The 72,089-nt window shown below is 41.9% G+C and overlaps 7 protein-coding genes across 7 annotated transcripts in view; all 7 read left to right on the forward strand.

The window, feature by feature from the left end:
• Window positions 1-1,722: 1,722 nt before the first annotated feature.
• On the forward strand, window positions 1,723-4,606 carry LOC307115163 (uncharacterized protein; the record flags this gene model as incomplete). Its single annotated transcript, XM_079798220.1, has 2 exons — window positions 1,723-2,120; window positions 4,279-4,606. The coding sequence occupies 2 exons, from the start codon at window positions 1,723-1,725 to the stop codon at window positions 4,604-4,606; spliced, it is 726 nt and encodes a 241-aa protein (XP_079654346.1).
• A 9,851-nt stretch (window positions 4,607-14,457) lies between these two features.
• Window positions 14,458-14,754, forward strand: KRTAP3-1 (keratin associated protein 3-1; the record flags this gene model as incomplete). The annotated part of the gene is made up of 1 exon (XM_079798232.1): window positions 14,458-14,754. One exon carries the CDS (start codon window positions 14,458-14,460, stop codon window positions 14,752-14,754), a length of 297 nt encoding a protein of 98 aa, XP_079654358.1.
• A 7,482-nt stretch (window positions 14,755-22,236) lies between these two features.
• Window positions 22,237-22,533, forward strand: LOC307115174 (keratin-associated protein 3-3; the record flags this gene model as incomplete). Its single annotated transcript, XM_079798231.1, has 1 exon — window positions 22,237-22,533. The coding sequence occupies one exon, from the start codon at window positions 22,237-22,239 to the stop codon at window positions 22,531-22,533; it is 297 nt and encodes a 98-aa protein (XP_079654357.1).
• A 4,833-nt stretch (window positions 22,534-27,366) lies between these two features.
• LOC307115176 (keratin-associated protein 3-3) lies at window positions 27,367-27,663 on the forward strand (the record flags this gene model as incomplete). The annotated part of the gene is made up of 1 exon (XM_079798233.1): window positions 27,367-27,663. One exon carries the CDS (start codon window positions 27,367-27,369, stop codon window positions 27,661-27,663), a length of 297 nt encoding a protein of 98 aa, XP_079654359.1.
• Window positions 27,664-31,694: 4,031 nt separating this feature from the next.
• On the forward strand, window positions 31,695-36,717 carry KRT40 (keratin 40; the record flags this gene model as incomplete). The annotated part of the gene is made up of 6 exons (XM_079798645.1): window positions 31,695-32,141; window positions 32,834-32,916; window positions 33,194-33,350; window positions 34,176-34,541; window positions 35,658-35,878; window positions 36,618-36,717. The coding sequence occupies 6 exons, from the start codon at window positions 31,695-31,697 to the stop codon at window positions 36,715-36,717; spliced, it is 1,374 nt and encodes a 457-aa protein (XP_079654771.1).
• Window positions 36,718-42,124: 5,407 nt separating this feature from the next.
• KRT39 (keratin 39) lies at window positions 42,125-48,530 on the forward strand (the record flags this gene model as incomplete). Its single annotated transcript, XM_079798203.1, has 7 exons — window positions 42,125-42,562; window positions 43,401-43,483; window positions 44,143-44,299; window positions 44,944-45,105; window positions 45,218-45,343; window positions 46,724-46,944; window positions 48,284-48,530. The coding sequence occupies 7 exons, from the start codon at window positions 42,125-42,127 to the stop codon at window positions 48,528-48,530; spliced, it is 1,434 nt and encodes a 477-aa protein (XP_079654329.1).
• Window positions 48,531-67,328: 18,798 nt separating this feature from the next.
• The window catches only part of KRT23 (keratin 23), an 11,004-nt gene continuing 6,243 nt past the window's right edge, over window positions 67,329-72,089 (forward strand). The window contains exon 1 of the mRNA XM_079798234.1: window positions 67,329-67,963. Within this exon, the coding sequence (XP_079654360.1) occupies window positions 67,568-67,963 (396 nt within the window). The 5' untranslated portion in view covers window positions 67,329-67,567. The remainder of the gene's footprint in view (window positions 67,964-72,089) is intronic.

Here is a 72,089-nt window from a genome sequence, read left to right on the forward strand (position 1 = left end):
TGGATGCACCACTCTGCATGCCCACCAGCAGGGAACTAGCATTCCCTTTCCTCGACATCCTCACCAGCATTTGTTATTTGTTGCTTTTTAAATCTGCCACCTACTAATATGGAATGGTCTGCCTCTTTCTTTTGTTTCTCTTTGACCTTCGTGTATGTGGTTAGTTTGCAAACCAAAATCAGTATTAATCATATAGCCAAAGGTGGAAGCAACCCAAGTGTCCATTGATGGATGAATGGATTAAACAAACGGAGGTGTATGCATACAATGGAATATTACAGATGTCAGAGGGGTGGGGGGGAGTGGATGAAAGAAGGTGAAAAGATTAGCCAAAGAACATATAGGCATAGCCCAAGGACACAGACAACAGTGTGGTGAAGGCCAGAGGGAGGAGTGGGGCGGTGCTGGGTAGAGATGGGCAAAAAGGGGGTGAGTGAATAGGGGACATCTGTAACAGTGTCAACAATAAAATTTTAAAAAGGAAACTCTAACACATTCTACAACATGGATGACTCTTGAGAACATTATGCTAAGTGATATAAGCCAGTTCACAAAACAGACGAATATTGGATGATTCTACTTGTATGAAGTACCAAGAGTGGTCAAATTCACCAAGGCACAAAGTAGAATGGTGGTTGCCAAGGGTTTGGAGAGGAGAGGAGAAAGTTGTTTAATGGATAAAGAATTTCTGTTTTGCAAGATAAAAAGAATTCACAATGTGAATTTACTTAACACTAGTGAGCTGCACTCTTAAAAATGGTTAAAATGATAAATTGTATGCGTATTTTACAATTAAGTTGTTTAAAAATAAGTAGTATAGGAGACCCCAACTACTGAATTAGAAGATCTATGTGCATAGATGCTACTTCATGTTTACAAAAACTGGAAGAAAGGTATTGAAGAACAGGTACCAAACTTAATATTGGTTATCATCTGGAATACTACTTTTGGAAGGGATGTGTGTATTTTGGGAAAGGGAGGGAAAATATTAACTTTTGGTACTGCCTGACTTGTTAAAATGTGTGTTCATTACTGGCATATATTCTTAATTTAGTACAGTCAGAAAACAATCTACAAGCTGAAGTCATTAGGGTCTCAGTTGGGAATATGTACATTGATGATGAAGACAAATGCCGGCTAGAGCTCTGAGGATCCTGTAACTTGCACACTCTGATCACAGAAAGGCATACTTCTTTTGGATATTGATGAACCAAGTGAGTGCTCATGTCTTGATGGCACTAATGTTATTCAAGTCTAGACAACGTGTTTATGAATCATGATCCTAACTGAGTGACCACCTACAAAGAAAATGTTCAGTTTAGATAGACTCTGCTTGAAGGATATCAAAGGACAGATTGGACAAAGCAAGCCAGGGCAGTGGTTGGCTCAAGTTTGGTCCTTGAAGTGACTAACACACAGAGGAGCTGCCATGATTGCCTTCCACAATGACTCTTCACTTGCCCCACAGGGCAAAGAAGAAACGTAATGAGACGTAATTGAGCAATGACCAAAGCAGGCTATTAAAATGCTATTTATAACTTTCTAAACAACTCAGGTATTAGCCAATCAGAGACTGACTTTGCAAATAGTTTCAAGGAAAGATGCTAAATGTTAGGAAAATGGGTGTCTCTGGGGACTATATAAAAGGCCAGATGTAGAAGGTGCAGCCAAAACTCAGAAACTTCTCTAAACAATACACCTCTCAACCCAACTCCTGACACCATGGCCTGCTGTCAAACTAGCTTCTGTGGATTTCCCAGCTGCTCCTGTGAGACCTGTGGCCCCAGCTGCTGCCAGCCAACCTGCTGCCAGACCAGCTGCTGCCAGCCAACCTGCTGCCAGACCAGCTGCTGCCAGCCAACCTGCTGCCAGACCAGCTGCTGTGGCACCGGCTGTGGCACCGGCTGTGGCACTGGCTGTGGAGCTGTGAGCTGCCGCACCCGGTGGTGCCGCCCTGACTGCCGCGTGGAGGACACCTGCCTGCCCCCCTGCTGCGTGGTGAGCTGCACCCCCCCAACCTGCTGCCAGCTGCACCATGCCCAGGCCGCCTGCTGCCGCCCATCCTACTGTGGACAGTCCTGCTGCCGCCCAGCCTGCTGCTGCTACTGCTGTGAGCCCACCTGCTAAAAGGAAGGTCGCTGAGTACTTAAGAATGAAAGGAGCAACTCAGGAAAACTGCCTTGATCTCTGAAGAAGCGTTCGACTTTACTTGGATGCTATGTATCGCGATGTTTCTAAGCCGCTTAGAAATCACAAGTCTTAGGCCCCTCTTGAGTGTGAATTCGCCCACTGAAAACCTGTATTTATCAGTGTCAGATCAATGACAGCTCTGTCTTCCTCCCTATTTCGTGATCCCCACACATTTTCAGACCTGCTTTCTCCTTCAATACCCCGTTAATTTAAAATAAAATGTTTAATTGTGTAAGCAAACTGAGTCATTGTCTTCCATCATTTAGCTTGTCCACCTTCAGCTGAAATTCAAGAGAAGTGGATTTGCACTTTGATAATAATCCTAAGGTATAAACATAAAGTCTAAACCAGAAAAATACAAACTATAATATGCTTTCACCCATTAGTTAATGAGATGTCCCATGCATTAAATAATACTTGCAGTTATTCAAAAACTTACATGCTCCAAATCTATTATGATTAAATCTAAACTAATAAGGCCACTTTTAGCTAAAATGTTCAGGTTGATCAAAGCAATGGGATTTCTACCTAGATGTACTTCTATGACTTTTAATCTCCTTCCCTTTAATTTACTAGATATTCTCCTTCATGTATGCCTAATATCTAAAGAAATTGTATTACCGACTAAATAGATTTGAAAGTATCTACCAGATACTAGCAGACACTATTTTCCAAGAGCATTTAGATTTTAATTCCTATGCCTTACCCTAATATATTCTTCCCACTGACCCCCAAATTGATCTCTAAGCTTCAACTCCCAACACTGACCTCCATCTATTATAAGTATGTATAAGGTGCATCACTGGTCTAAATGAAATTAGAATAAACAGCTATGTAGATACCCATTGAGTTCCACCATCACCATTTGTCAGACACATGCATTAGAAAAATGAAACAACTATATATTTTGCACTTTGCAATCCAATTTGAAAGATGTTCTCTTAAGAAGTTAGCACAAATCTAGACCAAAAATACCTTTTACCAATTAATTTTTAAGTATTTGAGTGCAGCATACAAAATACAACATGACAAAATATCAGACACTTTAAAACGTCTTTTCCAAGTTATTGACAAGCTCCCAGCACTTACCTCTACCATTTAATTAGTAGCAGAATAAAGTAAATGGCAGTGTATTCTTCAAAATGTCATAACTCCCAGATGCTTTTCCTGAGCCTTGGTTCAACTATCAAATGCAGAAAAAAATTTTCAGCATTTGCTGGTCTCTTTTGACAATAACAAGGACTCCTTCATGAGAGGTACTAAGCTTGCAAGTTCTATTCAATCATTGTTAAGTGGTACAGGCATCCATGAATCATGCCTTTTACTCCTCCCATTCAAAATCATATTCAATAAACACTGAGGTACTACCAGTAGGTAAGCACTCTGCCGGATACTTTTATATAAACTATGTCATTTGGTTCACACGAAAAGATTTTTGGCCTGAAACACAAATAGTATTTGCACATTTCAAGTTGGTTAAAATGAAAGGAACTATAATGGGAATCTGACTTGATGTTGGAGTAAATTACTTGGAAACTAAATTATGCATGGCAGAAGGCATGCTTTCAACTCAGTGGTTGTTTTGATGTCCTAAATTCAAGAGAATTTAGTCTATACATCCAGATGGGGAAAAAATAATAGTTTTTTTTTAAAGGAGCACAATTATCCTTAGCCCTAGAGGTCTGGACAGAGTGTCATGTGGAATAAATACCTCTATAAAGCACGTGTGTTGACATGGATAAAAATAGGAGGACTCTTTGAAAACCACAAACCTATTCCAAAGAGCAAAAGACCGATCTGAGGAGTCCAAATAAACTATAAAACAAAGTAATTTCTAAACTGCTGCTCATAATGTGTCATAAGTATTTATCTGTAAGCCAATCAGAGGCCCACTGAGGAGCAAATTTAAACAAAAACAAGGAAGATATGTTAAGAACTGTCTAAATACCAGCTGGTCAGAATATATAAAAGGCCCAACACAGCAGTCACCACCAAACCTCCAAGCACCCCAACTCCTGACACCATGGCCTGCTGTCAAACTAGCTTCTGTGGATTTCCCAGCTGCTCCTGTGGGACCAGTGGCCCCAGCTGCTGCCAGCCAACCTGCTGCCAGACCAGCTGCTGCCAGCCAACCTGCTGCCAGACCAGCTGCTGCCAGCCAACCTGCTGCCAGACCAGCTGCTGTGGCACCGGCTGTGGCACTGGCTGTGGAGCTGTGAGCTGCCGCACCCGGTGGTGCCGCCCTGACTGCCGCGTGGAGGACACCTGCCTGCCCCCCTGCTGCGTGGTGAGCTGCACCCCCCCAACCTGCTGCCAGCTGCACCATGCCCAGGCCGCCTGCTGCCGCCCATCCTACTGTGGACAGTCCTGCTGCCGCCCAGCCTGCTGCTGCTACTGCTGTGAGCCCACCTGCTAAAAAGCCAACTTGCTGATTTTTAACTGCCCAGGACACAGTATCTGAATAATGTATCTCCTCAACAACCCGTGGGCCACTAACAAGTTCTTAGACTTCTACTTGGGTTTCTGTTATGGGGGGCTATCAAGTCGATGAGTTCTATCAGATTCCACTCTACAATGAATACCTTGACTCTCCACTGCGGACACAGAGGTGCTGTGAGCCCACCGGCTGATCATCAAATTGCTTTGGATCTACTATTCCCGATTTTCCCGCAGGGTTGAAAACTGCTGCCATATTGTGGATTTTATCCTTGGAGCTGTCCACAAGTCTATTTTTCCCCTGCTTTGTGATCTATTTTTAGCTTCTATTTACCTAAATTTTTTTTCAACATTAAAGGCACCAAAGTATAGCCAAGCGACGTTCCTCAGATGTCACCAGAGAGAATGGAAGCTCTTCGCCCAATATTCAGCTTCGAAGAAGTAGACTAGTCTTTCCCATATTTCAACATCTGATTCCACCCCTTTTGGGGGGATCATAATGATCTTTGCTGTTGGCTATTTTAATTATACCTGTGATGCAGTGTCTTCTGTCATTTCTTAATAAATGTTATATACTAGGCAAAGAAATCATGGTCGGTGTCTCCACTTGTACATAACTGCTTATAGTTCAAGAATGTCCACTTGTAGGAAAGACACTTGTTTCTTTTAAAAAGAGACTGAAGCCATATGCAGTGTATTCATTCAATAAAAATTTATTGACCACCACTTTCAAAGAAGTGATTATGGAAATTAGAAAGATGAAAAATTAATTCTTACCCTTAAAGACCTTACTATCCAGAAAGAAAAAGAATGTGTGAAAATAGCTACATACAGTGTGATGAGATAAACTGTATTTCCTTAGAAGTTCGTAGAAAAAAACTCCCTCTACCTTAGGGATAGATGCTTTTGTGACCAAGATGCCTCAACAGTTCAACTTAAAATAGGTTCATCCACATGGGACATGCATGTTGGCAACCCCAAAAGCTTAAGAAAAGGGCATTAAACATACACATGAGACAAAGAGAGAAATATTATTGTAACAAAGAACTACTTATTATTACTTATTGTTTGTCCTATGGAAAGAGTAGGCAAATCTTAGAGAATAACAGCATAATTATTTATTGGTATTCACAGAATACCTACAACATGAAAGCAACCCCATCGACCAAAGATGGATAAAGAAAATTTAGGTAGTGGCCCCAATTGAAGTTGATGTTCCAGATGGAGCATCTTTAATGAAACAAAGCAATGTAGCCCCTGGCACCTGGTATGCATCTTTTGACTGAACGATGCCTTTTTCTCCGTATCAGTTCACAAGGACAATCAGAAGCAATATGATATGCTTTTACCTGGTATGACTAACAGTAACCTTCCGAGTGTTGCCTTGGGGCTATGTCAGCTCTCCTCCTCTGTCATAATATACTCAGGAGATATCCTACTCATCCTGACATTCCACACATCGAATCAGTCCACTACATTGGTGACATCGTGCTAATTGTTTCTGATGAGCAGGAAGTAGCAAGCACTTTCCATGTCTTAGTAAAACATACAACCCCAGTAAAGTTTCTTGGAGTCAAATGGTCTAGAACATGTTGAGATTTCACTTCCAAGGTGAAAGCAATATTGCTGCACCTGTGAACTATCTTCAGTTAGAAAGCATGGCTTTGGGTGGGCTTTTCTTGGATTTTGAAGTCAACATATACTACTTTAACCCACTCACTGATAACCTGAAAAAGTCAGTACCACTGTGAACTCAGACCTCTCAAGAAAAGATTTAAATCACGCCCAGCAGTAAAGAACCCCATCCAGCTGAGGGTAAAGAAAACATGAAATGGTTAGTGGGAGAAGAGAGTTTAGGTATTAATTATAGCCCTGTAACCAATTAGGAAAATAAATTATAGAAACGATGTATATTTTTCTCCTGGTTATTTTCTTCTCTTTTTTCCTTCCCTTGTTTAATGTCATATGCTGTACCACAAGCTAAGTAAACTTCACATGGACCTAATTTCATTTAATACTTACATCAGTCCTGTGAAATAGATATTTTTGTCAATGAGTAAATTAAGTCTAAAGGAGGTTCAATGAATTGAAATCAGGGTCCCGTGTTCATTGCGACATTATTCACAATATCCAAGACATGAAAGCAACCTAAATATCCATCAACTTATAAAGAAAACGTAGTATTTACACACAGTACAATATTAGTCAACATTAAAAAAGAAGGAAATCATGCCACTTGTAGCAACATGGATGAACCTAGAGGACATTATGCTAAGTTAAATAAGCCAGACATGGAAGGGTAAATACTACACCATACCACTTATATAAGGAATCTGAAATAGTCAAATATAGAAGCAGAGAGTAGAATGGTGGTTACCAGGGGCTTGCCGGTGGGGAAAATGGGGAGGTGATAGTCAAAGGCTACAAAGTTTTAGTTATGCAAGGTGAGTAAGTCTTAGGGATCTACTGTACATCCTAGTGTCTAAGATTAACAATACAGTACTGTATACTTAGATATTCCCTAAAAGGGTAGGTATTAAGTGTCCTTATCACCAAAAAGAGGGCAGGAAGAAAAGTTGGAAGTAACAGGTATGTTTATGGCATTGATTGTAGAGATGGTTTCATGCATGTGTACTTATCCCCAAATTCATCAAATTATATACATTAAATATACACAACTTTTTGTATCTCAATCATATCTCAATCGGGAGTTTTTATTCAGTAAATACTAGACTGATAAGTGAAGTTAAATAGTTTGCTTATAGTCACACCGCTCATAAGTAAAAACTAACATATGACTCCAACCCTGACTCCCAAACTCATGAAGAAACAATGAAATTAAGGGACTGAAAGGAAAGAACGGTGTGGGCAGGTTCGGCTGGCTTAACGATGGCTATTTGGGAAGCTGGGGGTTTCAGAATAAGTTCCTCTTGATGCCAGGTGTTAGGTTATTATCTCACAGCTCCACACCCGCCCTCCTTACTCGGCTTTGTGATGCCTCCCTGGTGCTCTGCAAACCATATGAGAGCTTTGCCAGCTGCTCCATGTCGAGTTCTGCCACTAGAGGGTGTCAGAGGGAAACGACAAAGCTGGAGGAGGAAGGAGAAACTTGTTTCTTCCTATTTGTTTCTTTCTGTTTAATCAGGGCTTCCTGTATGCTAGGGGGTCCCAGGATGATCACCCCAGTAACACTTCTTCATACAGCAGATCCAGGTATGGGGATAAGTCCATACATTACCAAAAAACCACCTGCTGCCAGGTCTCCCTGGCTTTCTATAGCAACACCTAAGGTTAGTTTGCTGTTTTCTCAACACTCATCATTGCGCCTGCCTCAGAGTCACAGCAGCACCAACCAGCCAGTTCTCTGGAAAAATGCCTGAGTTTCAGCCCCACAGGGCAATCCCCTAGCTAAATTCCTAAATTTTAATTCCTCCCCTCCTCCCTTTAAAGAAACTCTCGCTCTTAGGGCTTTCTGCATTTCCTACATTTATATCTCAGGGTTTTCTTTTTCATCCTTTTAGTTAGTTACCTAGCGAACAACCTAGTCTAAAAGTCTTTGTGTAAAATTCACTCCATTCAAATAAGGGGTATGGCTCTTGTCTTGGGACTGGACCCTAACTATTAAACTCTTACTGCCTTTTAAAATTCAGATTATTTCATGAACCATTGTTCAGACTTTTCACTCACTCCCTTTAATCACAGCAGCTGATTACCAAGGGGGAAATTAGTCTCTGAGCTTTGGAGGTGGCAGCCAAAGCATGACAACATTTTAGGCCTGATAGAATCCTGCTGAGGAACTGGAAACACTGCTCAGCACCATTTAGCTTGGTGCTTAAGAAAGTTCCATTTCTATTAAAAACCTTCCATGTAAAATGCGTTGTGCCAGCAAAATCTGACAGCAGATGGTGTGTGTTTTTTGTTTGTTTGATTGATTTGCTTTTTTGTTAACTACTAACTTATCCCCAAAACCATAACTCTGATTTAAGAAACCTGCTTGCCATCATGATTATTCAAATTTTATTGAGCATCTACTTTCTCAACCAGGCTCATTTAAATGAACACATATATTTATACCTTATTTAACTGGGTATAAGTCTCTGCTACTACCTGCATATCCTATAGCTTACAATAAATAATACATGAGGTTTAAACTGGAAGTGTAAGATCCCCAAGAGAAAGAGGCAACACGTCCAACCAGCATGTGCCCCGGGAGTTTACATGCTGTTAGACCTGCCCTGGCATATTGGAATGGAAACATATGTGTCCAAGTGATGCAGCACCCAAGGGTCACCCCCGTTGGGTCACATACACCTACAAAACTATAGCCAATATCAGCTGTCCTCAAGGGGCAAACCAACACTACTTTTATTTGCAAGAAATCCAATTTGAGAGTAGTTGTCAGTGCTGGCTCGTGTACTATCCCCACAAACTGGAAAAAAATGTCCTGATGCAACTGTAAAAGGCCCCCAAAGTCTGCCGTTCTACCTAAACCTGGACGCTCAGCCAGGGGACTTCCTGCAATGAAAGGATTGATGTCGATGGCAGTCCTGATACCAGACTCTCTTTCTCCCCATGTGTGTACATCATAAAGGAGTTCACCAGAAATTTAAAAGATGGTGCAATTCAGGAAATAAAGACCAAGTGTGTTTACTTACAGGCATGTTTATTAGGATGACAAATTGAAAAGGTCCCTATGTCCTGCTTTTGCGAGGGGATGAAGCACTTAAGGAAACTGAGTGCCTTGACGTGTGTAACCTCCCAACACTGACATGCCTGCTGATGCGGGAGGTACCGTCATGGGAGATTGTCCTGACAGCAGCCCCGAAATCCACCGAGCTGTTGGGAGATGGATGTGGGTAAGTCACACAGAGGATCACAACACACTATGACTAACACACATAAAAGTTATCTTTGATCTCAGTCAGGAACTTAGCAGTAAGTACATTTTTATGAGTGCACTGGAGCGTCACAAATCTTCAGCCCTGCTCCCTCTCATGGGCTTCAGGCTGCTCACACTCTGCAGGCCCCACACCCAACTCATCGTCAGTCCCTTCCCTACTCCCCTAGATGGCAGCTTTGGGGCTCAGGTCCCCTCACTCATGAGTAAACCTGAGACCTAAGCATGGTCCTTGGCCACTCTCTTGATCAGCATGATATACCATCTCTACTTACAAAAACGCCTCCTAAACTCTCCCGCCTCTTACCCATTCATCAACCGCTGGCATCCCCGTTCATCCTCTCACCTGAACCACTTACTTGTTATGCCTGTTTCCACTCTGGCCCCACTGCAGTTCCTTTTCCATGGAATTAACTCACATCTTACCACTCCCTGCCATAAATCACCCAGTGGATTCTCAATGCCCGTAAAATAAAAGCTGAATTCTGCAGAACTACCTACACATCCATACCTGTCCTAGCACCTGCCCACCTCCTTGACCTCATCCTCCTATCACACTCCTTCCCTTCCACAGACTCCAGCCACCTGGCAAAGACTGTCCCTGACGACCCGAACCGAAGCAGACATGCTCCCTGAGGGGCACTACCGGTCACTTTACTCTGTATTACTTCCTTTTGGTACTTGTCACTGTCTGAAGTTCTTATTCATCCGTTTGCTTTTTTTTTTTCTGTCTCATCCACTAGAATGAGCACCTTGACAACAAGGACCTTAACTGACTTAATTATTTCTATACTAGAGGCCTGGTTCATGGAATTCATGCATGGGCTGGGGGAGGGGGTCCCCTCAGCCTGGCCTGCACCCTCTCCAATCCGGGACCCCTCAGGGGATGTCTGACTGCCTCTCACAATCCAGAACTGCTGGCTCCTAACCGCTTGCCTGCCTGATCTCCCCTAACCACCTCTGCCTGCCTGCCTGATCGTCCCTAACCTCTCCTCTACTGGCCTGATTGCCCCTAAATACTTCCCTGCTGGCCTGATCGCCCCTAACTGCCTCTGCCTTGTCCCGCACCTGGGACCCAGGATTCCCTACTCCGGCCGGTCACTGGCACCTGGGACCCGGGCTTCCCTCCCTCTGGCCAGCCACAGGCACCCAGGACCTGGGCTGGCTTCACCCGGGCCAGCCATAGCCACAGGGGACCATGGGCAGGTGGCTTCGTCTGGGCCACAGTCGCAGACACTGGTGCCCAGGACCACGGGGCGGGCGGCTTGTCCCTCTCCCGGGCCGCAGGCACAGGCGCTGGCACCTGGGACCACGGGGTGGGCAGCTTGTCCCTCTCCCAGGCTGCAGGTACAGACGCAGCCGCTGGCGCCCGGGCCCGTGTGGTGGGCAGCTTGTCCCTCTCCTGGGCCGCAGCCCCAGCCACTGGCACCCGGGACCACGGGGCATGCGGCTTGTCCCTCTCCTGGGCCACAAGTGCAGGCGCAGCTGCTGGCGCCCAGGACCATGGAGCAGGCAGCTTGTCCCTCTCCCGGGCCGCAGCCTGGCTGGTCCCCATTCCTCTCTCACAAGCTCATTTGTGCCTGGCTGGTCCCCATTCCTCTCTCACGAGCTCATTTGTACCTGGCTGGTCCCCATTCCTCTCTCCCCAGTGTTGAGTGCCTAAGCCATTACAGCGTGAGGGTGTGATGACCATTTGCATATTAGCTCTTTATTATATAGGATGCTTAGCACCCAACATGGTGCTAGGCATTTTGCTTAATGAATTAATAAATGGGGGGAGGAGGAGAATGAACACAATTTACAGTAATATAAAATTTAATTCCACAAAAAATGAGTTTTAATAGTAAGTGTGAGGTACTGTTGTTAGATGAGCCATCATTCACTAACTGTATGATTTTAAATCATTATTTAATGTCATTACTCTCAGTTTCACTATCTAGGAAGTGGGTATAAGAATATTCTTTATCTTATAAGGTTGTAAGAAATAAGAAAAAAGATGTGCATAAAGTACTTAGCACTATGCCTGGCACATGGTACACATTCAATACGTGCCAGCTATTAGTGGAGGATAAGATCAGGAGTTATCTTAAAAATAAGAATAGTAATTTTATTGTGGAAACTGATGTGCCATCCAGATAGTGGTCCCCAGAAAACTGAATGATGTGATGAGGAATTCCAGATATGCCCCTCTGCTCTCTTCCCACCCAATCATGATGCCCTCTAAGAGAGAAATCAGGCCCTCCTCATCACTCCCATGGAATACCCACACAGCTTCCCAAACACTGTCCCTGCCTTCAAATTATCTCTATTCTACAGAATAGTACTTTGGTTAAGAAAATAGGCTCTTGCCGAAACCGGTTTGGCTCAGTGGATAGAGCGTCGGCCTGCGGACTGAAGGGTCCCGGGTTCGATTCCGGTCAAGGGCATGTACCTTGGTTGCGGGCACATCCCCAGTAGGGGGCATGCAGGAAGCAGCTGATTGATGTTTCTAACTCTCTATCTCTCTCCCTTCCTCTCTGTAAAAAATCAATTAAATATATTTTTTTTTTAAAAGAAAGAAAAAAAGAAAATAGGCTCTAAAATCAACTCCTCCTATGGTCTCAAGACTTCAATAAGCCAGTCCACCCCTCTCAGCACCCTCACACCCTCACACCCTCACACAAGGTGGCCACCCCCATGTGGTCAAAGATGGCCTCCACAAGATGGCCAGCAGGGGAGGGTAGTTAGGGGCAATCGGGCCAGCAGGGGAGCAGTTAGGCGTTGATCAGGCTGGCAGGGGAGTGGTTAGGGGGTGATCAGGCTGGCAGGCAGGCGAGTGGTTGGGAGCCAGCAGTCCTAGATTGTGAAAATCTTATACACAACTAATCTTGAGGGTCATCCTCATTCTAGTCAGAACACTGCCCCCAGCATGAGAGGGAAGACACACAGGGGCTAAGAGCATGGAATCAGCTTTGCTTCAAATACCAGCTCCATCCCTTACTCACTACTTACTTAGCCTCTCTGTGCCTCAGGTTCCTCATCTGTGAAATGGCAAAGGCAGTAACACTGCGTACATCATAAGGCTGTGGTAAGAAATGTGTAATATATATAAAGCACTCAGCACAAGACCTAATACTTAGGTGGGTATATAAGTGATGATAATGATGACAATGATTATGATGGGCCTCCATTCAAAAACTACAGTCATCTTTCTAAAATACAAATCCAATCATGTCCCATACGCATTCAAAACCCTTTCAGTAATGCTCATTGCCAATAGGATGTATTTCAAAATCATGAGTGTGGAATACTACACACAGTCGAAGTTCTTTCCACCATGGCACTAACCCACCTTTCCAATGCTGTCTCTCATCATCCTCCTCCGACACCTCCCAAACGGAGACCCAGAATCTGTGCCTTCGCCAACCAACACTTCCGCCATCCCAGGAATATACCATAGCAGTTTTACTTGCTTCAGCACCCACACACATGTTTTCTTTTCATGAAGTTCTCCCCAAATCTTTCAGGCAGTGACCCCAGCTCTAAATTCCCACTTCTTACCTAGAAAACCTGAATGCACAACCCTGTGTTGTCATTGGCAGCTTACTTCTCTGTGTTTTCTTCTCTGTGACCTCTTCAAAGACAAAAACCTATTTGCTTCCTTTTTGCATGCTGTCTGACTTACAGCAGGTACCCAACCAACGAGTGTTTGGTTGAACAAAGAGATATCTATTGAAGCAACAAGCTAATTTCCAACAGAGGGATCCCAAACCGCAACATCATTCTAGTAAGAAAATGACTAAAATGAAAGCAGTTTTCATGTTAAGCATCCTTTGCATCCAGCATCTTGTTGATTTGCATGTCCTTTGATTTCTGGCTCCTCTATATTGAGCAATTTTAAATTATTTTTCAAAGCCTGGACCATTTCATCTGAAGATGGGTCAGAAAATATATACATTTTTAAGACTTTCAAATTAACATACACCTAAAATTTTACCAGTTACTATTTTTCCTACTTTAAAGTAATTCTAAAACATCATACTGTTTTATGTCTTTAAAATGAAGTAATTTATTTATTTATTTGTTTGTTAATCCTCACCTGAGAATATTTTTCCATTGATTTTTAGAGTGAGTGGAAGAGAGAGGGAAAGACCGAGAGAAGCATCGATGTGAGAGAAACACATTGATTGGTTGCCTCCTAAAGGAACCAGGACCAGGGACTGGGCAGGGGAGGAGTCTGCAATCACGGTATGTGCCCTTGACTGGAATCAAATCCGGGACCCTTTGGTCCACAAACCGCTGCTCTATCCACTGAGCCAAACAGGCTAGGGCAATCATTTTATTATTAAGCTCTTAGTGGTTTAGATGTAATTTGGGAATCTCCCAAGAGTGTTCCATTGAACACTAACTTATAAAGCTCATCTATGAAAACTAAAATACAAAAAATGAATAAATCTGCAAATAAATAAAGACTAAATCTACAAACCTTATCACTTTTAAGCCACAAAGCCAAAAGTATCACATAGTTGCTGGGAGAAAAGCAATCAAAAAGCCTACTTCTCTCTTCATGTGAAAGAAGACAAAAGACATGGGGGCGACGTGAAGAAAGCCAGCATGCCAGATGTGTAATGATTAGAAGACGGTCACTTGGTGCCTTTGAAGACTGAAAGGAAATGCTGGTGCTGTGACAAACAGCAACGTTAAGAGTCCCAATTTGACAACAAAACAAACTAACCCCCTTTTACGAGGTGAGGAGTGTGTCTTAGGTAATAAACACTTAACTAATTAGATGGTTTTTATGGAAATAGCTATAAGCTGAAACATGGGGAAGAAAACCTTGCTAATAGGGTGACGCCCAGGGAGGTGGGTATATAAGGGCCAGAGCAGAAGAGAGGAGCACTGAGCCACTAAGAGACTTCTCTCCTCAACCCAACAGAAACCCAAATCTTCACGCCATGGCTTGCTGTGTTCCCTGCTGCTGCAGCGTCCCCACCGGCCCCGCCACCACCATCTGCTCCTCTGACAAATGCTGCAGATGCGGAGTCTGCCTGCCCAGCACCTGCCCACATGACATCAGCCTCCTTCAGCCCACCTGCTGTGACACCTGCCCCCCACCCTGCTGTGAGCCTGACACCTACGTGCCAACTTGCTGGCTGCTCAACTCCTGCCACCCAACTCCCGGACTGTACGGGATCAACGTGACGACCTGCGTTCAGCCCTGCTGTGAAAGTCCCTGTGAGCCCTGCTGTTAGGCAGCCACGGCTTTGCACAGGTTCCGGGATGTGCTGCTCAACGTCCTACACATCACCCAGCCTTCAACACGCCACTACCTACAGCGGGCTAACTCCATACTATTCCCTGGGCCATGTTTTCGTGAATTAGTCCAACTTCTTGATTCTTTCCTCCTTTGGGGAGACTTGGAGACCTTTGTTCTGTCTTTTAGGCTATTTTACTGCTCTTTGAGAAATAACCATTTTGACTATTCATTAATAAACTTCATTCTGGCTTAGCAAATATGGCCTTGTGATTACTGATTCCATGTTCCCTCTCAGAGAAAGGAGAATGCCTACCTAAACCTGAACAGCAGGTCATCCTACTACCCAAGATCCGCCTCCGCTCCCCAGCAGAGTGAGAGCTTTCAGGGTGGAATCGCTGAAAATTAGATACTGGCTCTTTGTGGTAGGTTAAAAAGTAACAACTTCAGCAGGACATTTTGTAGAATCTTCTTATACAATAAATATTTTTTTAAGATAACCACTGCACCAAGCACTATGCTAGAGTCTAGAGATTAATATGTTTTTAAAATATTTTATTTCTTTTCATTCCTATAACCCCTAAAAGTGATTTTTCTTTCTTCCTTAACTAACTAAACAAACTACTCACTTTGCTAGTATGTAGACATAATTTTAATTCCTTTAGTCAGAGTCATCACTGAAATTCCAAGTTCAAAATGCTATGCAATTTTGGGGAACATATATATATATATATATATATATATATATATATATATATTCATTTCCTTATATGTGTTGTCTTCTATGAATATTAGCATTTATAGAATATTCTTTATTTCCTGAAATTAGGCTTGGCTTCCATTAGTCATAACTATATTTATAAACTTACTAGTCCAAATGACATATAATAGCATGTCATTGAAATTAACTAAGAACATCAGACTAGTGCAGTCTTCTCTATACATCAGAAATAGTCACACAATTATGGGAGTGAAAACATACATTTCCTCCTACAACAAACTTTTACGATGAGCAGCAATTCATCTCCTTGGTTGTCCTGGAAAAATCCAAGTGCAGTAAGGCTTTTGCAGGAAGTATACAGAATGCAGTCTAGTTGTATATTCTCTTGGATTTGCCTTGGGACCTTGGGCCATTCGCTTCTCGTTATTACCACAGAAATAATACTCTCTTCTCTGCTTACGTCCTAGGATTATTGTGAGGATCAAACGACCCTAAGTGTCCACAGCAGCAAACCAGACACAGGGAGAGGCTCCACCATTACTGCCACACACTGGTTCCCAGCCCATCACCAAAAGACATCCTTTTATTTATTTCTTTTCTTTTCTTTAGTTAATCCTCACCCGAGAATATTTTTCTATTGATTTTTTTTTTCTTTCCAGAGAGTGGAAGGGAGAGGGAAAGACAGAGAGAAACATCCATGTGAGAGAAACACATGGAATGGTTGCCTCCTGCACAAGCCCTGACTAGGGCCCGGGCAGGGGAGGAGCCTGCCACCAAGGTACATGCCCTTGACCAGAATCAAACCCGGGACCCTTTGGTCCGCAGGCCAACGCTCTATCCACTGAGCCAAACCGGCTAGGGCCATCCTTTTATTTCTTGAAAAATGTTTTCTTTTCCCAAATAAATGGCTTTTAAAAATAATAATTTAGTCATCTTTTTCATTTTTTGTTCATAAATACGTTTATAAGTATCAGTGAGTTTTAGGATTAATAGAACTATTATTACTGTGCCAAGTTACCTTTTTTTTTTTCAGTCAAAAGCGAAGAAGTTTGATGTTATATATCTTTGTAAGGGATAAATATTTAGACTTCATTTTTAATACTGAAAATATCTCTAAGTGTCCTGGGACTGCCACTGTGGACCTTCAGGCATTCAAGGCTAGTTAAAGAGCCCACCTGCAAACCAGGAGAAGGGTGTCCTAGTCCTGGCTCTGCTCGGCTGTCTCTATGACTCAGAGCAAGTCACTTGAACTCTTTGGGTCTCAGGTCTTAAACCGGTAAAATGGGTTGGTTGACCAGATTCTCTCTAAAAGTCACTTTAGTTTTGACATTCTATGGTTCTAGATTATCCAGAGCATTTTAAGTAACAAGTACCCCACACCATTAACCAACCCCATCCCACCTTATTAATTGTACTGCTTTCATTCGTCATAGCTAACATCTGGTGAATCTACTGGGCACTCAAAGGAGTGCTTTATGTGCATATGTCATTTATTTCTAACAAAATCACTAAGAGGTGCCTACCATTATTCTCCCCATTTTACAGGTGAGGAAACTGAGGCTGAGAAAGTTACTTGCCAACGTTACACAAACTGTGACAGAGACGTGATTAAACTTAAAACTGCCTGAATCCAAAGTCCCTTCTCTTTCCACTTCACCAAAGTATATGCCTCCTCTGCAGACAGAAATATGATTACACGTGGCTCTCTTTACTGAGGAGAATGTATATGCCCCTTGGCAACATTCTCTACTATCCCTCTGAACTGTCTTTGGTTGTATATAGTAACTCATCTTTCTCTGGTGCCTTAAGACAAAACTAGTGTATACAATGAGCCTAGAAAAAACTGTTTTCATTTGTAAGGTGAGAGCAAATCATCTTTTTTTTTTTTTTTAAAGTCAGACTTTAAATACCGATTAGCAATATCAGTACAGGAGAAATACTGGCTGGGTCTTTAACCTTACATTGAAGGTTACTTCGGCAACTCAGACACATTTTCAATTTTCTGATAAGTTTCAATAACCTAGTTCAAGGTAAAAACAAACTAACCTTAAAGTTAATAATTATTTACCCTTGATAATAGAATAGAAAACCAGTCATTTCATTTTTCTTTCAGACTATTCCTGACATCTTTCCTTCCACCTTCACTGACTCCAGCCTAACCTAGACCCTGACCACCACTCCCCTGATGACAACCACAGTCTCCTAGTTGTCCTTGAGTCCAGTATTCTCTGCCCCTTCCTCCTCCCGAACAATATTCCTGTCAGGCAAGGCTCCTGTCCCTGATACTGTTTAAACTGAGTTGCTCAAAACTCTAGGGCGACTCAGTATGTCTGTTTTCACTGAATCAAAGCTAAGTTCTTCAGTGTGTTTCTAAAGCCCTCAATAACCTGATACAGTCATTTTCACAAATCTTCCTGGCTACTAACCTTGGGGAAACATGCAGCCTACATTCTAGTCAGAGCAATGCCCCCATATAGTGGTCAAGAGAGTGATCTCCAAAACTAGGCTGTCACACCTATCACTTACTAGTTATGGGTCCTTGGTTATGTCATTTAACTTGTCTATGCCTCAGGTTCCTCAACTGTTAAATAAGATTAAAAATAGTATGTACCCTAAAAAACACCTGAGTATACCACAAATCTGCCCAAGTGATGAAAAACAAGGAAAGACTGAAAAACTAATAAAATATATTAAGCTCTAACCTTGTCACAGACCAGAGAAGACTAATAGATGTGATGACTAATGTGACTGGTGCCTCAGAGAGGGTCCTGGAACAGAAAGGGACATTAGTGAAAAAAAACTAGTGATATCTGAATAAAGTATGACGTTTAATTAATAGCAATATACCAATGTCGGCGTCTTAGTTTTTGACAAATGAACAATGGTATTGTAAGATCCTATCATTAAGGGAAACTGAGTGCGGGGTATACAGGAACGCTGTACTATCTAAGTAAACCAGGTGCCGTCCACAGGACAGTATGTGCTAATTGTCAACCTCCAAGTCCAACCTGTGATGCTCTGTGATGCCTAGGTGAGGACTCTTTCTCCTTTGGCTGGTTTTCTACTGGGTTCCACCAATACGGGGTGCTAGAAAGAGACTGCAAGGCTTGAGGAAGAATGAAGGGTCTTGTTGCCCCAGCAACAGTTCTTTATCTGACAGAAGCAATAGATTCCAGTCTCCAGCTGCTTCCAGCACTCCAAAAAAAAAAAAAAAATGGCATCATTGCATCTCCTCAGAATCACCAGCATCAGCAAGGGAGTGACAACAGTAAGCAATACAGCAACACAAATAAAACTCCAGGAGAGCTCATCCCATGGCTGATAAATAGCAAGCTCGTGAGTTGTCTGTATGGGATTATACAAACAATAAGAAAACATTCTGATGTTCTGATGGACGGCAGCCATGTTCCCTGACACAAGTGGATATAAGAGATCCACCGAGGACGACTTTGTAGAACAAAACCTCCCTTTGCAATAAAAATCCACCTGACCCACTGTCCCCATGTCTTGCTAGGAGCCTTGTCTCCAAGGATGCTACAGGGTCTCCAATGACGGGTGCTGTCAATTTGGAGACAGCCTTCCCAGCAGCTGCCCACATGAGATTAGCCTTCTTCAGCCCACCTGCTGTGACACCTGCCCTCCAGCCTGCTGCGTTCCTGATTCCTAGCGCCACAGTTAGGCAGTTCCACTGCCGCCACCCTACTCCAAACCTGAGCGTGCTCTCTGTCCCAACCTGCATCCAGCCCTGTGAGCGTGAAGCACCTTGTGCCAGCTAACGATGTTTCAAAGGGCTTGCCCACATTGCCCCAAGGGACTGCAACAGTCATTAAGGGCTGCTCAGCAAATGGTCTTGAATTCGAAGCTCTGGAAGAAAATGTTCTGACTCTGTGCCTTCAGTTTTGCAGAAGTGTTCCTTCCGGGTTTTTGAAAGATGATTTCAAATGAGAGGAGAAAAATGCTCTCATGGACCTCCGTAGTACTTTAAAATAACTACCACTGCTCCCGAAACCACATACTGTCTCAATGTTTAATGCTATAATGACCCCACAACTCTTGACACACGCATACATCATGAACTATGAATGTGTCCAGAGGAAGTACACTTTCTGATGACATCAACATAAATCTCATCCAGAAAGGAGGCCTCACAGGGATATGTAAATACCTGAAGAAAATTTTGTATGGATAATAAAATATATTAAGCTCTAACCTTAGAATCATTTTAAATTCTGCGTGGTAGTGCCTACTTTAAATTTTTATTTTTCCCCCTGCCTCTTTAAGTAATTTACATACATCCTTGAAGAGGCTGAGACAATGACATAGAGGTCAACACTCACAGAAGGGGCCCCAAAGACTGAGCGGAGCCATCTTTGTTTGTTGTCTAATTTAGGTGAAGTTTTGAGTGTAAAACTGTTTTGACAGCGGTAAAGTACTTCACAAGTGAAATGAATCATTTTGCTGCTGTACAATCTATAATGTAATGCAATTCAATAAACATTTATCAAATGCCTACTAAGTATCAGGCATTGTCCTAGGTACTTGACAAAGACAAAGAAGATTAAGGCAAGATTCCCACTTTTAAGGAGTTTGCATTGGAGTGAGGAGGACAAGTGAAAAACTATAATATAGAGCAGAATAAAACAAGGACTACAGGAAAAGATGGGCAACACACTTTGTGAGAACACAGGAGAGAATGAAAACAAGAAGAACCACCTAAAGTTTCTCTATGAGCTATTTGAGCTGATGCTTGAGGGGTAAGAGTTGAAGTAGAGAACTGGGGAAGGACATTTTTAAGAAACAATATGATCAGGATCACAGAAGTGTAAAGTACCTAGGGGACTCCAACCTTCCTTTGTATTTGATGTACTTTATGATAAATACTGATATTTAAGCAAAAATCAAACCAACTTCAGTAACAAGCTCTTTTTCTCATAAAATGTGCGGGCTTATTTACCAGTGCTATTTAGATTTTCCACTGATTTGGGTTAGCCAGCGTTCTTCCCACTTAAACAGGCCATGCTGGTGTTCATGAATGTGCCCTCAGAAACAACCCACCAACTAATCTGTACTTTGTGTTTATTCAACCATTTGCCACCCAACAAATTGTGTAATTTAGATTCCACTATCTGAATAGTTTTGTGCTGCCCACGGGGGAGTATGTGAAGACATTGGAACCATGGACTATTCCACATTGGGGATGATCCGGGTCCACTTCCTCATCTGCCATCCTGCAGGAAGGCAAACCAAGGCCAGCTGAGGTGAACAGTGCTGTTTAGGGCATTCCTCAAAAGAATTTACAACCTAATTGAAGACCCAAGATACAAAAACAAGCATGCGAAGTAGGAAGCAAGTCAGTGGAGAAATGACTTGCATGAATGCCAACATTCTAAATCACATTTGATCAGATCCCTTTCCAGAACCCACTGTATCTTATGATTTCTCCTTTTGATTTCTGCTTTGTCTTATTTTATTTATTTATTTATTTATTTATTTATTTATTTAAAATATATTTTTATTGATTTCAGAGAGGAAGGGAGCGGGAGAGATAGAAACATCAATGATGAGAGAGAATATTTGATGAACTGGCTCTGCATGACCCCCACTGGGGATCGAGCCCACAACCTGGGCCTGTGCCCTGACCAGGAATCAACCTGCGACCTCCTGGTTCATAGGTCGATGCTCAACCACTGAGCCACGCCGGCAGGGCCGTTTCATCTTACTTTAAAGTTAAGTATATTATTCATGTGAAAATGAATGAAGACGGAGGGGCTTTTCTCTTAATGGTCCATTTAACGAAAGACAGCAACTGGGTGGATCCTTCCTTCCAGTAAATTTACACTTTGACCCACTACAAGACTGACATAACCATGAGAATAGAGATTGTTTAAAAACAAAATAAGCCAGTCAGAGAAAGACAAATACTATATGATCGCACATGTGGGATCTAATGAGCAAAATAAACTGATGAACAAAATGGAACCAGAGGCATGGATCCATGGAACAGACTGATGGATATCAGAGGAGAGGAGATGGATAAAAGGTGAAGAGATTAGCCAAAGAACATATAGGCACAGCCCGTGGATACAAACAACAATGTGGTGAAGGCCAGGGGAGAGGGAAGGGGTTGGGTGGAGGTGGACAAAGAGAGAGAAAATGGGGAACATCTGTAATAGTGTCAACAGCAAAAAAATAATAAAAAATAACAATAAAAAGTACAGTAAAAAAAAATTAAAACCCATAAAGTAACACCATCTTTGGAAACTCATTATAGATTTATTTAAATTAATAAAAAGAGGTTTCATTTTATTCCATTATGGATGTCACCCTGCTTGCTCAACAGAACCTGAATTATGTCATCAATAAATAAGGCAAATATGTCAGATGCCTGTACTCATCACCTCTGAAACTATAGCTGAATTGTCACTTGGTCTGATTATCCATAATTTATGTAAGATTTGCCATGCCAGGACCCAGTGAAGGCAAAATGTAATCATCTTACGACAAAAATGACAAGTCTATGAGTAAAAAAGATGATTACTTTAATAAGGGTAAGAACTCTTAATGGACAAGTAAATACCAAACTGATTAGGGAATCTCAGTGGGAAAGAGTGGCATAAACAAGACGAGGAAGCCTTCTGGTTGGACCAACACCCATTTGGGGAGAGTATATAAGAGCCCCAAAGCCAGTGAAGACATTTGCATCTCAGAAGCCTCAGCTCTCTTTCGGGAAAACCAAAAGCACACCAGCTTCCCACCGCCATGGCTTGCTGTGCTCCCTGCTGCTGCAGTGTCCCCACCGGCCCCGCCACCACCATCTGCTCCTCTGACAAATGCTGCCGCTGTGGAGTCTGCCTGCCCAGCACCTGCCCACACACCACTTGGTTACTGGAGCCCACCTGTTGTGACAACTGCCCCCCACCCTGCCACATTCCTCAGCCCTGTGTGCCCACCTGCTTCCTGCTCAACTCCTGCCAGCCCACCCCATGTCTGGAGACCATCAACCTCACCACCTGCACTCAGCCCTGCTGTGAGCCCTGCCTCCCGAGCTGCTGCTGATGGAGGGCCGCTTCACGCAGCGCCTGAGGATGAAGAACCCAGGAGCTGTCTGTTCAGTATTCACCTGCCTCAGTAGTTTATCAGATGTCGAGGCAGACCAGAGGGCACGAATACGGAAAACCTACCTTTCATTTTAATGGAAAGAAAATTTTAAAAATGGTTATGGTTATTTGGCTGGGTAATGATTTGGTTCATTTGAGCAGGTGAATATCATCTATTTATCAAAAGACATTAAAATCTGTGAGACTTCAGACAATATTTTCTTGGTCATGTTGCTTCCTTGGATCCCATTTCTTGTCTTGGATATTTCCATAAAGGGGAAAAACATTTCGTAATGGGTTTTCCAATAAACTTTGTTTCTCTGGCAATATGTGTTCTTTATTTATGTTTTTGGTATATTTTTTTCATGTTTTATAAAGGTAAAAGTAAGATGATTATTGTGTTATTTTAAAAAAAGAATCTATTAGGTAGGAAGGACTAAAATGAGCTTACTATATGGCTTGCTAACTTTTACTTGGTAATCTTTTATGTTCACCTTCTCCCTCCTCTTACTCAGAAAAATACAATTTGGGGGTGAGCCAACATTTATTTACCTATCCTTTGCTAGGTAAATTACATGTATTAACTCATGTAATCTTTAAAATAGCACTAACAGATGAGAAAAATGTAGCTTTAAGAGTTATTCAACATTCTCAAAGTCATAAAGTTGGTTACTAAGAAAACCAGAATGCAGTTCCTTGCACGTGTGACTTTAAAGGCCAATTATTTCTACCACGTCACAGAGCCTCCAGTACTAAAAGAGCCAGAAGCTTAATGAACAGAGTTATGACATTAACTTAAAATATGCACGAGAAATAAAAAGTGTAAGAATCTTAACAAAATCATCATATCCAATTGTAATAGAAAAAGATAGATTGGCTCACAGATTAAAAGTGACAGGTACTCAATTCTAAGATCTGGGTCATTTAGTGGGCCTACCAATTTTGACTTCATTTTTCCTTAGGAAGATCAAATGGTCACTCTAAGAGAAGGGCACTAGGAATATATCTCTCTACCTCCCACCATCCTCAGCACAGAGGTCTAATTAGCATATTACCCTTTTATTATTATAGATGTAATATGGCATATTATATATAATATTACATGTAACATATATATAAAAGCACAAGTCAAAATCTGAAAAAGTAGTGAACTAAACCAAAACAGTGCATGTGAAAAAGAAAAAGGTAGGACAAGGAAGGGGCAGGGGGAGCAAATGCCTTTAAATAAGCATATTTTTAAATGTCCTTAGTGTGACTTCTGGTCAAGATGGCAGAGTAGGTAAATGCGGTACTACTCACATCCTCCCACAACTACACCAAAATTATAACTGAACTACAGAACAACCATCACTGAGAACCACCCGAAGTCTAGCTGGACAGAAGTCTTATAACTAAGGACATATAAAAGAAGCCACATGGAAATAGGCAGGAGGGGCTGAGACTTGGAAGGAGCTGGCCCCACACCCATGTGTGGCTGTTTAAAACCAGGAGGAATATCTCAGCTATAGAGGTCCCCCCTGAGGAGTGTGGAGTCCCAGCCCTACACCAATCTCCACAGCACAGGGAAGAAGGAGGAGGAGAAGAGGCAGGAGGGGGAAGGAGATGGAGAGGAGAAAGAGGTGGAGGAGAAGGAGGAGGATAAGGAGAGGAGGAAGAGGGGAAGAGGAGGAGGCAGCAATAAATACATATCTATCAACAATTACTTTAAATGCAAATTGATTAAATGCTCCAATCAAAAGACATAGAGTTGCTGAATGGATAAGAACACAAGATCCACACATATGCTAGCATGTCTACAAGAAACTCACTTCAGATAGAAAGGCACACAGACTGGAAGTAAAGGAATGGAAAAAAATATTTCATGAAAATGGGGGTGGGGGGTGGCGGGTAAGCATGGGTAGCAATACTTATACCAGACAACATAGATTTTAAAACAAAGGCTATAACAAGAGACAAAGAAGGACCCAACAATTCCACTTCTGGGTATTTATCTGAATAACCCAAAAACTAATTCAAAAAGACATAAGCATCCATATGTTCATTACATCATTATTTACAATAGCCAAGATATGGAAGCAACCTAAGTAGCCACAAATAAATGCATAGATAAAGAAGTGGCACATATATGCAATGGAATATTACAAGGCTATAAGAAAGAATGAAATCTTGGATGGACCTAGAGGGTATTATGCTGAGTGAAATAAGTCAGACAGAGAAAGATAAATACCATGATTTCATTCATATGCCAATCAAAAGAACAAAATAAATGACCAAGCAAAAACAGATTCACAGATACAGAAAACAATTTGATAGTTGTCAGAGGGGAGGATTTTGGGTGACTGGGTGAAAAAGGTGAAGGAATTAAGAAGTATAAATTGGTAGTTACAAAATGGTCATGAGGATGTATAGTATATAGTCAATAATATTGTAATAACTATGTATGGTGCCAGATGGGTACTAGATTTATTGAGGTGATGATTTTGTAAGTTATATAAATGTCTTATTACTTGGTTGTACACCTGAAACTAACATAATATTGTACATCAACTATAATTGAAAAAATTTGAAAGTATTTTTAAAAGTGAAAAATAAATGTCCTCAGTGTGCCTGTCAGTCTCTCCAGAGAAAAATTTCTCAGAGGATCCCACAGCTTGTTAGTAGCACATCTTTAAATGAACAGAACTCAGAAGCCATGAGGTAGATGGGACACAACCCAGGACGCAAGTCAGCAAGGGATTTAGTCCATTTACTCACTCCTTTGGCGAGTATTTCTTGAGTGCTTCCCCTCTGCTAGGAACCATATCCATTCTAGAAGTATAAAGATAAAGGAAATGTGATTGCTTAAGGTGCCCTCAAGTTTCTCTCAAATCTGGGGGAGTTATTATAATCATGATTTACGTGCTCTATATATGTTGAGTGAATATAATGATAATACTGTGTGATTTCTGCTGTGACTGAGCTGTGAGCAGCAAGCATGCAAACATGCACACAGAGTAACTAAAGCCCAGATTTGGTGATTCAGTAACAGTGTGAGGGATGGTTATGGAAAGCTCTAAGCTATCCAGGCTGAGCATTACAAGATGACAAGGCAGAGGGGTGGGGAGCAGTTGTTCCAGGCAGAGCAGTAACTCATAGATGTATTGACCATGGGGAGAAGAGGATGAGAGAGGATGAGGCGAGCAGAAGAGAAGAAATGCAAAGGCCCAGGGGAATGACTCCCCAGAGGAAGGGGTCTAGATGAAAACCGCAAAGCAATGAGAGATTTGAAGCAAGAGACTAACAATCATATTTTACTTCTGTTTCTTTTTATTGTCAATCTTTAATTTTTGCCTTCACTGTCACAGATGCCTCTATTGCTTATAGAACAGCATACTTAAAACTGGGCACGTTCCAGGGTGTGTGTGTGTGTGTGTGTGTGTGTTCCTCTTCTTAAACCCCCTCGAGCTTTCTCAAAGCCTTTCCAGTTGGCACATTGATTTTTAGCACTTTGAAAATCTATCATCTAATCAGGAGTCATCAAGGTTTTCCCACATTTGCTTAAAGGAAAAAAGATACCCTTTGTTTCTAAAAATAAAATGTTTAGTATCTCTGACACATACTGTAGACTTTATTTTAAACCACATAAAAAGTAGCTCTATCCTTACAGGTCCTATATTTAGTGTTTAATAAGTCAGTCACCGGACCACCTAAGGCAAATTATCTCACTTCTCTTTGACTCACTATCCTAATGTGGAAACAGAGGAAAGTAATTCCCAGGTCTCTTGACCACTGCAGAGAAAATAAATTTTAATAAACTACTGCAAGTCTTTTCAATAAAAGACATGAATTTATTACCATAGACTTATTTTACAACTGTTTCTAATGTGTATTAAGTCAATACTTTACACAGAACAGTAACAATTCTTTTATCCTTATAATTTTGATTCAAAGTCACACTGTATTCTACATAAGAGATTGATATCTTTCTATCATGAAATTCTAATTGTGGAAGTCTGCAAGCCCCTTTGCAATGTTTTTCTTAAATTTTTCAAAATAATTTCCTTCTGCTTATTGTTTTTCTGCTCTTAGAATCCAGTCTTCTTTTGATGTATCAAAATGTATAACAATAATTTATAATAATATATTATGTGTGTGATAGACCTTTTGTCAGACTCTAAGTTCCATGAGAACAAGGATGGTGTCTATTTTTTTTAATTGATTTCAGAGAGGAAGGACCTCGGGAGAGAAAGATAGAAACATCAATAATGAGAGAATATCACAGATCGGCTGCTTCTTGCACACCCAACACTGGTGGGGATGGAGCTCACAACCCGGGCATATGCCCTGACTGGGAATCAAACCCTGATCTCCTGGTTCATAGGTCAACGAATACTTCATCAGATCAATTGATGCAGATAAAGGTGAGGAGAATAAAAACTGACCAGCACTAGACTATAGGGGTACTATGACGCAATATTCCCCAGCAGGGCTGTGTTGGACTTATAATAGCAGAAGGCTTTGGTGATACCTCATAAAGCTTCTGTTCCCGTGACAAACAGAAAGAGTAATCAGCTCAGAATTAGCCACGAACTCACATAAAGGTTAATTAGGAGAATAGAAACTATTTACAAGCATCTAAATGTCAAAGGATAATGGACACACTAACATAAACAAGAACCAGGAAAGAAGCCTTCTGGTTGGACAACACCCATTGGGGAGGGTATATAAGAACCCCAGAGCAAGGAGACAAGGTGTCTCAGAAACCTCATTTGTCTTGAAACCAAACCAATAAAAATCACAGAGTCCCACCGCCATGGCTTGCTGTGCTCCCTGCTGCTGCAGCGTCCCCACCGGCCCCGCCACCACCATCTGCTCCTCTGACAAATGCTGCCGCTGTGGAGTCTGCCTGCCCAGCACCTGCCCACACACCACTTGGTTACTGGAGCCCACCTGCTGTGACAACTGCCCCCCACCCTGCCACATTCCTCAGCCCTGTGTGCCCACCTGCTTCCTGCTCAACTCCTGCCAGCCCACCCCATGTCTGGAGACCATCAACCTCACCACCTGCACTCAGCCCTGCTGTGAGCCCTGCCTCCCGAGCTGCTGCTGATGGAGGGCCGCTTCACTCAGCGCCTGGCGTGAAAGAGTCTACCCAGAAGCTTTATTGTTCACCCGTCTCAGTATCTGCAACTAATTGACTTTGCTTTTGAAGTTGGAACAAGGATGGCACTCTTACTGACACACCACCACCACCACAGCACAAAAAAATAAAAAAAGAAGAAGAAACCAAGAGGCTTTCAATGCCATGTAGGGATATCAGTAATCAAGGACAGTTTGAGCAGGTAGATGCCTAGGAATTTACCAAAGTTGTTCAGTTCCTTCAGAGCAAAGCATATCTTTCTTTGGGTGCTTGGGAATTCTGTTTTCAGTCTTGGATGGCATCTTCCTAGAAATTGAGCAGCTTCTTCATGATCATTCTAATAAATTTTACGTCTCTGGCATAGCACAAATGTTTACAATTGCTTTGTTTTCTGTTAACTCCTTAACTGTATTTATTAACTACAAAAGTCGGCATTTTAACCAGTTAATTGCCACGATATTTTGAATTTAATTAAAAAAGGTCTGCCGCTTGCGTCTATAGATGCTTATAGCATACAAATGGTTAAGAAAACCTGAGAACATCTGCAAGACTGAAAATGGCGCAGTACAAATATTTCGTGCTTGTAAAAAAACTAAATATTCTTGCATAAGAGATGGTTTATTACACTGGCATACATGAAAGTAGACTTTATCTGACTTGTCCATTCAAAAAAATGGTTTAAGATAGGTTGGGAAATACTGAACATAATCTGAACATCAAATATGATCCTATATAATAAAAGGCTTATATGCAAATCAACCGAACAGCAAAAAACGACTGGTTACTATGATGGGCACTGACCACCAGGGGGCAGACGCTCAATGCAGGCGCTGCCCCCTGGTGGTCAGTGCACTCCCACAGGGGGAGCGCCACTCATCCAGAAGCCAGGCTCTCGGCTGGTGAGTGCAGTGGTGGTGGCGGGAGCCTCTCATGTCTCCACGGCAGCGCTAAGGATGTCTGACTCATGGCTTAGGCCTGCTCCCCGCAGTTGGACATCCCCCGAGGGCTCCTGGACTGCAAGAGGGTGCAGGCCAGGCTGAGAGGACGCCCCCCCCCCAGTGCATAATTTTCATGCACCGGGGCCTCTAGCATAACATATTAACTCATCCAGGTGACCTGATCTACTTATGGAAAAAAATAATAATATAATGTCATTACTGAATTTCTATTTTTTTAATATTTACTGAATGTTCTGCATTTTATTGTCCCTGCTTAAAATGAGATGACAGTCTAGCAGGTTAGGTATATACATACACAATACCCACTCATTCCTTTAGACAATTAACCATTATTTATTGAATTCCAGGCATTGAACTAAAATAAGAAAATACAAGTGATTTGTCACTTTAGTAAAGTGCTGTGCTACTATAAAATTGAGAACAATTAAGATTGCTGCCATGGCGAGGAGGAGAAAGACATAGTCAAAGACAAATTGACTGGAGTTAGGGGTCAAAGGGGTATGGAAGAAAAGAGGGCATCAAAGGAAAACTAGGCAGTGGCGTTATGTCACTCTCTGAGCAAAGAGTTGGAGAGAAGGGAGCATAGAAAGAGGAGAAATTTTTAAAAATAAGTACTGTGTTCTGCTGTAGACATGTCAAGTTTGAGGCACAAGTGGCATATCTAAATAGAGTTTAGGCAGCTGGAATTTGCATAATGGCACAAGGAAAGGAAGAAGATGTATGAGAAAGGATGCAGAAGTCTGTGTAAAAGTTTTTAATCAAGTAGTTGCAGAGGGCTGGGTTGCATGGACACAGGGTGCAATTCCATAAGGCTAGCAAAGAGTGCCTGCTGGGGGATAAAGAGTTCAATGAAGATACAGAAGTCATTCAACACTAACTGAATGTACCAGCCCATTCAGAGTACCTCAGGCATTCATTCAATGTTCCAGAAAGATACACCAAAAGAGTAAGAAGGATCACAACCTTGAGTAAAGAACACACAAAATTATACCTGCCCTAGAAAAATCTAAAAAGCCAAACCTGAGAGGATCAAGAGGAACTTCCAGTGACTTAACTTCCTATCAGAATAAGACTCAAAACTTTGCAATATAATCAAGACTTCCTAAAAGATATCATCCAGAATGTACAGCATGTAATTAAAAATTGTCAGCCATGGGAATAAGCTAGAAAATGTCTTCCACGATTCAGAGAAAAAGCAGCCAATAAAAACAGGTCCCTAGATACACAGATGTTAGAATTAGCAGACAAGAATTTTAAATATGCGTGGCTTGGGGGTTGAGCTTTTACCTATAAACCAGGAGAAACAACCGAAGTGTCCCTCAATAGATGACTAGATAAAGAAAATGTGGTACAAACATACAGTGGACTACTACTCAGCCATAAGAAAAGATGAAATACTGCCATTTCTGACAACATGGATGGATCTTGAGAATGTCATGCTAAGTGAAATAAGTCAGCGAGAAACATCAAGAGCCATATGATTCCACTCAAATGTGTGATATAAAACTGAAAGCAACAAATAAACATAAAAGAAAAACAAACAACCAAAAACTCATACACACAGACAATAGTATGATGGTTGGGAGAAGTAGTAAAAGGTAAAGGGGGTCAAATATATGGTGAAGGAAGAAGACTTTTTGGGTGGTTGGCACACAATGAAATATACAGATAATGCATCATAGAATTGTACACTTGAAATCTATATAACTTTATTAACCAATGTCACCCAATAATTTTTTAAATGAATGAATGAATGACAACACTTCCATATCTCAGAAGAAAAGCCTCCCATAGCTTGTTGACCCTACTCTGAAGTGTACTCACTGAGGATTTCCAAGAGACTAAAAGATTGAAACTTAGAATTTACATTTCACTCTTATTAGGAATTCAGGGGGAAAAAATAGTATCCTTGATCTAAACAGAGGCATAGGAAATGTGGAGAAGGAATGTTTCAGGGCATTGAAAATCACATCTCCAGGTCTTGATAACCAACAAAAGGTCTGCTGTTTCATTTATATTTTGGCCTGGAGAGCACAAATTATGCCCATCAATCATGTAAAGTGACTTTTCAATTTGCACGCAGACAGATGTCATTTACACACACACAGACACACAATTCAAACTCAGTACACGTCTCCCTCTTCTACCATGTGAGCACAAAGGTTTTGCAAATATTGATAATCACACAGAACATTTTTATGGTGGTGGCACAAACAATATAAATGGTATTTAATGTGTTGTAATCTAATTAATAAAGCATAATATGCAAATCGACCGAACAGCCGAACAGCAGAATGACCATCCAGACGACCACGCTATGACACCCACTGGCGCCAGGCCAGCCAAGGCAGGTGCCATGCGATTGGTTGGGGGCCCAGCCATCACCCCATGATCGCCCTTCAGAGGGAGGCCCAGGCCACCCACTGGCGGGCTGCAGTGGGTGGGCGGGGCCTCCCTCTGCAGGGGCAATCCATCATGGAGCCCTGGCTGGGTGGGCGGGGCCTCCCTCTTTGGGGAAATCCATTGTGGGGCTCCCAGACTGTGAGAGGGAACAGGCCAGGCTGAGGGAACCCCCCCCCCAGTGCATGAATTTCATGCACCAGGCCTCTAGTCTTAATTATAAAAGGAGACATGAACAATTTTCAATGCACAGCATCAAAATCTGTGGAAATGTGATTTTCCTTATTTGTGATCACTTCTATTGGCCAAATTTTCTTTCTTTCCTTATTCTGCCAAAAGGACAATGCTTCCTCTGAAGATTTTCTAAAACAAGTATTTTATCCTACTAGCACATGGAAATGGTGTCCTTATTTAGTAACCTGAAGTTATGCCTCTTTTATGAGGCATAAAACTCTTTCTCAGCAAGTAAACAACACTAATGAATGTTCGCATGAAAACTGGTACCAACAGTGATAAAGAAAACATCCCGTGCATTCTGTAAATACCCATTTGGGGGCTATATAAAAGTCCCAGGAGGGAAGGAGTCTTTTGGAGTCAGGCAACTTGAGTTTTGCTGCTGATCTTTGTTCCTTGCTTCTTAAGATGACTTCCGACAGTTCCCCCACATCCTGCTCTTCTGAGTCCCATGCCGGGGTTTCTGACGGTGCAACTGCTTCAACTGGTTCCACGGAAACCACTTGTCTCCCCAACACCTGTGCAACATCCAGATGCCAGACTCCTAGCTTCCTGTCCACATTGCGCTTGCCAACCACTTGCTTCACGCCATGCTACCTCGCTGGGAGTTGTAACCTGCCATGTGTGGTGGGGAACTGTGCTTGGTGCAAGGATGGGGTGTTCAACAGCAATGAGAAGGAGACCATGCAGTTCCTGAATGACAGACTCGCCAGCTACCTGGAGAGGGTGCATGCCCTGGAGGAGATGAATGCGGAGCTGGAATGCAGGATCCAAGAACAGTGTGGAGGGGACATCCCATTGGTGTGCCCCGATTATCAGTGTTACTTCGACACCATTGAAGATCTCCAACGAAAGGTCTGGTGTCTTCTTGTCCTAATGCTCCACTTTGCCAATCTGTAATCAGCTCTCTCTTTACACTAGAAGAGGCTCTAGAAGGAAACCAGGGAAAAGGGACTTCCGGGTGGCGATGTGATGCAGAGGAAAGGGGTCTGGACTGAAAGTCGGGAAACAGCTTACCCCAGGACTGCCACTAATTACTGAGTGGCCACAATAAACTCACATATCTCTAGGCTTTATCATCTACGGAATGAGGAAAAATTGTGCTATATATAAAATTACTTCTGCAGGTAACACTGTATATCTGTATTATTTTAACATAGATATTGAAACGTCTTTTTTTTAATCAAATTATTTCACCTAATAATAATTTTATTTTCTTACTGGTGAATTTTTATTAATGTGGATGGGGATATAGTCATAATATAGACAACTTATAGAGAAAAATGTAATTGAGTTCAACTGCCAAGAAATATTGCAAAATGTCTTGGGTCATTACAAAGCTAAGCCTTTCTTCTCTGTTTCGTTTGTAAATTGGCACTCCTTTTTTCTTCATGCAGTGATGTGGTCAGTGAGAAAAGCAGGCTAAAAGCTATGTTATACTTTCTTACAAAGACTTTTAAAAGGTAAATCATGGCATAGCAGTTAAATGTATGGATATTTATGTTTGTTTCAAAGAACCACTTATTACTTAATAACTTACTTCCCAGATTTTGTGCACAAAAGCAGAGAATTCTAGACTCACTATACAGATTGACAACTGCAAACTGGCGGCTGATGACTTTAGGTCAAAGTAAGTTTAATTTAAATTTGAATATAATGTACGGTCTCTCTTTCTCTCTCTCTCTCTCTTTCACATACACACACACAAACACATCACACATGTTCTCTATATACTATTTTTTAAGCTAAGAATGTTCGCAAAGCTCAAATTTATCATTATTTGGGATGTAAAAGAAATTACAGCTCGTGGCTTCCTTGCATCCATATGTCATTTGTCAGTAGGCCCCAGTGCTTGGCACAGTGTCTAGTAAAGTAACCATTGGCTGTCTCTTGGTTTCTTGTGAAAGGTACGAGTCGGAGCTGTCTCTTCGCCAGCTGGTAGAGACTGACATTGGTGGCCTGCGAGGGATCCTGGACGAGCTGACCCTGTGCAAAGCCGATCTGGAGGCCCAGGTGGAGTCCCTGAAGGAGGATCTCCTTTGCCTTAAGAAACACCATGAAGAGGTGAGGCAAGTGGCAAAATCACTGAAAGAATGTAAGAATGACAAACTAAACTGATCAAGTCCGTGTGTGTCTATAAGCTGAACGTGGATAAATGTTGCTAAAGCTGGAACAAATTTACTCAAGGCACTGTTACTGTTTGGCCGGGTCATTCCTGTGTGTCTCTGAATGTAGCTGTGAAATGACCCCTGGCCAGAGCTAGATGAAGGAACCGAACTCTTCACCTGCCATTGCTTTTGTGGAGAAGGTAACTCCACAAATGGCTTTCCTTAGAGGCTTTACCCCACGCCTAACTCTAATCCATAAGGTATGAAAACCAGGCTGATAAACACAGTGTGCGAAGGCCATTTCAAAAAGGGGATAAAAACTCATGCAACATGTGAACCAATATTTTAAAAATATTCTGCATCTATCAACTTTTTAAAATCATAAAACATAAAGTATATGATTATCCTATGTTGATGAAGCTAACAAGTGAAAAGCTAAATGGTGTAACAAAGTATATTTCCCCCCTTGAACATCTATTGATGATAACAGCAGCTAGCATTTATTGAGATCTTACTATATACCGAGGACTATTATAAGTGTTTCTACACATATTAACTCATATATCTCACAATAACTCTCTGGAACAGGCAAAAATTTTATACCCATTTTGCAGATGAAGAAACTGCGTGATGAATGATGAAAAGATTCAACACAGGCAATCTGAATCTAAATCCCACACTCTTACTCACTCCTCTCCAAAACAAAGAAGGGATGCCATGGACGGCGAAGTGATTTTCCCCCACCACTCTGTGACATTCTTTACTTCATTTCCACTTTCAGGAGATCAACTTGCTCCGTGGCCAGCTTGGTGACCGACTCACCGTGGAGCTAGACAGTGCCCCCACCATCGACCTCAACAAGGTCCTGAATGAGATGCGCTGTCAATATGAAACAGTGCTCGCCAACAACCGCAGAGACGTGGAAGAATGGTTCGCTGTTCAGGTCAGCACCTGGAGCGATAAAATGACAGGCTTCCAGACTTCTGCCTACTTGCGTTCTCTAATCCTGCCTGTGTTGCAGACGGAGGAGCTGAATCAGCAGCAGCTGTCCAGCGCAGAGCAGCTGCAGGGCTGCCAGATAGAGATCCTGGAACTGAAACGAACAGCCAACGCTCTGGAAATCGACCTCCAAGCACAGCAAAGCCTGGTGTGTAAGGGAAAGGCTGCTAGCTCTGTTTCGTCACTGAAGAATCAGGCCCACGATACTACCCCCTCTCCCGTAACCCAGAGGAGAGACCACACAGTTCATGTGCAGAAAGTCTGAATCTCCAGTGTGCAAGGATTATATTTTCTTGCCTTCCCCCAGTAGCAGCTAGAAGCAGAAGTGAAAGGTCAACAGCTTGCACTGTCCCACGTAGGATGCCCCGACCTTCTCTCTTGGGCTTGCGCGTGATCCTGCAGCACCCTCCAGAGACAGGGAGAGAGGGGAAAGGGCAGGAGCAGAACGAGACAAAGGCACTCAAACGTTCCAGTGGGTTTTAACTCTCTTTTGATAAGGGCCAGTTTTCCAAGCTCACAATCATATCTAAAACAAAGAATGGAATTTATACTCTGCATTCAATCACTATCCTAAATTTTCCCAGGATCCACTCTTCAACCAGACCCTTCACTACACCCTGCTCCACCCAAGCAACAAGAATAGTTGCGTTCAAGATTACATTAACCAGTTCCAGTCGAACACCACTGTGTGTGTCACGTTAGGTCCTATAGAGAGTATCTTGGTGAAGCCTCACAATAACTTTATGGTGGTAAATCCCTTTCCTAATCCCATTATACAGATGAGGAAAACTGAGACTCAGATAAGTAACAAAGGGTCATGCAATTTTCTAAGAAACAAGAGCGGAAGTTCAATCCCAGTTGTTCAATCTCAGAGCCTCTTCTCTTCACCACACTCTTCCACACCTCCCTGCCACAAGCCCATACTCAATGTTTCCTCCCAATTGCTTGTTGATCCTCCTTAAGCTGCAGAAATAAATTGCAGGTTGTGATGGTCCTAGTGGTGGTAGCAATAACTAACACAAAGCCCTGAAAATTCTTTCAGGTACTGTCCTAGGCGCTTTACACATATTAACCCAGTTAGTCCTCACAACCATCCCAGGATGGTACTTTGCACTGCCCACTTTTTATAGAATAAAACTGAGGCTCAGAGAAGCTAAGTAATTTTCTCCCAGTCACATAGCTAGAAAAGGGAGATCAGGGGCTTGAAAACAGGCAGTCTGGCCCCATAGAATATGCAGCCCTTTTTACATCTTTCTCTCTGTAGGCAGAATCTCTGGAATGCACTGTGGCAGAAACGGAGGCCCAGTACACCACCCAGCTGGCCCAGATGCAGTGCCTGATTGACAACGTGGAAGAGCAGCTGGCCGAGATCCGCTGCGACCTGGAGCGGCAGAACCAGGAGTACCAGGTGCTGCTGGACACAAAGGCCCGACTGGAGGGCGAAATCAGCACATACCAGGGTCTCCTTGAGAGCGAGGACAGCAGGCAAGTTCCACACAATCATTCTCAAAATCACCCCAAGTCACAGAGAGTCGTATGTAGGAAAATCCTGTTTCCCCTGTTTGGCCAAGGTCAAACCTCCCTAATGTGTTAGCAGTGGTCGGCAAACTCATTAGTCAACAGAGCCAAATATCAACAGTACAACGACTGAAATTTCTTTTGAAAGCCACATTTTTTAAACTTAAAACTTCTTCTAACGCCACTTCTTCAAAATAGACTCGCCCAGGCCGTGGTATTTTGTGGAAGAGCCACACTCAAGGGGCCAAAGAGCTGCATGTGGCTCACGAGCCACAGTTTGCCGACCACGGTGTTAAAGGCTCCTCTTACAAGAGTGATGAAAAGCAGCTGATGCTAATCACATGACCGTAAAAATGTTCAAAAATATCGTAAAGTCACAAAGCAGAATAAATATTATATAACTCTTCATACTGGGGGGTGGGAGGGAATCTGTCTCCCTTTGCTCCTGCCTCCCATTAAAGGGAAATCAGTAACATGCATAAGATGGCATTTGCAAAGTGAAGCAAATATTTGTTCAACTGCTGCTGCTGCAGCGAAATGAAGTGGCAATACTGGGTTCCGGAATGACAGGTTAAGTCAAACATTATTGTAAAAGAGTGTCCTTCAGAGCATAATCTGCAGGGCAAATTCTGGTATGATTTTTTCTGAGTTGCCATTTTATCCAGCTTTCTTTTGTGAAGCTTAGTTCCAAATGGATTTTCCACAGGCTTCCCAGTAACCCATGTTCCACGACAAGCGCATCAAGCAACACGGGAGAGCCGTGCTCGGTGTATGTACTTTGCACAGTCGAAAACTGCTGTGCATGACCGCTGAGCACCCAGCCCAGCAGATGGAGGGCCTGAAGCCAGCAGGGTCCTAAGAAGGAGATGGGGCTTCAAGCAGGAACATCCAAACTTGGAAACTCAAGTCAAGAAGGCTTTCATGTCCTAAAAGTGTCCTCTAAGCAGCCTCAGTACATTTCTGCTTTATTGTTTCCTCTCCTGCCTGCTGATTTGTGATAGCCTAGGAGTTTGTAAAGCTTTCTTGCTAATGTCCAAATAAAATGCATTTCATTCCTTCAGCATGGTAGATATAGCTTTGTGGCTTATTACTGTTGGTATAATAACCATTTGATGCCAAGGTCATTGTCTAAACCCATGCCAATAGTTTAATATTCCATAAACCCAAGCTGAAAATATTTTTTAACTCCTCAAATGCAAACAGATTAACTAATCCATGCAAAATGTCAATATCATGGAAGACAGCTGTATGTAACTCTTGAAGAGGAAATTTAGAAATAAAATATAATACATTTCATTTTTAATGATAAAAGTACTAGAGTCCTTTTTTTCAATTTGGCACATGAAGGGAGAGGGGGGGACCAGTCATAATTCCTTACCCTTAACATTCATTGTAAGTATTTGGGAACTTCCAAGTTTTTTTCTTATGTAGGTTTTTACATATACTGTAGTAGTATCATAGTTATATACGCATCTACTTGTGTAATCTTTTTATTTTTTTCAATAAGTCATCTAAGCATTTTCAATCCTAATAAATATATAAGATCATCTTGTGAACCATTATTTTAGTGGCTTCATAAGATATCATAAGGTACATTGGTCTGTTATTGGACATTAAGTATATATATATATATATATATATATATATATATATATATGGAGGTAATATGCAAATTAGCCAGGACGCCTTAAGGCATCACGACCAGCTCAGGAGGAGGCTGCATCACGACCAGCTCAGGAGGAGCTGCGCACGCAGATGGGCGGGAGGGGACTGTGTGCCACCCCCAGTCCCAGCGGACACACACCAGGGGTGGGGGTGTGCTCCAAGCGGCTCGAAGCACGCCCCCACCCCAGTGGACACACACCAGGAGTGGGGGCGTGCTCTGAGTAGCCGCTGCATGGCTCAGAGCACGCCCCCGGTGGGTGGCGGTGGCAGCTGGAGCAAAGCAGCCCAGGTCCCGGTGGGTGGCAGCAGCAGCCGGGGCGAAGCAGCCCTGGTCCCAGATGCCTGGCAGCAGCTGGAGCAAAGCAGCCTGGGTCCCGGTGGGTGATGGCAGTGGCCGGAGTAAAGCAGCCCAGGTCCCGGGTGCCGGCAGCAGCCAGAGCGAAGCAACCTGGGACCTGGGTGCCGGAGGGAAGCCGGTGCCGGCAGCCAGGGGAAGGTAGGCCTATTCTTGCACGAATCTTCGTGTATCAGGCCTCTAGTATGTGAATAATTATTCTTACTCATATAAAAAGCAAAGGAAAGAGCCTCCCCTTCCACAAAGATGAAGTAGGGGAACATTTCCCCTTTCCTCTCCCTAAGTATGACTAAAAACTAGAAATTATATAGACAAATATAAGCAGACTCTGAAAGGTGGAAGAAGAGACCAAACCATCTAGGGTTCTTGATACCCAAGGAACAACATGGTGCTGAGTTTCCTGGGCTCTCTTTTTTTGGGGGGTGAGGGGGGGCTTTCTTTTTGTCTCCTATATCCAGTATTGGGAACTGGAGAAACCAAGAACCGAGAAACACCAGCAGCTGCAGACAAAGAAGAAAAAAATGCTCCTAGAAAAGGCGAGTAAAGGGGGGAAGGGAAGTAAGGTCTCTATACTTCACTTGAAGTGACAAAATGTCAGCACCAATAGACTGATAAATTATGTGTATCTAATGTATTACTTTTTTAAAAATATATTTTATTGATTTTTTTACAGAGAGGAAGGGAGAGAGATAGAGAGCTAGAAACATCGATGAGAGAGAAACAACCATCAGCTGCCTCCTGCACAACCCCTACTGGGGATGTGCCCGCAACCAAGGTACATGCCCTTGACTGGAATCGAACCTGGGACCCTTCAGTCCGCAGGCTGATGCTCTATCCACTGAGCCAAACCAGTTTTGTCTAATGTATTACTTTTTAAGTAATTACTTGAAAAGCTATTCAAAGAAAATTTTAAAATGCTATAAATAAATAAAAGTGGAATTCTAAAACATTCAAGTAACCCACAGGAAGGCAGGAAGAAGAAAACAGAAATTAAAAAACAGAGGGAACAAACAGAAAACAAAAAACAAAATTCTGACGTAAGCCCTACCATATCAGTAATTAAAGCAACCAGAAATCATTTAAATATACCAATTAAATAACAGGGATTGGCAGAGTGAATAAAAAACTAAATACCTTCCACAAAAAGTTCACTTCAAATATAGGAAGGTTAAAAGTAATGGGGTTGGGGGGGAAATACATGATTGTCCGTAGCAGCTTTATTTGTAATAGCCCAAACTGAAAACAATCGAAATGTCCTAAGATCTGAAGGCCACTATGGAGAGTGAAAAAAGGCAATCTTGACGGATCGTATACTGCATGATTCTATTTACATGACGTTCTTGAAATGATAACATTATAGAGATGGAGGACAATTAGAGAGCATGAAGGAGATCTTTGTGGTGATTAAATAGTTGTATGTATTGATTGCAGTGGTGGTTACATGAATCTACACATGTGAAAAAAAGTATATAGAACTAAACACACATATTGTTTCAATTTCCTAGTTTTACAATTGTACTATAATTGAGTGAGATATAACCATTTTCTTTGCAACTTCATGTGAATCTATAATTATTTCAAAATTTGAAAGTTTAAAAAGGATATTTTTCCATTGATTTTTTAGAGAGTGAAGGGAGGAAGGGAGGGGGAGAAAGACAGAAAGATACATCGATGTGAGAGTGATACATCAACTGGTTGCCTCCCATACTTGCCCCAACCAGGGCTGGGTACTGAACCTGCAACCCAGGTACATGCCTTTGACTGGCAATCAAACCCACGACCCTTTGGTTTGCAGGGCAAGGCTCTAATCACTTAGCAACACCAACTAGGTCTCTCAGTGTAGTTTAAATTCACATTTCCTGCCTGGCCAATGTGGCTCAGTAGGTTAAGCATGGTCCCATACACTAGAAGTTCGTGGTTTGATTCCCAGTCAGGGCACATGCCTGGTTTGCACTTCCATCCCAATAGGGGGTGTGCAGGAGGCAGCCAATCAATGTTTCTCTCTCACTGATGTTTCTATCACTGAAGTCAATTTAAAAAAATATTTAAATTTACATTTCCTTTTATTATGAGTAACAATGAGCATTATTTCTAAGGCACTTTTTAAATTTATTTTTTATTTAAAAAATTTAATGTTGACATTGTAGGTGTCCCTCTTCCCTCCCCCTTTGCCCATCTTTTATACTTTCTTTCTGGTCACTGTCTGTGGTGTAATTGCAAATATTCTTTTCCAGTTTGGTATCTATCTTCTAATTTTGTAGGCTTATTTTTTACCCATGCATAAGTTATCTGATGTAGACAAACTGATGTTTTTTATAGTTTCTTAAATTTGAGACATTATTTGAAAGACCTTCTAACTGTACATTTGTAAAGAATTCGCCTATATTTTCTTTTAGCCCATTTTGTAATTTCATTTTTCACATTTGAATCTTTGATCAATTTGTAATTTGTCTTACTGTAAGGTATGATCCAACATTGCCTGCCCTTACCCCTCCCCAAGTGATACAGAATTATCTCCAGACTATTGATAGTCTATCTTTTCCGCATTGATTTTACATGTCACATTTATCATATACTAAATCCCAGTCTTCTTGGGAGTCTATTTCTAAACTGCTTATTCTATACCAACAGTCTGTCTATTTATGCATCAATATTGTTTTAATTACTGAGGTTTTAAAATATATTTTAATATCCAAAAAGACTAGTTTCTCTGTGGCTTTTCTTTTTTAAAATTTTCCTACCTCTTCAAATTTGTTTACTTTTTCTCATAAAACTTCAGAATAATCTTGTCTAGTTGAAAAAAAGTCAAATTTTGAGAGGACTGCAATAAATTCATTGGGCTCTCAGTTTAATTAATGTAAAAATACTTGGTGTTTTTGTAATGATGAATATAGCATTTCAGGTCAAAAATATTATATATCTTTATGTTTTTTCTTTATATCATTTGATATGCAAAACAATGGGTCCCCAAAGATGTTTATGCCCTAATCCCAGAACATTTGAACATGTTAGGCTATACAGCTATGGGGAAGTAAGGTTGCTAATCAGCTGACCTTAAAATAGGAAGATTATCCTAGATGATATGAGTAGGCCCAATATAATCAGAAGAGCCCTTAAATGTGGAAGACAGAAGCAGAAGGGTTATGTGAGAAAAACTCGCCTGGCCATTGCAGGCTTTGAAGATGGGAGGGGGCCATAAGCCAAGGAATGTGGGCGGCCTCTAGAAACTGGAAAAGGCAAAGAAACTATCCTTTCCTAGCGCCTCTATAAAGGACTGGGAGCTAATAAATTTCTCAATAAAATGCTGAGTAAGTATTCCTGAGAAAGAACACACATATCTTTCAACAGATCATATTTAAACATCAAATATAAACCAAGATGATCACAAATTTTACCTAATGTAATACCACAAGCAAACACTGAGCACGAAAAATATTATCAAATGTGGGCTTTGGAAAAACCGAAGGGTAACCAGGCTCTTTTTCAAGAAATTTCTTGTTAGCAATAAAAACCTATCTGGAAAGCTAAGACAGAATTCTGACAACTGCCTTTTAAAAGAGCCTTAGTTAGGAGTGACATTTTAATCCATACTCACAATAAAAATGGGAAAACATTGAGTAGAACAAAGATGAAAAAGAAAACAGGAAAATCGATTGGGCAGAACAAAATAAAATACTGATTTCTAAGTTCACACCAAGAATTATTAGATAATAATCGTTTCCCTTTTCTAGAGAAGAAAGGAAAAATAAATGCTCATTCCTGGTCCAGGTGGAGAGGTCAACAAGGACTTAATGAATGCAATATACTCATTCCTACTTAATAATGGATGCTGTTAGACCTGTGACGACAGTTCCTTTTGAAGAAATAATGTGAAGCTCTGAATCCAATGACAAGTAGTAGTTGTGATGGGTAATAACTTAGTAACAGCCTAAATGCACATTTTTATGAGACTAGGTAACTCTTCTCAGGCAAGTAAAAAGCAGACTAATGAGATGTTCCTATGGGATTCGACATAAGCACCAGACAGGAAAACATCCTGTCGGCTGTGACACTGCCTGGAGGAAAGGCTATATAAGCACTTCAAAGAAGGAAAAGCCACAAAAGGCTCAGGATTTAGACTCAGTCACAGTAGCTTGAGCTTTTGATGCAGGGGAACCACAGACTTTGAAATAAACCAAAGCTGGGCACACACTATGAATACCAAGGACTGCTCAACAACTACTTCTTCAACACCATGCCAAGGCCGCTCTAGGATTACAAATTTTAGGATCATCTCTTCCAACACCAGCTGCCAACAACTTGAAACCAACAAATGCCAACCAACTGGCCACGTTCTGAGAACTTGGCAGTCCCAGGGCTGCCAACCCACTCCTTGCTTCTGCCCTATGCCCATCTGCTTAGTAAACAACGTCGACTGTGGCTGGTGTGGTGAAGGCATCAACAGCAATGAGAAAGAGACCATGCAAACCCTGAATGACCGCCTTGCTAACTACCTGGAAAAGGTGCGGATGCTGGAACGAGAGAACGCAGAACTGGAGTGTAAAATCCAGGAAGAGTGTAACAAAGAGCTCCCTGTCATATGTCCTGATTACCTGTCCTACTTTGCTACCATCAAGGAACTCCAGCAGAAGGTAAGATTCTTGGCAACCTATATAATCAAGTTTTGAATTTACATTCTCCAATTTCTTTATGTCCTTTTATGCTGAAAAATATTTTATAGAGTAAGAAAATGTCTTGAAGGAAATTGTCATCTTGATGCCATATTGAGAGTTATAGTTATAGATTTTCATTTTCCAGAGATACACTCTGCTATTATTTTAACCGGATAACTCAGGACCAAAATGTGTTAACAACACATTGCTGCCATTTCTTTAACAAAAAATAAGAAAACAGGGATCTGAGAAAATCAATTTTGTTTTAATAAGTTCCTAACTAGTTTAATTTTCGTCCATGTTTCCCACCATCACCACTTTTTCTATTTTATGCTCATTTCTTCATCTCCCAATTGTTTAAGTAGTTTCTTCCCACACCAAACCTAACTTTCCTATTCAGAGTGATATGCTGCTAATATATGTGCTGGATTTATTCATTAGTTTTACAAATATTTACTGAGCATAACACCAAGGCACCAGACATTATTCTAGCTTAGGGTACATACTGGTGAACTAAAATGTCCCTGCCCTCATGGAGTTTACATTCTGGTGGATCATGTATGTTATACAAATTTAAGGTAGATTTTATATTTTAATGATAAAACATCTACACAAGTTTTTATTAAAGTAATTTTGCTTAATTTTTAGGAAAATAACAAAAACCTTGATTTTCCCAAGTTGTTCAGGCTTTCTAAGCATAGCTAGGAAAAGCCTAACTAGCCTTCCCCTGTGAACTGAAATACACATCAGCCCCTTGGTTTTTAAGGAAGGGATCTTGGTGTTTGTCTCATTTGTGTGTACAACTTCTTAATTCTAGATCTTGTGTACCAAGGCTGAGAATTCCAGACTGGTCTCACAAATTGACAACACCAAACTGGCTGCTGATGACTTGAAAGCCAAGTAAGCCCACCCAGCACTGTCGTTCCTGACAGAATTCACCCTGCGTCTGGTGCTAACACCCTCAATAAGATTATACATAAATCTACCAACCCTCCTGCACCCCCCATGAAGGCACTAGCTCAGAAGAGACCTTCACATTCAATAAAGCATTACGATTAATAACCACTCATATGTATACAGTGCTTGTATTTTCTAACATATAAACCCGTCTGATTATCTTCCCAAGCGTTGAGTAAAATAAGTAGGGCAAATATACTGCTACACTATTTAAAATGAGAAAACTGTGATTTAATGGGGTTCAGTTACTTATGCAAAGGCATACAACTAGGAGTACAAGACAGAGCCAAATCTTGGATGCAAATTCTCTTAAATCCTAATCCAATACTCTGCACTTACACTGCATCACTTCTAGGGGCAGGGAGAGGAGGATAAATGCCCTCATCTCAAAGAAAAGCAATGTAGCATCATTCTGGCAAAACAATCTAGGAATGATAATTAAGTGGCGATGTTTATCTCATGATTCCACCTCTAAAGAGAAGAAAACCCACACGAGAAATGCAGGAAATGAGAGGCCCACAAGGCAGTTAGTTCTGCTTGGCTTGATTAACACCACCTACACATTAATGTCTTTCACTTCTAAAAATGTCTCATTTTTAAAGGTATGAAGCTGAGGTGTCCCTGCGCCAGCTAGTGGAGGCAGATGCCAACAGCCTACAGCGGATCCTGAATGCACTGACCCTGGGCAAAGCTGACCTGGAGGCACGAGTCCAATCTCTGAAGGAGGAGCTCCTTTGCCTCAAAAGCAACCATGAAGAGGTTAGAGAAAGCCCCAGCTAAGCCTCTAAAAATAGCATCGGTCCCTTTGGGTTGAACTTGACAAAGGGTGTCCTCTCTAGATAGTCTTCTGTTGTTTAGCCCTGATCATAACTATTACTATTACCACTGGTTCAATGTATTTCACATCAGTTGCCTATAATACAGTGTCTCAAGCCTGCATTGTCCTCTCCAGCTTTTCTAGGATAAGGAAGTAGCCCAATTTTATTGTCCTCACAAGCTTCCCCTATTATAGTAGACATCCCTATACAGATTCCGGGCACTACTGGTATAGGTCAATATTGGCATAAGCCCATATTGGCATCATAGAGACTACGGCCTCTCATTAAAGTCCACCTCTGTGCTGCTTCACCCCCTTATCCATCCCTGGAAATGATCTAAATTCTTTAAACCCCTGATCTTGCCGTCAATTCCTTTTCATGTTGCACTTATTAGAACACACAGTCACATCTGAAATAGACTTAAGTCATTTTATAGCATCTCAAAAGCACCTATGAATCATGTATTCCTTTATTGTGGCTATGGTTCAGACGTGACTAAGCTACATTATTGCTGTTAGACTGAAACAAGAAAGCGAGGAGGTCATCTGTTCACCAAGTGACTTCACACTCTCTTTCTTTCCATAGGAAACCAATTCCTTACAGAGCCAGCTTGGGGACAGACTCAACATTGAAGTGACTGCTGCCCCCTCTGTTGACCTAAATCGGGTTCTACAAGAAATGAGATGTCAATATGAGTCTATCATGGAGACAAACCGCAGAGATGTGGAACAGTGGTTCAACACGCAGGTGGGGAGGGCAGGAAAGTCAAAACCTGTGAGCAGACATTGCCCTTCCAGGGGCCCTTTAATCAAACTTATGTTCTCCACCATCATATCCATGGTCCTTGACTATGTTTCAGATGGAGGAGCTGAACCAGCAGGTGGGGACCAGCTCTCAACAGCAGCAGTGCTGCCAGAAGGAGATCATCGAACTGAGACGAACCATGAATGCTCTGGAGGTGGAGCGACAGGCCCAGCACCGAATGGTACCCAACGAACTGACCAAGCCTAGCACCATATGTGGCAATAGCTCCTGACACGTGTGTTGAAATGTTTCCCAAACTGCGTCCCTCAGAACAATAGTCCCTCTGTTTGTTAAAGGGTCTATGGCCAAAAAAGGACTCTATGGTCAAGTAAGCCTGGTAAATGCTGGATTAAACAAAGGTTAAACAGGAGGCCTTCCTGCGGGCCTTTGATAAGCTGATACGTGCCATGAATCTCCAAGAAGGGGATATATGGTACTCAGCATTCCAAAACATACTTGACTGTGGACTCCTTTTTCAAAGAATATCTCATGGCAATAGTGATCCATGAATGCACTTAGGGAAACACTAAAAGAGAATTTTATTTTATGCAAAGCATTTTCATAAAGTATCAAAATTTATAAAATAGTCTTCTGAGGGAGGTGGCATAATTATTAAGCCATTTTGACAGGTGAAAGCTAAGGTGATTTTCCCAAGCCAAATCCAATATAAGTTTCATTTCACCAATTTTATAGGTGGAGGAGACACTACAATCCTAAGGCATTAAGTCACAAAAGAATTAAGAGTCTGAGCCAGAACTCAGGTTCCCAAGTTAGAATTGATTCCACCACCTACTAACTCTCTGAAGTAGGAAATATCGAAAAGCTCAGATAGGAAGGGTATTAGGAAGACCTTCCCAAAAGCTGCTTTTGTCACCTGCTAGTCATGTGTCTGGGGGCAGCTCATTTAACCTCTTGAACCTCAGTTTTCTCATCTATAAAAATGGGGATAATCATGCAAATAATAGATTATTAAAATATAAAATGCCATTATCCATAAAACTTACAGAATGATAGAGCAGGAAAGAACTTTAATCATCAATGTTTCAACTCTCATATTTTACATATAAAAAATTGATTCAATGATCAACTTACAAACTATCAAAATGTATAAAATAGTTTTCTGAGGGAGGTGGCTAAATGCTGCTCACTTCCTTTTTAAGGTACAAACACTCTTGAGGTACCATAGTAATGGATTTTTAATTCCTAGGTGTGAAATAAGTTGGAGTACTTTTTTCTCATAGGTAGGAAAGTGTGGTAGGAGATTATCAAGTGATTAAGAAAGAGAAAGATAAGTAGCACTTAAAAGGAGGAGAGAGAGAGAGAGAGAGAGAGAGAGAGAGAGAGAGAGAGAGAGAGAGAGAGAGAGAGAGAGAGAGAGAAGCAAGCTTTAGCACAGTTGATAATTTTGGTTTTGGATTTAGTTGGTTAGGAGATGATAAGAGGGCTTGAAGATTCATTAGCACCTGTCACAAAGAAACCACTGTTCAGAATGGTACAGATCACAAAGAGCTGGGCTTAATGGAGTCATCATTCTAAATCCTGCTTTCCTCCTGTGAGGCAGAGAGACTCCCAGGAATGCCTGCTGACGGAGACCGAGGCCCGCTACACAGCCCTGCTGGCCCAGATGCAGTGTCTGATCGATAACCTTGAGGCTCAGCTGGCGGAGATCCGATGTGCCCTGGAGAGGCAGAACCAAGAATACGAGATTCTGCTGGACGTCAAGTCCCAGCTGGAGTGTGAGATCGCCACCTATCACAGCCTGCTGGAGAGCTCAGACAGCAAGTGCGTAACATAATAACATCTTTATGAAAAAGACACTTGCAACATGTATGTATGTATGTACTGGCAACAGGGCGACAGTGCTTTAATCTGACCAGTAATGGGGAGCTTTGGATCAAAGGGTCCATACACTCCCTTCAGCTGTGCTATCTGGACATCCACATAGTAACCTCATTGAGCTGAGCTCAGGTTTTTTTGAGGAGTTGGTGCTCATGGTTACTTCCTTATAGGTTTTTAACTTCTTACACCTTTAAAAATTACTAGGGGAAAAAGTGGTTTCTTTAAAGATGAAGATTCCTGACTTACAGATTTTCCCCACTGAGATGAACGTCTGAAGTTCATGAGATTGAACAGTACAACCCTGCTCCCTTTGGAGGAAGGTGCTCAGGCTGAAACCCTTATCCCTGTCCAGCCACTTTCCCTTGATGCCAACAGCATCATGTACACATGCACTTTTCAGCATATTTTTATAGAAGTTGTAATGTTTTTAAATAATAAGCTTACCAACCTATAAGAAACTGACCTAGAGCATGGGCTCTTTGAAGCAACCCAGTACAAAGGCAAACTTAGTTAGGATTGTTAAAAAGACCTCCCTCCCCCAAATAATCAGTGAACTCTGTCCATAGCATTCTTTTAACTGGCACACTCACATTGCTAACCAATGTTAACCAATTCTACCACCTTGGGGAACCATAATATAACAAAGAAAGATGATGCTTTCTAAAAAGAGTTCTGACTGCTTCTAACTCCAATTCTCTAAAGAGTATTCACTTATAAATACACCCAGAAGGCGCTTTGGAGCTTCCCAATGAAGCACTGAGAATTCTTCCATAGATGGGGTTCAGGCCACCCACCAGTAGTACATACCGTGATTAACTCCCTGATTTAAAAAAAAAAAAAGTATCTGATTAGTTTCCTTTCCTCAGATAATAAGCTCCTTGTCTCTTATCACTGTGGATCCTGTAAGTTTAGTTCCCATTATATCCATTCTGCAGGTAAAAAACTAAATCAGGAGAGTTATCTGAGGGCACCAGCTGGTAAACAGCAGAGCTGGGCTCTCCCGTCTGGGACTCCTGGTGTAGTGGTCTTCCATGGTGCTGTGGCATTGCCTGTAATGGAAGCTAACATAATCCAATACTTCTGAACCTAGGATGCTGCTTTCCCATGCACCTGGTCTGATTCTTTTCCTTCCACCAATGATAGTACAAAGTAAAACGATAGTAGAAGTATTTTGGAAGTATTTGTCTTGAGTGACACGTGTTGAAAAATTAACCACCGCCATTTTTCTCCAGAGCCAGTGTTGCCTTATCTCAATCACAGATACAATTCTGTTTTTGTCTAGGCTTTCCTGCAACCCGTGTGCCACTAAGTGTGAGCCCTCAGTTTGCACAAACATGGAATGCACAGCCCCAGTTTACACATCATCTTCAGCTCTCCATGGGATACCCCAGCCTAGCTGCGCCTACAGAGACCTACCCCGACTACTCGCTAAAATCTTGACCATCACCAAGGAGATTAAGGATGGGAAAGTCATTTCTTCTCACGAGCATGTGCAGCCTTGCTTTATCATCAGAGCTGCAAAAGTCTAACATCTCAAGGTGATGAAAGTGACCCTCATTCATGAAAGAGAGGCCAATACTTGCTCCTGCCAGAAAGGTTTAAGAATTCCCCAGTCCCTTCAGGTACTTAGTTTCTTTCTACTACACAGGGTCCCCACTGACATTCCGCTCCTGTCCCAAGTCTCTGCGGTCAACGTGATAAAAAACTGACATTCTCTGGAAGCACATTTCATATTTATCTGAGGAACAAGCACTGATTTGTAAGTGCCCAGGAAGGTGACCTACATTACTGCCCGCAAGTGATGGGCAGGTTTCTCTTTTGTTTATTCAGGTCTTATTTACTTGCGTTCCTCCTTAGAGCCAGTCAGACAAGTTCTGGGATTGTTTTTGGCTGTGGCACAGGAAGGTGAAAAGCTACAACCTTCCCTTCTTAACTCCCTCTTTGGATAGAGAAAGAAGCTTCTATGGGAACAGCATGAATAGAGAAAAGGATCCTTAATATTTCGTTTCCTTGAATAGATTGTCATGAGTCTAAATCCTATTGAACTCTGTTGTCTTAATTACTATTTACCCATGCGTACATACTTTATCTTCCCCAAGATATTTTTAAAGATGTCCATGCTCTCCAAAACTTTGGGAAAACATTAGGCTCTCCAAATATTTTCACTGGAAATTGGGAACAATTATGGGGAGTGAATCTAGAGCATTTTGAAGAAATAGCATGGATCCTCTCATTGAATGTTTGCTATTTCTCTTTCTATTCTTTAGGGAATGGGATTTGGTTCTGATTGCTTTACAAGGGACATGTAGCTGGAACGCTCAAGACATAACCCTGCTCCTCTGTCTCCCTGTGATGGGTCACTATGGAAAAATAACTTAGATGCCTGCTTCAGTCTATCCACCAGAGAGAATGGACTTAATATTCACAAACTCTACAAGGAAGTAATCAGGAATAATTGCTATTTGCAAGCACGAGGCAGTCCCAGCGTGAGAAGGTTCATTTATGTCCCAGCCATTATCAAAGCTTCTCAAAGTCGGGTCACAGAGCGTGTAGGTCATTCCCTATGAAAGTTACTTGACATTTCCAGAGGTTTTAGTAAATAATTCTGAATCAAACACAGAAAGGGGAGTCAGGAAGCCTGAAGTCCTAAACTTGCCACTTCCTAGGGCAAAACATTTAGCCTTCATCCAATTTAATTTCCTTGTTTGTTAAATTAAGATCATGCCTACTTCACACGGATATTATGAAGATCAAATGCAACTGTTTGTTTTTAGCCATGGCTCTAGACCTGTGTCATTATTATCTTAAGTTAAAATACTTTCTTTATGAATTTATCTATCCAGTCATAATTTTGGAATTTTAACAGTGTTTGGCTTTGGGGGACAAAGAATAGAACAAGCTCCCCTGTGACCAAGCCCGCAATTGTAGTCAATAAAGCATTTTTGAAGTCTTAGGACATGTATCAGGTTATCAGTTGATGACTGATGCCCACATCAAAGACAAAAGCATTAACTCACAGCTCAGCAATCCACTCCCTCCACACAAGTAGCAACTTACACTAAGCAAGTGGAATGCAGAACTTCCAGGGCGATCTCTTTTCTATCAATAATTTCTCTCTCATCTGAATGCCCAGGTTAGCCCTGGTAGCACTTAATTGCATACTATCTCAAACGGAGGGTGGAAATGTGGACAGAGCATGCGACTTGGACTCAGAAACCTGAGGGCAGGGTCACAACCGAGCCGTTGTGGGGTGACCGTGAATAAAAGGGACATAACTTGGGCCCTGCCTCCCATGGGGCTGGAAGGATTAAATGGGATAATGATGGTGAAAGGCTTTTGTAAGCTGTAAAGTGCTCTGCAGAATGGAGTTTATTCCCTAATTTGAAAGCCGGGCATATGTCATTTCCTTCCATGCCATCTTCCTTTGTGTTGGTTCAGTGATGGTCCCTGGTGGACCCCATACATATCATCAACAGACTGGGAAACCAACTGGTGAGAGGCCAGAGCTGCTCAGTCTGCTCTGAGTTTTAATTCCAACAGGATTCAGGGTTTCGGAACCTCGAAGGACTCAGATTAACCTCGGGCTGATGCAGCAACGCCACTGTCAATCTATCCCAGAAATAAGTTTCCTCAAATTCCTCCCACTTGGCCAAGTATCACACATGCCTTCCATGATAAAAATAAACTACAGACTGCATAGTAAAGAGGGGGTCTGACCACTCAGGTGTACAGATTCTTTAAATGTCTTCTCTATGTAAGGAATGTAAAGCCATCTGCTAGACGTTGTAAATGAGTGGTCAAACAATGAGGGGCCCAGATTTTTACCAGGAAGCTAAATCAGTATCCTATGCAGCCACAGGAGGGAGTTAAAGGTGGTTGTTTTGTTTTATATATACACAGTTCAGCAAAGGTCAGCAGCTAGAAAAGGAGCTGATGGAGAGGGGAAGGGGGGAGTCAATACAAATATAATTTTAGCACAAAAGACAAGCATGAATCAGGAAACAGCATGGTCCCTGGAGCCCAAGTTCAAATCCCACCTCTGCTTCTTCACTGTGAGGTCTCAAGTGGGTTACTGAACCTTTCTGAACATGGCTTTCCCCATCGGCAAAATAACTCCCATCAGATCATTATGAGAATTAAATAAATAAAGCATGTAAAGTACTTAGAGGAGTATCTGGCACACAGCACATATTCAATATATATATTAGTTATTCTTATAAATATTGCCATTATTAATATAAATGTAACACCAATGTGACCTTCTTGGGAGACAAGTGCTATAGAGAACAATAATGCCATTATTATTACTAATAATAATAATAATAACAACAACAACAACAACAACAATAATAATAATAATGGCTGTGGTGTGCTGAGCATCTCTCACGTATCAGGCCCTGTGCGGCAGAGTCTTTCACCTCACAGCCTCTCATCCTCAGCACAGCCCCACAAGGCAGCTCTTTTTATTCCTCTCTCCATACAAGGAAAGTAAACCTCAGACAGAATAAATGGCTTCCCCAGAGCTAGACCGTGACAGAGCCAGGACTCAAACCCAGATCTCTCTGACCCCCAAACTCATGCTCTTAACCACTAGGCCAAATTACAGACACCTGAAACCAAGGCATCCGCGAGCCCCAGTCCTGGAAGGCAGTTGAGATGCCAGGTTCCTTCCTCCAAGCCCACGAAGTCCTAGTGAGACATTCTCACTGAGCACTGACTCCGAGGAGCCAGGTGGCCTCTTGTTTGCTTGTCTCAGACGGAGAAGGATATCAGCACCCATTCGTATTTATAAACAAGGGAATATACTTTCTCTACGTTTTGTCTTTTTTTCATGTTGACTCCACCTTCATATGAGAGCTGGTTTAAACCCCTTCGTACACAGGGGTAACCTTACTTCGACTTCTCTCTTGCCCTTCGTCTCTCACGCATTCACTGCACCCCCACCCTTATACATGGCCCACGACCTCTCCATCCTCATCCTCCAGGATCACTCCATCATTTTCTGCTTAGAAGAGGCTGCCCGAAGATTTTCCTCAAGAGTTCAGTCAGTTGTAACCCCTCACATTACTTCCCACCAGAATTTCTCTAACTCAGCCCAGAAACCACCTATATCCAAATCCCCTGGGGAGCTTGTAAAATCCAGACTCTGGAGCCCTACCCCAGACCACCCGCACTACCATCTCCAGGTGTGGGGCCCGGGAATCCAAGTTTTAACAAAATCCTCAGCTAAAGCATGTGTCCTGAATTAAAAGCCACTGTTTTCTAATTGGTTTAAAGATCTGGATGACTCGATGCCTTTTTAAGGTTCTTTTAGGTTTTGCATTAGCTTGAGAGATGACCACACTTGCAGATGATTCTTCCCCTACATGCCTAATCACCTGTTTAAAAAGTGGGGTGGTAAATCAATAAGTTAATAATTATTACAAACTCATTTAATCCTCACAACACCACCATGAAGTAGCTACTATTAATATTCACATTTAAAAGATAAGAAAACTAACAGAGAAGTTAAATGATTTGCCCAATGCCACACAAAAATTAAGACTGAATTTTAAGTACTTTGATTTCCTTAGCAAGGTCAAAAAAATGTGCCGGATACATTATATAATCAGTCTCCAAGAACAGAAGCAGTATTTTTATCCACAGTCACAATGCTGGACAGCAGATCTCTAGAACTTATTCATTTTGCATAACTGAGACTTCAAACCCCTTGATTAGCAACACTTCCTTTTCCCCTCCCTCATGCCCCCATTAACCACTACTCTATTCCTTATTTCTATGTGTTTGTATGTTTTCAGATATATCGTGTAAGTGGAATCATGCATTATTGTCTTCCTATAATTGGCTTATTTCACTTAGCATAATATCCTCAAGGTTCATCCTTACCTACTTGATATCCATGGCCATTAGAGAAGCAACTTAACTCTACTGACCCAGAAGACCTAGAGAGAGAGACCACACTTTGGGCTGAATTTCTCCAAATCCCTATAGTTGGTTGTAGAGAACTGCCTATCCCCAACTTGTATGCAAGAGTAGAAAGGTCTTATTTCTGCACCCCAATGGGGAATAAGTGTTTGTCAGCTCATGTTCCACTGACCCATCAGATAAAAAATAACTGTGCTGCCACTCTCTGAGAATCCGCCCCCCTTCCCACCTGTACCTCCAGCAAAACTTTTGTTGGTGCAGAGCGAAGTCTCAAAGTGAAAAGCAAATAAAAATTACAACCCATTTAAGAGGACTCTATAACATGAGGGAGAAAAGAAGACTAGGATGAAAATTCAGAACAAGTGGCCTCTACTAAGGCATTAGGAAGAGCCAGAAAAGAACTTTGGCCATCTCTGGTCAAGAAGTAAAATCAAATGCTGATTAAGAACAGATACTTGAAGCTAGACCAGCTGGGTCTGATTCCTGGCCCTGCCATCTCTTGGTGGGAGTTCTTGGGCAAGTTGCTTAACCTCTCTATCTCCACTTCCTCATCTTTAAAATGAGGCTATTAATAGCATATACTTTATAAGGTTGAGATGATGGCATTAATTAATGCATGCAAAGCTCTTAGAGCATGCCTGGCACCCAATAACAATGCAAGTATGATTTCATTGTGCTGCTCTGAGAGGCTTACATTCCATTGGCAAAACAATCACACTCAAGCTAATGAAGTATTTCACTTGAGGTGACAATGGCCAAGGTCACACTAAGCCATTCTGATAAGAATAGAACATTTCATTTTTTTTTACTTTATTACTTATTTTTTATAAAAATTGTATATACTTGAGGTATTTTTGATATACCGTACATATACACAGTGAAATGATTACCACATATAGGTCCAACTCTTCTCATATCCAAGCCAACTCTTATATTTTCCAGAATGTTATGGAATTCAGTTGGAAAAAACTTCCCCATAATATATCAATCTTCACACTCTTTAGCAGCCAAAAGGACAAAGATGGCCCAAGAGAAGTGAGAACAATTTGAAGGCAGCCCTTTAAATAGGATCACTTTTGTGGAGAACAAAAATGACAAGGCAGTTCAGATAGGACTGGTGGCCCTTCTTCTAGTACAATACCTATTTCCCTTGTCTCTCATGGCCCCAATGTTCCTGGAGTCAGGAGATTGGCTCAGTAGGGAAAGCATCAAGAAGGCTCCTGCAAAACTCTCAGAGTTAACGTAGTTAACGTAGCCAACACATAACCAAAGCCGTTAGTTATGTGCAAAAACCACAGTACTTCCTAGGACCAACAAGTAGAAAGAGTAATGTTTTCCTATTCAATTAAATATCGATTAACTATTATGCCTCAGACACTGTGTAAGTGCTTTACATGACTTACCTGACTCAATTCTCACAACAACCCTATAATACTATTATTATTCCCACTTTACTAATAAGTGAACCAAAGTTAACAGAAGCTAACTAACTTAGCGTCATATAGTTAGTAAATGGTCAAGTTAAAATTTGAACAAATTCATGTCTTCCGTACTCCAAATGCCCTGGTCTTAATCACTTAAGTTTGACAATATAATACCTGCAGTCCATTCAAAGGCATAAATAGTTAAAGAAATAATTTTTGTCATGGAGTTCAGGAGATAGTGAGCCCTAAAAGCAACTCAACAGTGTTTCTATCCAGCCCAATCGCTGAGCACAATTTACATTAGTACATGGAGAGTCAGGGTGGTTCTTCAGGCCTCATTCTCCTCTGATTCCACTTTTGCCAAACCACCTTCACATCATAATTTGGCTTCTCTAATACTCAGATACAACAAAGAATGTGCTTCAATTTGCATATGGAAACTTTATGGTTGCAGAATGGATTATCTCTCAATGTTAAACCAGTAAGTTCGAATTCTGGCTCATTCGTCTGGCACATAAGAGTTAACTGAGTTACAGAGAGTAGGCTCCTGAGAATCCCTTTGATTCTGGTGCACTAATAACAATTATGCTTCCAAACCCACCAACCTAAGAACAGAAATGAGCCCCCGTGACTGTGCAGAGGAGTGTCACCCTGTGAAGCTCTGCCTTGGAGACCAGATGGCCTGACTAAATGTCATCTCCTTCTCATCTCATTCTAACCACAGCAGTTAGGTTGCTGGGTTCATGTTTAGTTTATTGTTTGAAGACTGGCATGGAATGGTTTGGCTCCCCTAGGCATAAAACCAAGAGGTCTTGATTAGAGAAGCATCAGGAGCTCTCATTTCGAATCCTGTTCATATTCTTGGTGAGCACAGGGCCAAAACAATAGCTGCCACAGAGTAAGATGATCCAAGAGGCCATTTGGAGCTCACCCAAACAGAGGAGAATCTAGTTCAGTGGGACTACATTGCAGGCATCATGTCCACTACCCCAGTTACAGCACCATCTCTTCATACTAACGATATGAAGCTTATGTAGTAAACAGCAATTAGTGATGGAGAAGCCCATGGTTCACATAGCTCTACCTGAGAGCAAGGTCAATGGAGGAGTTCAAGAGCTGAGGACAGAGGACGAGATCAGAAAGGAGACAGGTTTGGCTCATAATAAAAAGACAAATATTCACACTGCCCTAACCATGGTAACTGTTTGCCCTAGACCTTCAAGAAAAGCTTTGTTTTATGTAATTTTATACTTTTCAATAAAAATCACTTGTGAAATGTTTAATTAAATGTGGTTTATATTCTACAAATTTGCAAGGTATCTATATTAATAAAAGGGTAATATACTAATTAGATCAGGAGACCTTCCGTCGTTCCAGACAAAGCCATGGTGGTGGGGCCGAGGCAGAGGTGGTTAGGGGTGATCAGGCCAGGAGAGGAGGGCAGTTGGGGGCGAGCAGGCTGGCGGGGGAGCAGTTGGGGGCGAGCAGGCCAGCAGTGGGGGGCAGTTAGGGGCGAGCAGGCCAGCGGGGGGGGGGGCATTTGGGGGCAAGCAGGCCGGCAGAAGGGAGGGCAGTTGGGGGCAAGCAGGCTGGTCGGGGGGAGGGGGCAGTTGGGGGTAATCAGGCCGGCAGGCAGAGAGGTTAGGGGCAATCAGGCAGGCAGGCAGGCAGGTGAGTGGTTAGGAGCCAGCAGTCCCGGATGGTGAGAGGGATAACCAACTGCCAGTTTAGGCCCAATCCCTGTGGGAATGCCTAAAACCAGCAGTCAGACATCCCCCGAGGGGTCCCAGATTGGAGAGGGTGCAGGCCGGGCTGAGGGACACCCCCGCCCCATGCACGAATTTCACGCACCGGGCCACTAGTATTATATAAATTAATTTCCAAATAATAAAAAAAATCTGCCTACAATTTGATTATGCAGGGTTCATAAAATATAGTCACTATAACCATCTTTGCTGTTATGCTGATAATTAAAAATTCATATTAAAATACATATAAATTATTTTTAAATGACATGGAAAAATTTTCTATTCACCGTAATTTAATCTGCCGGGGAGGGGGGGTGCGGGGGGGGGGAATCAATCACTAGAGTTCCTATTTTTATGTCACACACAGACACTTGCTATATTAATTTTCTATTTCCACTGTAATAAATTACTATAAATTTGGTGGCTCAAAACAAAACAAATTTATTCTCTTACAGTTCTCTATTTCAGAAGTCTGACATGCATCTCACTGGGATAAAATCAAGGTGTCAGCAGGGCTGAGTCCCTTCCTGGAGGTCCTAGGGGAGAATCTGTTTCCTTGCCTTTCCCAGTTTCTGGGGCTGCTCACACCCTTTGGCTTGTGCCCCCCTTCCATCTTCAAAATCAACAATCTCATCACGCCGAACTCTGCCTTCATCTTCTCCCTCCCTGACTGACTCTTCTACCTCTTTCTTCTACTTTTGAAGACACTTGTGATTATATTGGGCCCACATGAGTAATTCAAGCTACTATCCCTACTTTGAGAGCAGCTTATTAGCAACCCTGATTCTCTCTGCAACCTTTATTCTCCTTTGCCATGTAACATACATAGTCACAGATTCTAGGTATTAGGAGATGAACATCTTTAAGGGGACATTATTCTGCCTACCAGACTCACCTACAATTAAACCAAAGAAAATTGAGAGAGAGACAAAGAGAGAGAGGTCATGAATTATCTCCATAAAACACCAAAACCAAAACTGGAGATTAATGCATACATAATGAAGTCATGAGTATTTAAATCCACCAACCAATCAGGCTTCCCTGTTGTACTTCAAGCCTCAGGGAACTCAACTGATGTAAAGATAATATATATTAAGGCTTACACCTTAACTAATAGTTGGAAGATGTAAACATACTCCACCACCTTCTGGGGCCATCTTTTTACAGCAACAATAATAACAATTAACATTTACTGAGGACTTCCAAAGGGCCAAAGTGTTCAGTGCGCTGTGTGTGCATTTTCTGCACAACTACTCATTTTACCAATGCAGAACCTGAGGCATGAGCCGCTCATACATACCCGAGCCGCATGGATAGTTAGGGTCAGAGCCACGATGCAAAGCTAGGACTGTGCAACTTGAGACCCTGCACTTTTAACCATCATGCAAAACTGCCTCTTCCTTTTTTAACCAATATACACTTTGCAAGAATTTATTCCCTAATTGAGAGAAAGTAATAAATAAGAAAATAAGTCAAAAGGATACCACACAAATACAGAAAGGAGCAACCTAGAAATAAATCTGCAAAGATACTGTAAATACACATTAAGTCACCATAAACCCCATGGATAAAATGTGAAGCCAATGTTATGCAGGGCTGGGTTCCATGGCACCTCTGCTATTGACTCACTGGACAACCTTAGGCAAGTCCTTCTCCTTTCACTGCTTTAATTCTTTCATCTATAAAACAGTGTCCATCATAGTAGTTACTTGTTCATAAAACAAGTTAAGAGCCTTGAACAAGAGATGACGTTAGCAAAATATATGATTACTCCTGTCTACATGCATATTCATCAGGATATGCATCAAACACGTGCAGTTTCAGACAGCATAATAAACACTGTGTTTATGATATAATCCTGTAGAATAGACAAATGTGACATATATATAACATGGATGCCATAAAAATAAATTTAATTTTTTACAAGTCTTCTTTTTCTTGGCAGAAGAGTAATGCTGTGCTTTTCCTCTAATATCCCTGCATATTTTACTAAATCATTCTTCTACAAAAAATAATTTAAAAAAAACATCACAGTCTGTCACCTGGACAGGTGCAATAACCTCCCAGCTGATCCCCACGTTTACTCTTTCTCTCACGCATTCCTCACAAGCCAGCCAGGGTTATCTTTTTAAAACACGATCAAGGCACAGCAACCCACTGCTTAAAGTCTTCCTGTGGTCTCCCCTGGCTCTTACGTTGAAGATCAAAATACTTAGAAGAGTTGAGAAAGCCTGGGACATCCAGCACCTAAATGCATTACCTGATTCATCGCATCCTACTTTCCCCCTTGCTCTCTAGGCTACAGCCACTTAGATTAAGTATTCAATAAGCATTTGAACAAATGGATGGATGGATGGATGGATGGATGGATGGATGGATGGATGGATGAAAGACTGAATGAATGAATGAATGAAAAGGTGAACAATACATTAAGGTTTTTTTTAAATAGGAAGCAATACTTTGGTGAACCAAGAAAATAAATGGTTAGATTTCAGGCACCAATAACTGTCAAGCGGGTGAGACCCCTGGAGTATAAAACCTTCCCATTCACTGACCCAGACGCCACATGAACTACACTGGGCTAAAGGTAAAACCTCCCAGGACAAGATTTCAGCAAATTGCATGAGATGATGTCTCAGCAAACCAAAACCAGTTACTCAAAATGTCTCCTTAAATGGCAAAAGAAAGCAACACCCAGAGAGCATTAAAGCTAACGTGCGGTTAATTCAAGGATTATCAATGACAACAGCCCTTTCATAAAGGATTTACTTGATTACCTATCATGTTATTCGGATTAAGATGATAATGAGGAGGGGAAAAAAGAGTGAGATCATTTGAGTCTTACACTAGCACTCCCCTCGCACTCATGGGGATCGGTTTTTCTTCTGTAGGCTCCAATGAACAAGATCACCCCAACAGGCCTGGTGATGTGCCAAAGGTAGTGCAAAAGGACCTAAAGCATCTGTCTAGAACCACACTGTCCTGGCAACTCCTTTCAAAGATGATATCTGGCTGGAACATCTACCTTCTCAGAAAGGTTCCGTGTCAGATGGGAAAGAAAACTGGAAAAAGGGAGGAGATGCGGCTCCTTTCTTAGAAGGTGACAGTGATAAACGAGGTTCATTCAACTCCCAGTTTCATGGGATAGGCCGAGCCATTCTTTCCAAGCTTCACACTCAAGTATTGAATGACAAACATGTCACTGAAATGATGATGACTTCATCACCACCAGGTGAAAAGATTCTGACAACCTGGAAAACGAGGTTTTCTCTCTTGGTGATAATGTTAAATTGCCATGTCTGCCTGAGAACTGGCAAGAATTCAAAATATAAAAAGGTAAAGATCAGTGACTGCTCCTAAGCACCCAGAACAGACTCTCACCTAACAGGTTGTATCATTTGGCAAAGTACTGAATTAGCTAAATAAATAAATAAATTAATTAATTAATTAATTAATTTGGTGTATGTGCTTCCCAAGCATGTACACCAAAAAATAATAATAATAAAAATAAAATAAAACCCTATGTCCATAGACTGAAGGATCCTTGAAGGCAGGAACTATGCCTTATTCATCTCTCTAATCACAGAATCAGAGCAGCTCCAAAATACACTGAATTAAATTAGAGGATTTTAACCCTAATTATTTGTAGCTATGGACTTTAGCCAACAATAAAATCAGAGACAAAATGCATAGTATGGGGGTAGGAGAAAAAAGTAAGAGAAAACATTTGAGACATAGCCAGCAATTTGTAAATGAACATGGATCAGCATCCCACAACTGCAAGTTTAGTGAACCTAGACCAGGGGTCCTCAAACTGTCCCTCAGACCGTTGGAGGGCCGGACTATAGTTTAAAAAAAAACTATGAACAAATTCCTATGCACACTGCACATATCTTATTTTGAAGTAAAAAAACAAAACAGCAAAAACACCCACATGTGGCCCGCGGGCTGTAGTTTGAGGACGCCTGACCTAGAGTGTCATCTCTATGGCTTTAAAAATAATAATAGAGAGGCAGTGCCCTCGGGGGTCCTGGATCTGTCTCTTGCTTCAACAGTGTTTGGACGGAACAGACCCAGGGATGCCATCTTCCAGCCTCCAACCACCCTCCAGCATCTTATCCAGTCACCACCTTCAGAACCACCTCAGCCTCCAAGACCAGCCAACACCGTTTTAGGGTTTTTTTTCCTACCTTAATTCTTTATTGCCAAACAACCAAGAGCTCCCAAATTCGTCAGAATTATCCCACCGAGTTGGAGGCTGCAGTCAACCGCCTGGCCAACCTGCATCTGCGGGCCACCCACACCTACCTCTCTCTGGGCTTCTTTTCCCACCATGATAACGTGGCTCTCGAGGGCGTGGGCCGCTTCTTCCGCAAGTTGGCAGAGAAGAAGCAGCACAAGGCACTGAGCGTCTCTTGGAGATGCAAAACCAGAGCGGTGGCCGCCTTCTCTTCCAGGACGTGCTGAAGCCTCCCCAAGGTGAATGGGGCAAAACTCAGGACGCCATGGAAGCAGCCGTGGCCTTGGAGAGGAGCCTGACCCAGGCCCTCTTGGAGCTGCGTGCCCTTGGTGCTACCTTTGCAGACCCTCAGCTCTGAGACTTCTTGAAGAACCACTTCCGGGGTAAGGAGGTGAAACTCATCAAGAAGATGGGCTACACCTGACTCACCTCTGCAGGCCGGCCGTCCCCAGGCTGGTGGGCGAGTATCTCTTCGAAAGGCTCACCCTCAAGCACGACCAGGAGCCTTTGGCGCCCAGAGACCCCCTAGGGTCTGGCCTTAGCCTGAGTCTCTCCCGAAACCACCTGCTATTCTTTTAACCACCCTGGAGCCCTCTCCCATGCATTGGACCAATGGAAACAATAAAGCTCTTTGCAGAAAATAATAATAATAATAATAGTAATAATAGAGATAATAAGAAGCAATACAACAATGTAATGAAATCTTACTCTCCCATCACCTGGCCATGGGTCTGTCTGTAAAGTTCTGAGTATGAGACAGATTAATTATAGTTAATTTCAAAATCTAATATTATGTTCCTATAAAATATGAAAATCCTAAACATTCTATTGGTAACTAGAGGCCAACAGAGAAAAGGAACCTTTGCAGTTTTACATCACTGGATCCTAACTTTTTCAATGTATATACTCCCTCAAAAAGTTAATGAAAGCTGTGACCTCTCCCCAGAAGAGTGAACATATAAACATGCAGAGAAAAATTTGCACACAGTTTTAGAGATTTTACCACCTTCCTGAGGTTTGTCCGCTGAGTTCCCAGTTACAAAACCTCAGCACTGTCTTGTTTTTTCAGTTGGGAGATTTTCACAAGGGTTACAGAAGCTACAAGAGCTTAAGCATCAAAGGTCAAGTGAGGTGGATATGAGAAATGTTGTTACGGCATGAACATTAAGAAGTACTGTACACAACACTCCCTCTGAAGTAGTCTTGCCAAAAATGGCAAACCTAAATCTAATAAAGGCTTTATATCTACCTTACAAGTGACATGGGAGTCAGAGGAACACGTTAAAAATACCCTGGGGATTCAATCAGCAAAATCCAGAATTTGGGGAATTCTACAGGATTTGTGTTTCCTTTCCAGCCACTCTTTCTGACTCTATTAACTCAGACCTCTTCATTTTTAACTGCACTGGCCCACAGCCATCTTTCTTTTTCATCTCATTTCTATCTCACTCGGTCTTTTTCACACAATCCACTAGTGCTGTATATTCTTCCCAAGACCGAAGTTAATAACACTGATGGAGGGCCTGCCACGGCACTCTACGAACTGGAAGTGACTGAGGAATTAAAGATAAGCCGGCCATAGCCTGGCCTTTCAGCTTCCTTACAATTAAGGGCTGGGATAACGTTGCTTGACGTGCAGTCTGTGCAGTAAAGGTGTCTTTCACATTTTGTATATTCCAAATTGCTCAGAAATATGCTTCCCGGAGAATCATTCCTGAGTGAGGTTCTTAATAAACAGATTAGGATCTTAATAAACATTTACCAACTTGGATTTCTGTCAACACAGATCTTATTTAACTGAAATGTACTTTTTCTTTATTCTGATATATTCTCTTCTCCAAATTTCCTAACTCTTAAGGCCTGAATGCTATTCATTTGTCATCACTTACAGGCTCCATCTACCTCTGCATCCTTATTTAAATCTTAACTGCTTTTAAAAAATCAGATTAACTTTACTTTTTCTGTCTGACTTATTTCACTTAGCATGATATTCTCCAGATCTATCCATGTCACAAATGGCAGTATTTCATCTTTTCTTATCGCTGAGTAGTATTCCATTGTATATATGTACCACATCTTCTCTATCCAATCATCAAGAAGCATATGATTTCACTCATATGTGGGATATAAAACAGAAAGCAACAAATACTAGTAAGTAAATAACACAAACAAAAACTCAGATACACAGACAACAGTAGGGTGGTTACCAAAGGGAGAGGGGGTGGTGTGGAGAGGTAGAAGAGAATAAAGAGGGTCAGATACATGATGACAGAAGGAGCTTAACTTTGGGAGGTGAACATACAATGTAATATACAGATGATGTATTATAGAGTTATACAGTGAAAACCTACACAATCTTATTAACCAATGTCACCCCAATAAATTTAAGAAAGTATGTTTTAAAATCAGGTTAAGAAGAGTTTCCAACACAGCCGTCTCATTATCTACCCTTTGAGAGAACTTCTGTGATCTTTTTTTAAGTTAAAATACATTTTTCCTTTATTTTATTTTTTCCATCATCATTTATTCACCTTACAACCTCCTCCACTTCCACTCACCACCTCCCCTCCACAATAACTGCACTGTTGTCTGTGTCCATGAGTTCTTCCTTCTTTTTCTTTTTTGCTCAATTCCTCCACCTCTCCCAACACCACCCTTACACCAGAGCTATCTGCCTGCTCTCCATCTATCAATCTGTCTCTATTTTGCTTGTTAGTTCAGTTTGTTCATTAAATTCCACATATGCGTGAAATCATATGGTACTTCTCTTTCTATGACTGGCTATTTCACTTAGCACAATGCTCTCCAGATCCCTCCAAGGAGGATATACAAATGGCCAATAGACATATGAAAAGATGCTCAACTTCACTAATCATCAGAGAAATGCAAATTAAAACCACAGTGAGATATCATTTCACACCTGTCAGAATGGCTATCACCAATAAATCAATAAACAACAAGTGCTGGTGAGGATGTGGAGAAGAGGGAACCCTGTACACTGTTGGTGGGAATGAGGATTGGTGCAGACACTGTGAAAAACAGTATAAAGTTTTCTAAAAAAAAATTAAAAATGGAACTGCCTTATGACCCACAATTCCACCTTAGGGAATTTATCTGAAGAAGCCCAAAACACTAATTTGAAAAAATATATATGCACCTCTATGTTCACAGAAGTGTTATTTATAATAGCCAAGATTTGGAAGCAGCCCAAGTGTCCATCAGCTTGAACAGTGTATGAAACAGCTATGGTACATTTACACAATGAAATACTACTTGGCCATAAAAAGGAAGAAAATTTCAACCTTTGCGACAACATGGATGAACCATCTGTGATCTTAAAAGTCTTTTTGCCTATGTGTGTTTTTCATTATTTTTCCTTGTATGTAAGTAAATAAATACAAATACTATTTGGAAGCAACTTTAAGTTGACTTGTCTTCCCCTCCTACTCTAAAATAATATACTGAATACTTCTTAACTTGAACCATCTATATACACTGAGGGGCCAGATTACTATGATCTCTGAATGCATAATAATCTGGCCACTCAGTGTATGTGTGTGTGTATATATATATATATATTCACACACACACATACATACATATACACACACACATACACACATACCTACACACACATACACACACACACACACACACACACACACACACACTAGAGGCCTGTTGCAGGAAGATTCCTGCAAGAATAGGGCTTCCTGCGGCCATCTCTGACACCCCGCCTGCTTCCCTCCCTTCTCCACCACCCCGCTTGCTTCTCCACAGCTTCGCTCCCTTCTGCAGCGCTTAGCTTCCTTCTATGCTGTCTTCTGTCTTTGCTCTGCTCCTGGATATGCAAATTAACTGCCATCTTGGTTGGGTTCATTTGCATACTCACTCCTGATTGGCTGGTGGGCGCGGCTTGTGGGCATGGCAGAGGTACGGTCAATTTGCATGTTTCTCTTTTATTAGATAGGATATATATTAGAGGCCCGGTGCATGAATTCGTGCATGGTTGGGGTCCGGCCAGCCTGGCCAGCGGGAGGGGACATGGGCGGTTGGCCAGCCTGCCTGCTGGTCGAACTCCTGGTCGAGGGGACAATTTGCATATTAGCCTTTTATTACATAGGATATACACTGAGTGGCCAGGTTATTATGCGTTCAGAGATCATAATAATCTGGCCACTCAGTGTATATTGGCTCCCTTTTCCGGGAAAGACCAAAATATGAGAAAATTGTATTATTATTTGGCTACAGTATGATAAACTTAGGCACTTAGGAAATGTCTGACCTGGTGGCACTGCAGAAGCTGTGTTTTATTTCTATAAATGCCTAATCTTTATATGTAACCTGCCAAATCATAGGCTAATGACATAGCAATTTTGCCTGGAGACTTACTACTCATCTGTTCTGAAATGTCATGCATAGTAAAATCTATTTGAGGATTGTTTGGCCATTGTTCTCTCACTATAAACAAGAGGGTGCCCATGGAATGCCACGGGGATGGGACAATTGTCTTTACAAGGCACAAATACACTGTGCTCCCAGTTAATAACAGCTAACTGTGGACAGGCCTCCTTTCTGATCCCTGATACACCCACAAGCAACCCATTCATTCAATCCCCAACCAACCTCTCCTGCAAAGTATTACTTCCCTTTTAATGACAGCATCTCAGCTTTCCAGAAAGATGAACCAAATGTGAAACAGAGTGCAGCCTGGCCCTTGCACATCCTACAGATGGATGTTCTCACGTATGTGGCTGGATCACTGTGAACACAATCCGATCCTACCGAGTCAGGACCCATCCACGTCCATCAGCACCCTGCTCATAACCACACATCTCAGTAAGTCTGTTTCTCTCATTTGCTCTTTTTATCTTGTCTCCCTCTTTTCCCTCCTGCTCACAGATGTAAGTGACTGCGGAACACTTTAAAAGGGCACCCCTTCCAAGAATCCCCAAGGCTTCCTTTAGTCTTGACCAAATTTTCCCATCTTGCACATAGTGAGATGAGGAAAGTCCAAGGACTTGAGCAAGGCTTTGTTGCCAGAGCGGACAAGCAGAGCTGGGTGTGCTTTAGTGATATTATTTGCAATTAGGGATGATTTTGCCTTTGTGATTGGCTAGTTCACCCCTGGGAGAGACTTTTTCTACTCTCTGGTTTTACAGCTCACGCTCCTAAAAAGGGCAGAAGGTGATGGTGTTGGAGAACCTGAGTTAAAATCATGATTCTATGGAGGAAGAGGGGAGAGACAGAAGTGGAGAGGGTATAGGCTGGATAAATGGAGAGGGTATAGGCTGGATAAATGGGGATGGATGGAGACCTGACTTGGGGTGGTGACACACAATACAGTGTACAGATGATGTGTTGCGGAAATGTGCACCTGAAACCTGAAGAATTGTGTTAACCAGTGTCACCCCAATAACTTCAAAAAAAAGGAAAAAAATCATGACTCTAAAAAGTTCAAGATTGAGTTAACACACATTTATGAAATGCCTACAAGAAGCCGGACTTCGGTGCTTGAAAGACGGGAGACAGAACCCTGCTTTCATGCAGCCTGCAGACCCAGAGGGGTGTACAAATGCAGCACAGCGTGGTCAGTGCGGAGCATCTGAGATCTTGCCCCCTGGCATGTATCATCACTTTGGCTCAAATAAACTCTTAAGAAAAATTTTTTAGCCCTAGCCAGTTTTGCTCAATGGTTAGAGTGTCAGCCTGCTGACAGAAGGGTAGCAGGTTCGATTCCAGGTCAAGGGCATGGAATCGAACCTGGGTTGCAGGTTTGATCCCCAGGCCCCCATCAGGGAGCATGCAGGAGGCAACCAATCGATGTCTCTCTCTCTCTCTCTCTCTCTCTCTCTCTCTCTCTCTCTCTCTCTCTCTTCTCTCTCTCTCTCCCCCCTCCCTCCTCTTCCTGCCCTCCCTCCCACTCCCTCTAAATATCAATGGAAAAAAATATCCTCAGGTGAGGATTAACACGCAAAAAAAAAAAAAAAAAAAGAATATCAAAGGACTATGTAAACTGGGAAGTCCCATTATCACCCTTATGAAAGAGAAGTATTGTATAGGATTCTGTCAAGATTCTACTCAATGATAACAGTGCCATGTGGCAGGAAGAATCCACTCTGGCTTTGCCACTCACCCACCATCTGTCCTCTGACATACTCCCCCCCCCAAAGACTCAGCTTCCCTCATCTGTAAAATTAGTGGCTTGAACCAAGGAATGAAAGTCCCTTCCGCAGCTGCCATTTTATTTCTAAGTCCTCTTTAAATCTAATTGCCAGTAACCAGCACGTGGCTCCCCGCCCCCAGACTATTTCTTTATTCATTCCTAACCTTTACCTTGGCAGACGAAGCGTACGATTCATCAAGCATGTTAGCCAACCCATGGCATATTTCCTGTCCCCCCCACCCCGCCCCACCCCCTCTGCGGGTCACAGACACAGAACCCAGCCTTTCTGGGGCTCAGCACGGCTGCTGGCGGGGACAAGGGAGCCAAGGGAAGTCCTGAGCGCAGGTCAGGGTTGTTTGGTTTTGAGGTGTGCTCCGGATGAAAGGCACCTTGAAAGTGGAAGGCTCGGTCATTCATTAATTAATTATAATTGAAGGTTTGTTCTTCAGAATGATTCCTTTGAAATTACTTTCCATCAAACACTGACTGCCACAAAGGCATCAGATACTCAGGGCATTCTCCATTTCCTCAGCACGAGTATCTTCACTCTGAGATTCTGTTCTGATCTGAACAGTCTCTGCCCCCGCCCCTTGCTTCAGAGCTGGGATTTATTGGGGGCAGAGGGGTGTCTGTGTGTTTAATGTCTACTTTTTAAAAGAAAAATCTATGCTACATCAAATAACCCTTTTGTGGACTTTAATCTGACCCTTTTAGATAAATGAACAATGGAAAAATTCCACGGAAAGATTAAAAAGACACCTGAGACAAACATCCACCTAATGTCGTGGCCACTCCTGCGGGTTACAACTGGAAGGGAGAAACAAACTGGTATATCGATGTGGCTCTAAACAACAACAGTGTGTGCGGAGGCCTGGGGCGCTTCGGGATTGACCAAGAGGAAACACATGTTGCACAATGATACGATCTTGTTGGTACAGTTGTCAGAGAAGGGAACTCCCACAGCAAAGGGCATAAAACCATCCAGGGCAGTCTGGGGCGGCTCAGTTCTGCGGTGCCAGGGAGCAGAGCAGAGCCCAGCCCCGCCCCACACACAAATGGGACCATGAGCTCCAGCCACAGCTTCAGCCAGATCCCCTCTGGCTCCCTCCCTGGCACCAGAGGTGGCTGGGGCAGGCCGGGGGGCTTCCCCCGGGCTCCCAGCGTCCACGGGGGTGCAGGGGGCGTCCGCATCTCCCTTTCCTTCACCTCCCCAAGCTGCCTGCCCCCTGGAAGGTCTTGGGGGTCCGGAAGAGGCAGCTCCCTCCTAGGTGGAAATGGGAAGGTGACGATGCAGAACCTCAATGAGCGCCTGGCCTCCTACCTGGACAAGGTGCGTGCTTTGGAGGAAGCCAACGTGAAGCTCGAGAGTCGCATCCTGAAGTGGCACCAGGAGAGAGATCCTGGAAGTAAGCAAGATTATTCCCAGTATGAGGAGAACATCAGCCGCCTGCAGGAGCAGGTAAGATCCCGGGTGGCCCTGGAAGTCAGGGTGGGTGGTGCATTTCCAGGAAACCCATGGGAGGAGAAATCAGTATAAAAGACAACTGCCAGGAAAATGGCAAAAGAGCTTAAAGTAATTGTGAACAAAGGTATTTGAGGATATGTTCTTACTTTACCTTACATTTGGACTTTGGAAAGTCTATTGTATTTATTTAATCCTGTACATAAATTATGTGGGGGGAAATCTAAAGAGTCTAAGGCAACCAGCTGCTGTCCAGTGTCACTGTGGCCCAGCGATATAATAATAATGGCAAAGGCTGGACTTCATTCCTCGTGTTCAGCGCACAAGGCACGAGACAGGCTTTGCTTTCTCATTACATCAGTTCTGCTCCACCTCAAATGGCAATAGTGTGAGTATCTGGCAAAGAGAGGCTGAGTTCTACTATTTTGGAGATCACATCTAAAAGCTGTCACTCCACAGGCAAATACATAATTGTGACATCCCTGGATACTTCTTCTTGGGGGCTACTAGAAGTTCTTAGTTTCTAGATGCTAGTAGTTCCAAAAATGTCATATTGCTAAAAAATAATAATAATAATAAAAAGAGCATGATTTTTGGAATCTTAGAGTTAGGATGGGTTATGGAGACTTCTTCAAAAAATAAATAACTTTTCAACCAAATATTTTAAAAGCTAAGCTTATACCTTCTGGGGCATCTCGTAACATTGGCTAGAGTAGAAGGAAGCCAGTCATCTCATAGGTTATTTTTTAGCTACATAACTTCCCTCTATGTAAAACAGTCCCAAAAAATGTCCTGCAGGATCATGATTTAGCCTACCCTGAAAAGGGCATCACAGGTTTCCAATATGCATATGATGTTACTTCTCAACACTCAGTCACCCTTGCGTGAATGTAGGAAGGACCAATCAAGATAATATAAATCTGTCCTCATAATAAACCCTAATTATTGAATAAGCAACCTAATAACTGACTGTGTAATTACCTTAACTATATAGTACATGGTTGTCTTTACAAAAAAAAAAAACAAGGTGACTCAACAAACCTCACCATATTTTTTTCATTAATAAAGTTGCTTTGGTTTTAGAATGGAGAGAATAGAAGATTTTTGCAAATGGACAGCTGAGAATATAACTCCCAAAAGAAATCTGAGGTTAGACCTGGTCAAATAATGTATTAGCTGACAGTGGAGAGGAGGAAAAGTGAGAGAAAGGAGGGAAACATTTGTTGAGCACTTACTATATGCCAGGCATCATGTTGGGTATTTAATACACTTATCAACGCCATCCAAATATTTTCTGCAATAATGGAAACGTTCTATAGCATCTGATTTAATTCTCACGACAATCCTGGAAAGAACAGAAGCTCAGAAGAGTGAAAGCAATCCAAAGGCACTGGAAAGAGCCAGAAATGGGATTCTAACACAAGTCTGCTTCCAATGGCCTCAATTTCCACACAGTACGATGCTAACTAGCCTACCTCAGACAACAATGATACTGCTCATTAATAAAGATATTGCAGTGCATTTGCATCGTTAATTACACAACACATATTTCATACACATCATTTCATTCTGTGAAGCAGGTACTTTTATCCCCAATACACAGATGAGCAGACTGAGACCAAGTGGCTGCCTAAATTCATTACAGCAGAATTGAGAAAAGTGAGTGGGACCAATGACAAGGAGGGGACAGCTTGCCCATTGTTCAGGTGTCCCTGGAATCTAAGTTCTGACATTAAATAGGCGTCTTCTTCAGCTTTGAATTACACTCTTTTCTGGATTTCTTACTTCAGTTGTTACATTTTCTCCAAGTTGGAAGAAAACAACTCTTTGAAGCTGAGGTTGTCTGTCTAGCCTACTCTCCCCTGTTTGCAGCTGAGAAAACAGAAACCAGACAGGTCCCACAAGTACGCTGACCTCTTCCTGGGCCTTGATGAAATGTTCTGAGTAGCTATATCACTCTCCCACCCCCAATTTAAGGATATTAAAGGTTATTCAAAAAGTCTATAAGAAATTGTGTTCAAAAATTAATCCACTCCTTTTGAAACACAGAGTTGGACAGAGATATTAGAATAACTCATAATAGAACTCAACTTGGTGCTTTAGATTACGGTAAAATATTCTATGTCCCTCTCCCTGGTAGGAGATTACACACCCTGGAGCAATGATGCTGTACTACTAATACACCAACTAGATTATTTTAAAAGAATTAACTCAGGGCTTTGGGGAGAATCCAGGTGATTAATTACAACACACAATGCCAAACCTATGCCTCATATTATTTCTCAATCCATCCTCATCCATTCATTATTGCAAAGGATGTCTCAGAAATAGTGGCTGTGTCATAATATTGTATCAGGCAACCCAAACAGTGGGAAATAGTTTCCATTTTTAAATGTGCTCTATATCAAGTGCATTTCAGAGCTCACCACTCATGCACTCTGAGAATGCTGGCTGGGAGAATCAAGAGTTTTGATGTGGGGCTTTGCAATTGATAAATTATCAGTTTAATTCACTAAAGATGGTTTTTATTCTGTGGAGTCTATAGGGAATGGTTTCTCTACATGTCAATCAATACCTCAGTGTACAACTAAGGCTAACCCTAAGGGTCCAGGCCTTTTTGGATGGAGCTACTATTTATTTCCCATGAGCTTAAATAATGCAAAGAATACAAAGTCTGGGGGGAGGGGGAGAATTTGGTAAGAAAGTCCCTAAGAAACACTGTAGAGGGAAGACAAGGAAATATCTACAGAATCTCTTTGTAGCGCAAAGGAAGCAGTTATAGTACCATTTGGAATCCATCCACCAAGGGAAGAATGAAGGTGGGCAGGGGAAGCCAACCTGGCCATCTCCTACCACAAACAGAGTTTGAGGGTACATCTCAACATATAAATCCTGAGATTTATCCCATGCAGACATTGGCTCTAGTTACAAAAGTGTTAGATTTTAAAGAAGAAAATTTTGAACTAATTTTTCACAGTGTCTACAGTATGCCCAGAAAATGATAAGGATTTTACAACATTGTTTTCTCTCTTCTAATCTAATTCTCATAACTGCATTGTCATTTTATGAATGCAGAAACGGACACGTGGCAAGCTCACTCAGCTGGTGGAGTTCAGGCCCACTGTTGTCACCACCTCTGAATCCTGCTATTGTGCATTCATAATACCAAATTCCATCTAACCAGTGAAGCTTTGAATAGGACCAGATTTTTTAAAGGTGCCTTTGTTTTCAAGTATAACTTTGTCCTAAGAAAATCCTTTCTAAAGAAAGGAATTATTTTTATAAATATAATGGGAATGTCACAAGATTGTCTGGTCCCAAATAAATTACAGAAGTTTAGAGCTATGACCTCTAAGGTCACCTGTTTCTAGTACAAACTCCTTATCTAACAAGTGATGGAACTGAAGCCCAAGGAATGGAGTGACTGGCCCCAGTTCATTCTGATGGTCAGCAACAGGAAGGAAAAGGAAAATCTCCCAATTCCTAGTTTGGCACAATATTTGGTACAAAAGTAGTAGTATACTTTTGACACTGAGACATCTTCCACCCAATTTTCCTGAAGACAGAGACATACAGCAAATGTGGACTACTTCTCTGATTAAAACGTCTAGAAATGTTTACAAATCCTATATGTATACACAATTGCTCAAGTAGATGAACTTTCAATAACATTTCTCCTTTTAAAGTGAAAAAGTATATAAACATCTAGTGAAAGTGTTTGACAGGAAGCTTTAACACAATTAAAGTTTACTAAACTGGCAAAGAATCATTTCATTGAATATTTTACTAGTAATAGCTACAATTGGGGCATTCTCATCATGGAATAATTGATAAACACATACCTACATGTTATGTACATGACTATAGTTACTTTGGACAAAAATGACTTATGGTATGTGATGACCATAATAAAATTCATTTAAAATTAGTTTCAAAAACTAGTATCAGTTGACATTTTGTACCAAGTGATACTTTGCTCAGGAGTCACAGATCAGAAATATGAATGTTATCATGAGGAAGAATTATGTTCATTTAAAATAATTATTTTACTTTAGGGGAGCCAAACTAATATTCACAGTAAGAAAAGGATCAGAACCTAAACCACTTTTAACATCTTCAATGT

Source organism: Cnephaeus nilssonii (genome assembly GCF_951640355.1).
Source record: "Cnephaeus nilssonii genome assembly, chromosome: 19".
NCBI classification, from domain to species: Eukaryota; Metazoa; Chordata; class Mammalia; order Chiroptera; family Vespertilionidae; genus Cnephaeus; species Cnephaeus nilssonii.